Source organism: Nicotiana tomentosiformis, chromosome 11, assembly GCF_000390325.3.
Source record: "Nicotiana tomentosiformis chromosome 11, ASM39032v3, whole genome shotgun sequence".
Classification (NCBI taxonomy): Eukaryota; Viridiplantae; Streptophyta; class Magnoliopsida; order Solanales; family Solanaceae; genus Nicotiana; species Nicotiana tomentosiformis.
The window spans coordinates 30,687,983-30,760,071 of NC_090822.1; the positions used below are offsets into that span (position 1 = coordinate 30,687,983).

The following is a 72,089-nucleotide window of genomic DNA, read 5'->3' on the forward strand; positions in this document are numbered from 1 at the left end:
TCGTGCTTTACACTCTTCCTTATCAAGCACATGTATATCATTAACAAGCAAGGTAGGAACCATAAATAACATCAAGGAGAGTGTTTAAACGACAACACAATACAACAATCCATATCACAATTTTCCCACCTGCCACAACCAACTCCAAAGATACAACAAAAATCAACTAATTTCAAAGCAAATAGCCCAAGGCTCCACACAACGTATATAAAACATGAAAAATAACAACAGAGATGGAAAAGTAACTCATCATAGGACAACACCTTCTTTAATTCAAATTTTTGATAAATATATTAACGCTTCTTTTTAAAGTTTATTTAATTAATTATTCGCAGATGAAAAATCCATAATGAAATTAATTCAAAGAAACATCAAATCAATAAACACACAAAATTCACATAAAATCCAAGTGTCAATCACCCCAAATTATCATATAAAATACAAACTCGACAAACAAGGAACGAGGCATAAAAAATAAAGGATTTACTATGTTCTAAAAAATTTCCAATTTAATACATAAGGGTGTCTACGAATTTAAACCGATATAATTTGCATATATAAACCAAGTACGTACTCGTCACTTCGCGTATAGGGTTTTCAATCACAGAATTTCCACATACGACTCAATGCCTAAGGGAAATTTCTTCCACTCAAGGTTAGGCAAGATACTTACCTTTTTGAAGTTAAGCCGATATTCTAAAATAGCTTTCTTGCTTGAATTGACCTCCGGACAGCTCAAATCTATCCAGATTGATTGTATAACTTTATTAAAATTCATCGGAAATAAATCCGGACAATAAAACGTCAACTTAAAATTTTATTCTAAAAGGTCAACGCGGGGCTTGCCTCTTGGAACCCGACAGAATTTTTACAAAATCCGAACACTCATTCCGATACGAGTTCAACCATAACAATTTTATCAAATTCTGATAACGAATAGACCTCCAAATCCTCAATTTAAGGTATAGAAAATTTCTACCATTTTCAACCCAATTCACTAATTTCATGATAAAAACAACAATAGATTCATGTATTTTAACCAAAATTGAGTTAGGAATTATTATCCCAATATTTTCCTTGAAAACCCCTCGAAAAATCGCCTCACCCGAGCTTTCTTCGTCCAAAAATGGAAGAATGAAACAAAGTCTCATTTTGGACTTTATTCTGTTGCCTAGGGGTTTGTTTTTCGCGTTCGCGATGAACAACTCCTTCCACAACGATTTCTAAACTTTTTTCATACAACCTCTAGTACAATGGTCATAACCTTTTGTACATACCTCCAAATGGCAAATGGTTTAACGTTATGAAAACCAGACATCAAGGGATATAACTGTCATGTTTTGTTCATCTCCCAATTCCTTATATATTTCGTGATATAAGCTTCCAAAGTCAGCCTTATGCAGCAGAAATATCTTCTTCGCGATTTCTAAACTCTTCCCAGATAGCCTATAGTGTATCCACCATAACTTTTTGTACACAACTCAAATACCAAATGTTTTACATTTCTGAAAACTAGACATAAAGGGCTACAACTTTCATGTTTGGATCGTCTCTAAATTCCTTATAGATTGCAAGTTATAAGCTTCCGAAATCGAGTGACGGACAGCAGGAATTCCTTCTTCACGAACTCAAAGAACAAAATCCTAGAAGCCAAATCCTTCTTCGCGAATGCAAGAGGCACCTCGTGAATGCGAAGAACAACACCAGACATCAAAAAACCAACATCCAAAGTAGGCCAAAATGATCTGATAACATCCGAAACACACCCGAGGCCATCGGGACCCCAACTGAATATACCAACAAGTCCTAAAATATGATACGAACTTAGTCGAGGCCTCAAATCATATCAAACAATACCGAAACTACGAATCGTACCTTGAATCAAACTTATGAGTTTATGAAATTTCCAAATTCTATAACTTGTGCCGAAACATATCAAATCAATCCGGAATGACTTCAAATTTTGCACACAAGTCAAAAATGACATAATGGAATTGTTCTAATTTCGGGAATCGAATTTCGACTCTGATATCAATAAACTCAACTCTCGGTCAAACTTTTTAAAAATCTTCTATTTTCCAACTTTCGTCATTTCAAGCCAAAATCAATTACGGACTTCCAAATAAATATCCAGACACATTTCGAAGTCCAAAATCACCATACGAAGCTATTGACATCATAAAAATTCCATTTCGGAGTCGTTTACTCAAAAGTCAAACTCTGGTCAAACTTTAGAAATTCAAGCTTTATAAAATCAAACCTTTTATTTTATTTTATTTTAAAAAAAACTAACGAAAAATGTGCTTACGCACCTTGGAATAACTTCAAATTTTGTACATAAGTCATAAATAATGTAACGAAGCTGATAGAACTCTCGGAATCCAAATCGAGACCAGGTATCAATAAAAATCCAATTATGGCCAAATTTAAGAATTCTTTAAATCTATAAATTTCTAGTTTCCGTCAAATGGCGATAATTCAAGCTAGGGACTTCCAAATTTGATTTCGGGCATACGCCCAAGTCGCAAATTACGATACGGACCCACGAAAAGCGTCAAAATACTAATCCAAATCTGTTTGCTCATAACATAGACCAAAGTTAACTTAAATGAGTTTTAAAAGCAAAATTTCATATTTTCTTAAGTTTTTCACATAAAAAATTTCCAAAAAAGATACAAATTGCGCACGCAAATCGAGAAAGGTTGAATGGAGATATTTGAGGTCTCAGAATACATAAGTGAAGGTTAAAATTAAAAAATGACATATCGGGTCATCACACCGAGCCTTCATATAAGAGATAACCCTACTGGTAGAATGGCGAGGAATCCCTTTCCACTCTAATTGAGGTAACCCAGGTATGGTTAAGGTCACCATTTTGGCTTGACAATCCAATATGGCATGATAAGGTGAAAATCAATACATTCCCAATATAATATCAAAATCTACCAGATCAAGAAGTAGGAGATCCACATTGGTCTTAAGACTCCCAATAGCAACCACACACGAACGATAGACATGATCTACTACAATAGAATCTGCCACCAGTGTGGACACACACACAAAAACACTCAGAGAATCACAAGGCACAACTAGATATGAAGCAAAATAGGAGGACGCATAGGAAAAGTAGATCCTAGATCAAATAGAATTGAAGTGTCTCTATGGAAAACTGGAAAAATGCATGTGATCATGGCATCGGATGACTCGGACTCAGTCCTAAATGGAAAAGCATAAAATTGGGGCTGGGCCCTACCACTCTGAACCGCATCCCTAGGACGACCTCTAACTGACTGGCCTCCACCTCTAGATGTCTGACCCCTGACCCTAGATAGCTGGGCAGGTGGCGGAATAGCTAGTACTGGAATCATAGCATGAGAACCATACTGTTGCATGCTGCCTTGAGACCTGGGGCAAAATCTAGTAATGTGCCTCGGATCACCACAAGTATAACAGGATCTCGGTTGTTGTGACTGCTGACCCTAGAACTGGCCATGTCGACCTAGATAACCACTCTAAATCAGAGGTGCACTAATAGGAATTGGTGGTGCACTGTAAGCTAGCTGGTCGGAATAAGACATTTGAGGGTCGTGACCACCTGAAGCGCTATGGGATGCCTGGAGCACTGAATGAAATAACCTGGGAGGATGGCCTCTACCAAAATTACCCCTACCTCCAGACGAGGCACCACTGAACCCATCGAACTGACGAGGCCTCTTATCAGACCCCTACCATCTCTCCTGTGCAAGAACCATCTCGATCCTCCTACCAACAATAGCAGCTGCCTGAAAGGGAATCTCACTTTCGGTCTACTTGGCCATATGAAGCCTGATAGGGCGAGTGAGTCCATCAATAAACCTCCTCCTCTCTCTCCCTTAGTAGGAAGTAAAAGGAGAGCATGACAAGCTAGATCCACAAAAAGGGTCTCGTACTGAGTAACAATCATACTGCCCTGCTGGAGACGCTCAAACTGCCTGCGGTAATCCTCTCTCAATCTGATAGGGAGGAACTTCTCTAGAAATAGCCGTGAGAACTGCTCCTAAGTCAACCTAGGTGGTCTGGTCAACATATAATATATCCACCACCTCTTGGCTGAACCCGTCATCTGAAATACTACAAAATCGACCCCACTGGTCTCAACTATACCCATGTTCCACAACACCTCATGGCAGCGGCCAAAATAATCCTGTGGGTCCTCAGAAGGTGTACCACTGAAGTGAACTGGAAAGAGCTTAGTAAACTTGTCCAACCTCAGTAAAGCCTCAGAAGACATGGCGGGCCAATCACCGGCATGTGCCGCAATAATTGGTTGAACTACCCTAACTGTCGGGGCTGCTGGAGCCTGATATTGGGGAGCCATCTACTCCGGAGAAGGAGTAGTGGGAGTATGTGCTCCTCCCCCAGCCTGTGAGATGCTTGGTGCCACTAGAAATGTACCATTCTGGGCCACGCCCTCCATATGACTCATCAAACGGACTAGAGCATCCGGAAGCACTGGAGTAGCTATGAATCCTTCCGGGACCTGAACTGGTCCAACGGGTATAGTCTGAACTGGAACCTCCTCCTGAAGATCCAACTGAGGCCCCACTACGGGTGTTGATGTTTGAGCTCTAGCTCGAGCTCTTCCTCTACCTCGACCTCTGGCATGACCTCGACCTTGACTTCTACCCCTGGTCGTAGTTGCCACTTGGGGCACTAGCCCCTATCCGTCGGTAGATGTATTACGTGTTCTCGCCATCTGCGAGAGAATAAAAATAGAATGGTTCAATCGTCGATGATAGAATACAATCGCACGACTGAATAAGAAAGAAGTGATATTGTTCCTAAACTTCATAGCTTATGGAAGATAAGTACAGACGTCTCCGTACCGATAATACAAATAAAGGTCTGAATAAAATTCAAATTGTTTGAAAGATAATTCAAAGCTAAGATAAGATAGAAAGGGACTTCAGAACTGCAGACGTTGTGTAATACCTCAAGTCTCCTCTGGATAGCTGAATCCGAGCAAGTTTATGGTACGCCGCTGGGACCAACTCCAAAATCTTCACAAGAAGTGCAGAGTGTAGTATGAGTACAACCAACCCCATGTACTCCGTAAGTGCAGAGCCTAACCTTGACGAAGTAGTGATGAGGCTATAACAAGACATGTACGTAAACAACCTATACAAGCATAAACAAATACGAAGCAAACAATTACACAATAATTAACAATTATAAATTTGGGAGGGAACATGCGAAGGGGGATGATAGAATAATTTCAGCAGGAGAAGTGTCACGTATCAGCCAATTAATTCATCAACAATAAAATGAGCAGCTGATAATATGAAAATGGCACGACACCACCCTTCGTGCTTTTACTCTCATTCTTCTCATGAATTGATAAATAAATAATAATAATTGGCACGACATCACTCTTCGTGCTTTAACTCTCTTCTGGCACGGCATCACCCTTCGTGCTTTAACTCTCTTTGAAAATGGCATGGCATCACCCTTCGTGCTTTAACTCTCTTTGAAAATGGTACGACAATACCCTTCGTGCTTTTACACTCTTTCTCACCATGGAAAGGATAATATAAATAATATAAATGGCACGACATCATCCTTCGTGCTTTTACACTCTTTCTTACCATAAAAATAATAATATAAATTCGAAAGAGTATTTAAATGCAGGGATATATAGTTATCAATCAAATCAATACCGAAATACCGACCTCACCTTCCAAAATATTCAACAATAATTAAACTAGCAATAATCTCATGAAATATGATCAAATAAACAATAATAACTTAAGGAGGAATATCTTAATTAAATAGGTAATTATTCACAATAACCAAATTCCACCTGCATGCTTTGACTCAACCACAACGCATAAGTACTCGTCACTTCACATATACATTGTATCCGCACATTAATCATGTAACAAATAGACAAATAAGTCTTACTCTATCAAGTCAAGGTTAACCATGATACTTACCTCGATTTGCAACCAACTCAAGATTCTAATAAACCTTTAACTCGTGAATTGGTGTTTGAATGTCTCGAATCTAGTCACAAACAATTCAATATACTCAACACGAATTATAGAAATCAATTCTATATGAAAATACTAAATTTTCTAATTAAAACCTGAAATTTAACTCAAAAATTGCCTGTGGCATATCTCGGAACACGACAAAAGTTACAAAATATGAACACTCATTCAACCACGAGTCCAACCATAAAAATTTTACCAAATTCTGACATCAACTCGACCTTCAAATTCGCAAATCTTATTTTCAAATTTCTATGCCCAAATCCTCGAATTTCACCTTAAAAATACGCAATCTAGTCAGTATAATCGATGATAATTCAATATTATTGACTAACAATGATCACAAGTGACTTACCTCAACTTTTCACGTGAATTCTCGCTTAAAACTCGCCCCAACCCATGTTGGAAATGTCCAAAATGATAAAAATTACGGAACCTTCTTTTTTGTAATCTGTCCAGTGATTTTGCACCTGCGGACATTTAACCACATCTGCGGTTCCGCTTTTACAGAGATTGTGGTCTCTTCTGCAGGCTAGCTCGCCTCTGTGGACTCGCTTCTGCAAAGAAGTGTCCTCTTCTTCGACGAGGTTGCCCCTTCCCCTTTTCCGCTTCTTCGATGCATGTGCCGCTTTTGCGGTCGTGCTTCTGCGACTCCCCATCTGCTTCAGCGAGCTCGCACCTGCGATCAAAAATCTACAGGTGCGATTACATAAGAAGGCCAAAATTTCATATTTTTCCTTAAGTCCCAATTTTGATGTGTTAATCATCCGGAATCCACCTGAGGCTCCCAGGACATCAACCAAATACACCAACAAGTCCTAAAATATCATACGAACTTAGTTGAAACCTCAAATCACATCAAACAATACTAAAACCACGAATCATATCCCAATTCAATCTTAAGAAAACTTAAGAATTTTTAACTTCTACATTCAATGTCGAAACCTATCAAATCAAGTCCGATTGACCTCAAATTTTGCACACAAGTGATAAATGGCATAACGGACCTAGAAAAATTTTTAGAACTAGATTCCGGCCCCAATATCAATAAAAGTCAATTTGTGGTCAAACTTTGAAATCTTTAAGCCTTTAAGCTTCTAGTTTTCGTCAAATAGCGATAATTCAAGCTAGGGACTTCCGAATTTGATTCTGGTCATACGCTCAAGTCCCAAATTATGATATGGACTCACTGGGACCATCAGAACACAAAAATGGATATTAAATTTAAATCACGAAAATGGATATTAAATTTAAAGATGATCTTTCAGATCATCATAGTTTTCTTTTTACTTTGAGATGCCCTAGTGTAGCTATGAAATACTAATTAATTTATTCAATTAAAATATGTATGTAGGCTATAAGGTACCAATAATCATAAGTTGAGTTTATTTATGCCAATATTAGGTTAAGTTGTCATGTAATGCTAAATTTTCCTATTTCTGCATCATAGCTGATCGGGTGAGACAACCTTAGTGATATGTTGTGTTAATAGTTGTAATAATTTTGTGGGGCAGGCTATTTGCATAGCATTATTTAATTTGAAGTGCAACTACTTTTCTTTTTTTTGAAAAAAAATTTGCATTCATAATCAGTTAAGGGTTTCCACTTTCCGGCATTAAAATTGCCATATTTGCAAGTTTGAAAAGGTGGGTCTTGAATTTTGAATATGAAAAGTAAGTTTAAATCAAGTGGTTTTTGTTGGAAAAACTTAAAAAAAAATTCAATAACTCTTATATGCAAGATCTCATGGAGTAAACTAAAACATCATTTAAAAGTTATCATTATTGCAAGCTTGAAGAAGTGAGTCTAAAATTTTCAATATGAAAAATGAGTTTAAATCAAGTGATCGGTGTTATTAGAAAAACTTGAAAACATTGAAATAAATGAAAAACAATTATATATATAAACAGCTCTCAATTTGAAATATTATCAATGTTTTTGATATTTCATACTAACCTTTAGTTGGCTTCATTAAAATTTAATTTTTCAATTATTGTTATCATCAAAACCATAGGTGATTAGTAAGTGATCGGGCTAACAGTAAATAAGACAATTTGGGATGAACGATGCACCATTCTTGGGATAGTAATTCTCCACTAATGTCTATAAGAAATCTATGTGGTTTGCACGTGAAATGGTTCGACTGTATCTTTTGAAATCACTTTAAATTTATCTTGTTTAATTGCAATGTAGTATATGAGTAAGTGTGTGTTTAATTTTTATAATCATCGACCAAAGTTTGCAGTGAACATTTACTAGGGAACTTCAACAACAAATAGATTCAAATATCACAGTTTACGAAGAAGGAATCTGCTGTTATTATCTTGACATGCTTGCTTATTTATATATCTCAGCAAAACGCTGTTTTGGTAGGCTTAAATAATGCATCTTTTTTGAAAAGAAACTAAACTGGTACTCTTTGTTCTGATAAGCAATCTGAAATTCGTCAAAAGAGTATTTTCTGTATACTCCGTAAATACCTACCTTCCCGAGTCAAGAGTCTATTGAAAACAATCTCTCTAATTTCACAAGGTAGATTAGTGGCGAAGATAGAAACTTTTCTAAGGGTATTCAAACTTAAAAGAGATGGAAAAAAAAAAATACCTGACAAGGTGTTTAATATGTGTTATATACCTTTAAAACGTAATATTTTACTTATATACACAGTGTAATTTTTTGACGAATCAGGTGACCACCCTTGTGACCATGTGGCTTCGCCACTGAGGTAGATGTAAGGTATGCGTTCACATTATCCTCCTCAGACCTCCACTATGTGAGATTATACTGGTATGTTGTTGTTGTTAGGTAATACCTACATTATCAAAGGGTTAATTTATGCCTGGACTTTGCATTAGTCTATCTTTTCAGAATTACGCTACTGTCATTTTTACTTAGAATAAGAAGCACATCCGATTTTTTTCCAGCTTGATTTCTTTCTCATTTACTATTTGTTATTTAATCTCTCATGATGAATTAACTAGATATTACGCTTTAGTAACATTTCGTCTAGATTATGACACATTAGGAAAGAAAGAATAATTTTTAAAACTAATTAAATGAGAAGACCAGTATGATTAACAATTTCAGTTAATACTCATAAATAAACACATTTCGGCAACTAATTAATTATAAACTTTGCTAAAACGATTTGAAGCCTTTGTACAGAAATATGTACACCCAAGTGAAGACTACTCCAGTTTGTTTGCTTGTGCTTGCAACAAAAATCCTGCCCCTCCACCTGCCCTGCCCCATTTATTATTTTCTGAAAATGTGTTTTGACTCGTCCCGCCTTGCTCTGCCCCGTTAAGGTTTTGCCCTGTTCCGTCCTGTCCCATTTGCCATTCCTAAGTAAACTATATTCTTCCATATGGCTTGACCCAAATACACTACTAGAAAACTGCCTAAAATCATTCAGGAATAACGACCGAAATCGGTCGAAAAACTGAAAAAATCGACTGATTTCCGACCGACTTTAATCCGTCGAAATTAGGTTGGTTGGTAATAAATAGCGACTGAAGTCGGTCGCAATTTCCGACCGATTTCAGTCGGTCAATTAAATTTCACAAACGACCCAAAAAGAAAATATCTTCCGAAAAAACCGACCAAATTCGGTCGGTATTTTTAATTATACAATTAAAAAATGCACCATCTAGGAATAGAATCAGGGTCTATACTGTGTCAGGATACTATTCTACCACTAGACCATTAGTACATTTTGGTTTAAAACTTTCTTTTATTTTTTTTGTACTCTTTCATTGCATTTTCGCGCGAAAATAACCAACTGATTTTGATCGGTTTTATTAAAAATATAAAATTACCGATCAAAGTGTCGGTTTTTTAAAATGACTAACTAAAATAACCGACTGATTTCGGTCGGTTTATGAATTTTAATTTAAATTTATTTTATATGAAAAACCGACGGATTTCAGTCGGTTTCTTAAAAAATAAATTTCGCATTTTTGTGCCAAAAATCGATTTCGGTCGGTTTCCCGCATTTTTGCTCCAAAAACAACCGACCGAAGTTGGTCGGTTTCGTAAAATCTTTTTTTTGAAAAATCGACCGACTTCGAACGAATTTTTGGTCGGTTTTTTGACCGACCGAAGTCGATCGGTTGGCCGCGGTCGATTTTGGTCGAATTTTTAGTAGTGATATATACTAGAACCGTAGGATCAACATGTAAAGAACAAAAAAAATGTAATCCTGTATATCATACGGTAATAACCTAGGTAAACAATTAGGGTGTAATTTTCAATTTTTATGTGTGGTCATTCAACTTTGTGCACATTACGCAAAAGTCATTTTTGTTATGGAAAAATCATTCAACTTTGTGTTCATTATTCAAAAGTCATTTTTCTTTCTTTTGTTACACAAAAATCATTTTACTTTGCCGTATTTATCACAAAAGTCACATTGGTAGATTTTATAATACTTTTACTTGAAAAGTATATTATGCCCTTCACATTATAAATCCTCTCATTTATGTAACACCTTCTATATTATATACTATATAATATATTTTTACCTAGGTATGTTACTTATAATTAAATAAATTTATATTATTTTATTTATTATTTTTATAATATATCCATACATTTAATTTTTTCATGGCACTTAATTTGTTTAATCATATCCAAACATGAACATATTCTAAATATCAAAGTAATAATAAAATATTTATTTTTAAATATTTATTTTTAATATTTATTTGAAATAATAAAAATAGAGTTTTTAACAAATGATAGTTTTTTTTTTATAGTTAATAAGAATTTTAGGAAAAGTTTTAAAGATATTTGTGTTTAATATTAAGTTTTTAAAGCTTTATCTGTTAATATTATTTATTTGAATGTGTCATTGTGCTAAATGTAAGTATTTTATTTATTGGATTAATAGGTATGGCTTGGCTGATAAATCAGTGAGCTTTGATTTTATAATTTTTATTAAATATATTTTTTTAAGCATGATTAAGAACATGGACTTGAGATTTGTTCACGGTAATGTTACCGATAAATTTAATAATGCTACTTATATATCTTGAAAATTAATGTTAAATTAAATGTACGAATATATTATAATAATAATAATAAATAAAATAATATTAAGTTATTGTAATTATAAGTAAAACACATGGGTAAAAGTATATTATATAGCATATAATATAGAAAGTGTTTGCGTAAATGGGAGGATAGCAAGGGCATAACAAACTTTTCAGGTGAAAGATTTGTAAAATCTGGTCAAAACTATTGTGATAACTAGAACATAGTAAAATGGTCTCTCTATCCTCACAATATCGGGCTAAGGTTGATAAGTGCATTTTACATGTTAACCACATAATTTCTCTCATAAAAACATATAAATTATCATGTTTCCTCCATATTCTTAACTTTATTTTGCAGGAATAATTATAGAAGAATTGTTGTGCTCAACATGAAAAAAAAAAAACAAATATTCAAGAAAAATACAACAAATAATCGTTTCTTTGCCATGGTCGGAATATTTTGAACCGGACATTTTTTAGGACTTTTAGTTAATTTAATTTATTTTGTCAAATAAGTTGGCTAAACTTGATTTAACTTGAAAAGCATGAGACTTAGAAAAGACGAATTCGAGTAAGTACCATTCATGGGTTTTATGATTACTTTTCTAAGCTCATCCTTACTTATTGGTGATTGAAATCGTATTTTTCGTTGGTTCCAAATGTATTGTGCGGTTATCTTATATTACCTAGTTCTCATGCTTATTTGAAAATCTAGAACTTGCCTTGAATGTGGTTTGAGGCGAAATTCTAGGTAAATTTTTGAGTTGAGAAATGAAAGCAGGCCTTCTTTATTGAGCCATAGCCTAAATTGACCTACTTTAATAATTTTTATCCCTAGTTAGCCTAGTTGAACATAAATATATTATCTCTTATTTTGTTGGTCGTCAAGCTTTAACCCTTAGCATGTTTGTTGTTACGACTTGTTCTTTGTTCACCCAATTTCCTTTTGAGCACTTTAAGAGTTGATCTGAATGTAAAAATCTAGGCGTGAGGTATAATTGTGAAAATAATTAGTGAAAGAATAATTGTTTGAGGTTGTCGATCTTTTGATATGTTGCCATGAGAACTGAAAAAGATAGTTGCTTCTGAAATTCTAAAAAACAAAAAGGCAAAAAAAAAAAAAAAAAAGAGGATATCAACAAGGAAATGTTAGCATATCCGTTAAAAAAAATAAAAAAGAAAAATTGTGAAAAGGATGAAACAAAATAGAGGTTATTGTTTAAATAAGAGCAAAGATTTGTGCTTAAGCGATAAAATAAAGTGTAGTGCTCATAGAGAATTTGAGTCACTATTATCCATATATATCATACATATCCCTAAGCCTATATTACAACCTTGCAAAAGTCCTACATGATCTCAACTCCGAAGACTCCTACATTAGTGGAGAACCACATGATAGTCAAGCTTATGGAAATTTCAGTAGCTTGAGGTACTTCATTGTTGCGTGTGAGCAATGTTTTTCTATCTATGCCCTTCATTGTTCTACATCTATATATTATGTGATATATGGGCATCTCTCTTCATCTAGTGAGACACACTTGAGATTAGAAAATATTATAATTTCAGTTCTCAATAGGTGAACATGAGTACAGTTGAAAGTTGTTTGAACTCGTAGATTGGTCTTAGTTAATTCTTCTCTATAAAAACTTCTCATGATTTCACTTAAAGTGTTTAGTTACTATATTCATTTGTTTTCTTATTCGAGGACGAGTAAAAGTTTAAGTATGGGAGAATTTGATAAGTGCATTTTACCAGATGTTAACCACATAATTTCTCTCATAAAAACATATAAATTATCATGTTTCCTCCATATTCTTAACTTTATTTTGCAAAAATAATTATAGAATAATCGTTGTTGTAACGACCCGACAGACCATTTTGCTTTTTAGGTCCTCGTTCCCCTAAATAAGACACCCCGTATGTATTTTTACTATTTTATGACTTGCGGGAATGGTTAGTTCGGGATTTAAAAGGGTTCGGGTTGAAATCGGAACACTTAGTTCCTTAGTTGGCTTTTAAAAGGGCTAAGTTTGACTTTGGTCAATATTTTGAGTAAACGACCTCGGAACCGCATTTGACGGTTCCAATAGGTTCGTATGATGATTTTGGACTTGGGCGTATGTTCGTATCGGATTTTGGATGACCCGGGAGCGTTTCGACGCTTAAGGTTGAAAGTTTGCTTATTGAAGGGTAAAAATTACTTAAATTTGGTTTGGAGTAGGTTTGGGTATTATCGAGGTTAGTTTGGGACTCCGAGCTGGGGAATAGTTCCGTATGGTGATTTAAGACTTGCACGTAAAATTTGGTATCATTCCGATTAGTTTAAGTAAGTTTCGGCGCGCTCGGAGTTGATTTGAAGAACTTGAAGTTCATAAGTTGATTCAATTTGGTTTGGGGGTGTGAATCTTAGTCTTGATGTTGTTTTCTGAATTCCGAGGGTGAGAGCGAATCTGTTTTATGATTTCAATCTTGTTGTCATGTTTGGACAAGGTCTCGGGGGCCCGGATGCCATACGGACGATGTGCGGAGGTCGTTTAGACATGGGTGAACAGCTGAAGCACCCAACTTCTAGTGTAACCGCACTTGCGGAGGTCCAACTGCAGGTGCGAGCTCGCAGAATCGAGCCAACAGCCACAGAAGTGGCCCAGCATGGGCAGCCTGAAACCGCAGATACGAACAAGGTGATCGCAGATGCGGTGCCGTAGATGCGAGCTTATGGCCGCAGAAGAGGCTTTGGGCATCTGGCTAATGGCCCGCTGAAGCGAGGAAGCAAGCGCAGAAGAGGGATCCCGTCCGCAGAAGCGAAGCCAGCCAGGCTAAGGCACTTCCACAGATTCAGACCTTAGTCCGCATAAGCGGTTCCGCAGATGCGGCCTAGTGACCGCACGTGCGAAATCGCTGGAGGCATAGTGGTCCTTTTAAAATGGGACTTAGGCTATTTTGAGTTCATTTATTACACACTTGGGCGATTTTGGAGCTATAAAGATGGGGATTTCAACCTAGCTAACTGAGGTAAGTAATTTCTATGCAATGTGAGTGTAATACATAGATCATGGGTAGATTTTAACATGAACATTTATGAAAATTATGGGTTTAGATGAATAACCTTAGGTTTTGATAAAAATGAGATTTAACCATGAAAATAGTATTGGAATTGAGTGAAAACTATATATTTGAGTTCGTGAGGTTATGGGTAACAACTTTCTTCGAAAATTTTCAAAATCCGGTCACGTGGGCCCGGGGATGAATTTTAGGGATCCTTTAATTGGGGTTGGGTAATCACTCTAATAGTTAGAATATGAACTTTTGAACATATTTTGATTGATTTATTCAACATTTGACTAGTTTCGAATTGATCGGCACTGAGTTGAGGCTTTGGAGTGAATTTAAGGCCAGAAAGAGAGCTTGAGACAAGGTAAGTCTCTTGTCTAACATTGTAAGAGAGAATTTTACTCCATAGGTGATTTAGATTAATGTTTTCCTCTAATTATGGAGGCTACGTATGTACGAGGTGACGAGAGTCTGTGCGTAGCTACTATTTATGCTATGTCCGGGTAGTTTAGGACCCAAATCATGAATTATTTGAAATGTCGCACCCTATTTGTTAATTAAATTGCCTAAATTATATTAGAACTTGTTACAAGAATTGTGAAAGACCGTTAATGGAATTTGTACTACATTGTGTGTTAGCCTTTAATAACGTTTAAGTCAAATGCTTATAAAGTATCTTCTCTTCTTATGGAGCGGGACGAACGCCTAGGCAGTAGATAGATGCATCTATGGTTCATGTTGCTCGACCCTCGGCAGTGTACACATTATTCTAGATCAGGTCGTACGATCTCGGCATAATCGTGCGTGTTAATACTCAGAGTGTAACTATATATTTGGTATCATTTCATGGCTTGAGAGGTTAAAAGTATATATGATGGAATTAATTTGGGACTTACCAAGTGTGAAATAATTCTTTACTTCTTGCTTGTTATTTAGTTATTATTTTGACTACATAACCCATGCTTATTTAGAAATTCTGTACTTTTATTGGTAGCCCATAGTAAGTGTCGATGTCTGTCACGACCCAAACTAACCCATGTCGTGATTGCGCCTATCGTGGAACTAGGCAAGCTGACTCATTTCCAAAACAAACCGATATTTTCATTTCAAAGATAATCTCAATGTTATTTAATATAAAAACCTTCGTAAAGGAGTTCCAATCAAAATAAAAGTGCGGAAAGAAAAGCCTGACATCGGGTGTCACTAGTCATGAGCATTTATTACAAACTATCTAACAATATCAAGGCTAACTCAACCTGAAAAATAACTAAATATAACTAGAGGAAGATAAGAGGGAGAAGAGCAGGGGCTGCGATCGCCAAACAGCTACCTTTCTATCTCCAAGAAAATCTGCAACCAGAACACTCAATAACCGCTACCGTGCCCAACTACACCTGAATTTGCACACAAGGTGCAGGGAGTAACGTGAGTACGCCAACTCAGTAAGTAACAATAATAAATAAAGACTGAGCAGTAGTGACGAGCAATAAAGCATATAACATTCATATCATGAAATCTCAGTAAAGAACAACATGCTTTAAAAATCAGCGTTTGAATCAAATCATCTCGTTTAAACCCGGTTCCAGTAAAAATCATTTAAAAATATTTTTCCAATAGTTTTTCAAACAAAGGCTCAATGCAAAGGTGAGCAAAAATTATGAAATCAAAAACATCCCCTCGGGCAAAACATCACTCATATACAGCCCCTCGGGCAAACCTCACAGTCACTCGTGCCACTCGGTCATACCTCACAATCACTCTTGCCACTCGGGCATACGTCACAATCACTCATGCCTCCTAGTCACTCAGCACGCGGTACTCGGCACTCGCACTCAGTAGGTACCTGCACTCACTAGGTGTGTGCACAGACTCCGGAGGGGCTCCTTCAGCCCAAGTACTATAACCTGCACGGACAACTCACGTGTTGCACGGACAACTCATGTGCTATAATAATAAAGTATGTTACAGGCGGGCAGCCCCGATCCACACTCATCCTCGCAATCAGGCCCTCGGCTGATATCAAACATGCTGCGGCGTGCAGCCCGATCCCATAAATATCCTCATAAATCAGGCCCTCGGCCTCACTCAGTCATAACCCCTCAAGCCACTCGCGCTTTTCAGTAAAACAGGGCATTTGGCCCAAAACATTTATGTGCATCAAAATAGAGTCATAAAACTGAGTTATGCGGTAAGCAAGTATAAACACGACTGAGTATAGATTTTCAATCGAAAACAATGAGAGTATAGTAAGAGAAAGCCCCTAAGGGTCCAAACAGCACTGGCGCAAGGCCCAAACATGACATTCAGCCCAATTTACAGAAATTCTTTCTAAAACATATAAGTATCATATAATTTCCATAAAATATGCAACTTTACAGTTGCTACGGGACGGACCAAGTTACAATCCCCAACAGTGCACGCCCACACGCCCGTCACCTAGCATGTGTGTCACTTCAAAATAGTTGAATGATACGAAATCCGGGGTTTCATACCCTCAGGACTAGATTTGCAATCGTTACTTACCTCAAACCACGAAATTCTTATTCTGCAATGTCCTTTCCTCCTGAATTGGTCTCCAAACGCCTCGAATCTGGTCATAAATAATTCATTTCAGTCAATAAAATTCATTGGAACTAATTCCACAAAATAATAATGATTTTTCATAAAAATCCGAAATTAGCTCAAAAATCGCCTGTGGTGCCCACATCTCGGAACTCGACAAAAGTTACAAAATCCGGAAGCCCATTCAACCACGAGTCTAACCATACCAATTTTACCAAAATCCTACCCCAACTCGACCCTTAAATCTTCAATTTAAACTAAGAGATTTCCAAATTTTTCCCAACTCAATTTACCAATTAAATGATAAAAACAACCATGGATTCGGGTAATTTAACCAATATTGAGTTAAGAACACTTACCTCATTGTTTCCTCTGAAAATCACCCAAAATCGCCTCAATTCCGAGCTCCAAATCGCCAAAAACTGAAAATGGGTAAACTCACTGCCCAGACTTTTCTTCTTCGCGAACGCGGTCAGTACCTCACATTCGCGAAGCACAAAATAGCTCCCGTCCAAATTCCTCTTTCGCGAACGCGACATCATCCTCGCATTGGCGAAGCACAAAATGCCTCTGCCTCAATGCCTTCTACGCGAACACGTTCAACTGATCGCGAAAACGATGCTTCGTTTCCCCCTCACTACGCGAACTCGACACCCCATACGCAAACGCATAGACCAATTGCCTGGGGGTCTACGGCTGCTTCCTCTCTTCTTCGCGAATGCGTAACACCTCTCGCGTTCGCGATGCTCACCCAGTCCACCCTTCGTGAACGCGTGCTTTTCTTCATGAACGCGAAGAACAAATATTACCAGCCTCTCAGTTCCTCTTCGCGAACGCGAGGCCCCACTCGCGAACGCGATGAAGGAAACCAGATGGTGCATCAGAAAAATTCTAGCAGAGTTCAAAGTCCAAAATCCAACCTGTTAACCATCCGAAATTCACCCGAACCCCTCGGGACCTCAGCCAAATATACCAACAAGTTCTAAAACATCATACGGACTTAGTTGAACCCTCAAATCACCTCAAACAACACTAAAACCATGAATTACACCCCAATTCAAGCCTAATGAACTTTGAAATTTTTAATTTCTACAACCGACTCCGGAACCTATCAAATCACGTCCGATTGACCTCAAATTTTGCACACAAGTCATAAATGACATAACATAGGTATTCCAATTTTCAGAATCGGATTCCGCCCCTGATATCAAAAAGTCAACCCCCCGGTCAAACTTCTCAAAAATTAAACTTTCAGCATTTCAAGTCTAATTCCTCTACGGACTTCCAAATAATATTTCGGACATGCTCCTAAGCCCAAAATCATCAGACGGAACTATTGGAATCATCAAAATTCAAATTCGAGGTCGTTTACACATAGGTCCATATCCGGTCCACTTTTCTAACTTAAAATTTTCAATTATGAGACTAAGTGATTCATTTCACTCTGAGTTCCTTCCGGACCCGAACCAACTAACCCGATATAATATAATATAGCTGAATAACACAAAAGGAAGTAGAAATGGGTTAAACGGGGCTTTAACTCTCAAAACAGCCGGCCGGGTCATTACATCCTCCCTCTCTTTAACATCCGTTCATCCTCGAACGGGTCTAGAAAGATACCTGGAGTCTCGAATAGTCGTGGATATCTGCTCCGCATCTCCCGCTCGGTCTCCTAGGTGGCCTCCTCCACAGGCTGACCTCTCCATTGCACTTTCACTGAAGCTATATACTTTGACCTCAACCTTCGAACCTGCCGATCCAAAATAGCCATCGGCTCCACATCATAAGTCATATTACCCTCCAACTGAACCATGATGAAATCCAAAACATGGGACAGATCTCCAATATACTCCTAGAGCATGGAAACATGAAACACTGGATGCACACTCGACAAGCTGGGTGGCAAGGCAAGCTTATAAGACACCTCTCCTATCCTCTGAAGCACCTCAAAAAGCCCAATGAACCAGGGGCTCAACTTGCCCCTTTTCCCAAGCCTCATAACACCCTTCATGGGTGATACCTTCAGCAAAACCTTCTCCCAATCATAAAAGACACATCACAAACCCTCCTAACCGCGTAGCTCTTCTGCCTAGACTACGATGTGCGAAGCCGCTCCTGAATCAATTTCACCTTATCTAATGTGTCCTGGACCAAGTCTGTACCTAAGAGCCTAGCCTTACCCAACTCAAACCATCCAATCGGAGATGTACATCTCCTCACATACAAAGCCTCGTACGGAGCCATATGAATACTCGACTGATAACTGTTGTTATATGCAAACTCCGCGAGTGACAGAAACTGGTCCCATGAAACCCCAAAGTCAATGACACAAGCACGCAACATGTCCTCCAATATCTGAATAGTGCGCTCGGACTGCCTGTCCGTATGAGGGTGAAAAGTTGTGCTCAACTCAACCTGAGTACCCAACTTTTACTGCACGGCCCTCCAAAACTGCGATGTTAATTAAGTGCCCCTATCTGAAATGATAAAAACTGGGACACCATGCAGGCGAACGATCTCTCGGATGTAAATCTCAGACAACCGCTCTGAAAAGTAAGTAGTACCAACTGGAATGAAGTGCGCGGACTTGGTCAGCCGATCCACAATAACCCAAATAGCATCGAACTTCCTCGAAGTTCGTGGGAGCCCAACTACAAAGCCCATGGTGATCTGCTCCCACTTCCACTATGGGATCTCTAATCTCTGAAGCAAGCCACCCGGTCTCTGATGCTCATAATTAACTTGCTGACAGTTGAGACACCGAGCTACAAACCCAACTATATCCTTCTTCATCGCCATCCACCAATAGTGATGCCTCAAATCCTGGTACATCTTCGCGACACCCGGATGGATGGAATACCGCGAGCTGTGGGCCTTCTCAAGAATCAACTCTCGAAACCCATCTACATTAGGCACACATATCCGGCCCTGCATTCTCAGCACGCCATCATCACTAATAGTCACATCCCTAGCATCACCTCTCTGAACCCTGTCCTGAAGAACAATCAAGTAGGGGTCATCATACTGACGCTCCCTGATACTGTCATAAAGAGAAGACCTGGAGACCACACAAGCCAATACCCGACTAGGCTCCGAAATATCTACTCTGACAAGCTGGCCCGCTAAGGCCTAAACATCCAATGCCAACGGTCTCTCTGCTGCTGGAAGATATGCTAAACTCCCCAAACTCTCTGCCCGGCGACTCAAAGCATCGGCCACCAGATTGGCCTTCCCCGGATGGTACAAAATAGTGATATCATAGTCCTTAAGAAGCTCCAACCATCTCCGCTAATGCAAGTTAAGATCCTTCTGCTTTAACAGATACTGCAGACTCCGATGATCAGTATAGATCTCACAATGAACCTCATACAAATAATGACGCCAAATCTTCAAGGCGTGAACAATGGCTGCTAACTCAAGATCATGGACAGGATAGTTCTTCTCATGGGTCTTCAACTGGCGCGAGGCATAGGCAATCACCCTATCCTCCTGCATCAAAACACAACCAATGCCTATCCTTGAGGCATCACAATACATGGTGTAAGAACCTGAAGTTGATGGCAGAACCAACACTGGAGTTATGGTCAAAGTAGTCTTGAGCTTCTGAAAGCTCTCCTCACACTCATTCGACCACCTGAATGGAGCACCATTTTGGGTCAATTTGGTCAAGGGCGATGCAATAGATGAAAATTCCTCTAGAAAGAGACGGTAGTAACCCGCCAAACCAAGAAAGCTCCTAATTTCCGTGGCGAAAGACGGTCTAGGCCAACTCTGCACCGCTTCTATCTTATTATGATCTACCTGAATACCCTCGCTGGACACCACGTGCCCCAAGAATGCTACTGAACTGAGCCAAAACTCATATTTGGAGAACTTTGCATAAAGTTTCTCCTTCCTCAATCTTTGTAATACAATCTTCAAATGATGAGCGTGCTCCTCCTGGGTACGAGAATACACCGGGATGTCATCAATGAATACAACAACGAATGAGTCCAAATAGGGCTGGAATACACTGTTCATCAAATGCATGAATGTTGTTGGGATATTGGTCAGCCCAAAAGACATCACCAAGAACACATAAGGGCCATATCGGGTTCCGAAAGCTGTTTTAAGAATATCTAAATCCCGAACCTTCAGCTGGTGATAACCGGACCTCAAATCAATCTTAGAGAACACCCTCGCTCCCTGAAGCTGGTCGAATAATTCATCAATGCGAGGCAAAGGATACTTATTCTTGATTGTGACCTTGTTCAACTACCTGTAATCAATACACATTCTCATGGAACCATCCTTCTTCTTCACAAATAGAACCGGTGCACCCCAAGGTACACTAGGCCAAATAAAACTCTTATCAAGGAGTTCCTGAAGCTGTTCTTTCAATTCCTTCAACTCCGCCGGTGCCATACGATACGGTGGAATAAAAATGGGCTGAGTGCCCGGCACCAAATCAATACCAAAGTTAATATCCCTGTCAGGCGGCATACCCGTCAGGTCTGCAAGAGACACATCCGGAAAATCACGTACCACCAGAACAGAATCAATGACAGGAGTCTCTGCACTAACATCCCTCACAAAAGCCAAATAAGATAGGCAACCCTTCTCAACCATGCATTGAGCCTTCAAATATGAAATCACCTTACTTGGTACATAATCTACAGAACTGCTCCACTGAACCCTCGGAATTCCCGGCATAGTCAACGTCACCGTCTTAGCATGACAATCTAGAATAGCATGACATGGAGATAACCAATCCATACCCAATATCATATCAAAGTCAACCATACTGAGTAACAATAGATCCACGGGGGTCTCCAAACCCCCAATAGTCACCACAAATGACCGATATATGCGGTCCACAATAATAGTATCGCCCACAAGAGTAGATACATGTACAGATGAAACTAAGGACTCACGGGGCATATCCAGAAAATGGGAAAAATACGAGGAAACATATGAATACGTGGAACTAGGGTCAAATAATACAGAGGCATCTCTGTGTCAAACTGAGACAACACATGTAATCACATCATCTGAAGCAATAGCATCTGGTCTGGCAGGGAGAGCATAGAAATGGGCCTGACTACCCCCTGATCTGCCTCCCCCTCTAGGGCGATCCCTAGCTGACTGACCTCCACCCCGAGCTGACTAGGCGGGTGGTGAGGTAACTAGTGCTGTAGTCGGAGGCTGACTCCTTTGCTGAGATAGACCTACATGACGACGAGGACACTGCCTCCATATATTCCCAAGCTCCCCACACTCAAAATAACTCTCTAGTGCTGGTGGCGGAAAATAAAGGGAACCCCTAGCACCGGGATGACTGGTAGAAGAACCTGGCATGGAAGAGCCCTGAACAGGTGGAGCTCAGGACGAACTCTAAACTGGAAGGGCACTAAGTGATGAGTGGCCCTGATGAAAACTGTGAGAACTATGGCCAGATGATGCACCCCGATGAAATAGCCGAGCTGACTGAGCATGTCTGAAATGACGACCTCTACCGTGCTGGAACTGACCCTCAAAATGAGCATCGCTGAATCCACCCTGACCACGAGGCCTCTTGGCCTCCCTCTCAACCCTCTCCTAACTGCGAACCATCTCAATCTGCCGAGCAATGCCATCATCAAAGGTAGCACCCGAAACCCTCTCTATGGTCATGAGAAAATGTAGCTAATAAGTGAGACCATCAATAAGCCTCATGATCCTCTCTCTCTCCGTGGGAACTAACCCGATAGCATGATGGGCCAACTCAGAGAATCGCATCTCATACTGTGTCACAGACATATCACCCTGGCGAAGTCACTCAAACTGTTTGCGTAACTCCTCACTGCGGGATCGAGGCACGAACTTCTCCAAAAAGACCACGGAGAACTGCTGCCAAGTAAGGGGTGCTGCACCAACAGACCTACGCCTCTCATAAGTCTCCCACCATCTAAGTGCAGCCCAAAAAACTGAAAGGTAGTGAATGAGACCCCACAAGTCTCCAAAATACAAGCAGTACGAAGTATCCTCTAGCACCTATCCAAAAAGTCCTGAGCATCCTCTCTCTCTATGCCACTGAAAGGTGGTGGCTGAAGTCTCCTAAACCTTTCCAACCTACGCTGATCATCCTCAGGCATAGCAGGAACCACATAATCGTGAGCAACAGCAACCGACTGGGCTGGTGGTGCCTCCGCTGTCTGAAGTCTCTGAATAACCTGCTCGGGTGTGCGACTGACGGGAGTATGAGTGCCTCCCCTGGCCTAAGAAGTGGTTGCGGCAGTCGAAATAGATACCGCCTGAGCAAGGTCGGTACACGCTGTCAGAATCTAAGCTAGGGCCTCCTGAAGGCCTGGAATCACAATAGGCACAGGTGGTGCCTGAGCTGGTGCATCAACTACTAGAACCTGGTCCCGATCTGAGACAACTGGTGGATCTACAGGTACTGCCCCAACTGTTGTACGGGCGTCACCTCTGCCCCTACCATGACCTCTACCGCGGCCCTGGCTGGTGGTACCGGTGGATGGCCCTCTTGACCTGTAGTACGAGTCCTCACCATCTGTGAGAGAATGAAACAACAGATGTTTAGTTACTAGAATCAACAGATTCACACGACAATAATTCAAGAATATGGAGTTTCCTAAAGGTTCTGCAGCCTCCTGAAGATAAGTACAGACGTCTCCGTACCGATCAACAAGACTCTACTAAACCCGCTCATAACTCGTGAGACCTATGTAACCTAGGCTCTGATACCAATCTGTCACAACCCAAACTAACCCCTGTCGTGATGGCGCCTATCGTGGAACTAGGCAAGCCGACTCATTTCCAAAACAAGCCGATATCTTCATTTCAAAGATAATTTCATTGTTATTTAATATATAAACATTCGTAAAGGAATTCCAATCAAAATAAAAGTGCGAAAAGAACAGCCCGACATCGGGTGTCACTAGTCATGAGCATCTACTATAAACAGTATAATAATATCAAGGCTAACTCAGCCTGGAAAATAACTAAATACAACTAGAGGAAGATAAGAGGGAGAAGAGTAGGGGTTGCGATCGCCAAATAACTACCTTGATATCTCCAAGACAATCTGCAACTAGAACACTCAATAACCGCTACTATGCCCAGCTACACCTGAATCTGCACTCAAGGTGCAGGGAATAACGTGAGTACGCCAACTCAGTAAGTAACAACAATAGATAAAAACTGAGCAGTAGTGACGAGAAATAAAGCATATAACATTCATATCATGAAATCTCAGTAAAGTACAACATGCTTTAAAAATCAATGTTTAAATCAAATCATCTCGTTTAAACCCGGTTCCAGTAAAAATCATTTAAAGATATTTTTCCAACATATTTTCAAACAAAGGCTCAATGCAAAGGTGAGCAAAAATGATGAAATCATAAACAACCCCTCGGTCAAAACATCACTCATATACAACCCCTCGGGCAAACCTCATAGTCACTCGTGCCACTCGGGCATACCTCACAATCACTCTTGCCTCCCAGTCACTCAGCTCTCGGCACTCGCACTCAGTAGGTACCTGCGCTCACTGGGGGTGTGTACAAACTTCAAGCACTATAATCTGCACGGATAACTCACGTGCTGCACGGACAATTCACGTGCTATAATAATAAAGTATGTTGCAAGCAGGTAGCCCCGATCGACACTCATCCTCACAATCAGGCCCTCGGCCGATATCAAACATGATGCGGCGTGCAGCCCGATCCCATAAATAAACTCACAAATCAGGCCTTCGGCCTCACTCAGTCATAACCTCTCAAGCCAATCAGGCTTTTCAGTAAAACAGGGCATTCGGCCAAAAATATTTATAAGCATCAAAATAGAGTCATAAAACTGAGTTATGCGGTAAGCACGTATAAACACGCCTGAGTATCGAAAACAATGAGAAAATAGCAAGAAAAAGCCCCTAAGGGTCCAAACAGCACTGGCGCAAGGCCCAAACATGGCATTTAGCCCAATTTATAGAAATTCTTTCTAAAACATATAAATATCATATAATTTCCATAAAATATGCAACTTTACAGTTGCTACGGGACGGACCAAGTTACAATCCCCAACAGTGCACGCCCACACGCCCGTCACCTAGCATGTGTGTCACTTCAAAATAGTTGAATGATACGAAATCCGGGGTTTCATACCCTCAGGACTAGATTTGCAATCGTTACTTACCTCAAACCGCGAAATTCTTATTCTGCAATGTCCTTTCCTCTTGAATTGGTCTCCAAACGCCTCGAATCTGGTCATAAATAATTCGTTTCAGTCAATAAAATTCATTGGAATTAATTCCACAAGATAATAATGATATTCCATAAAAATCCAAAATTAGCTCAAAAATCGCCTGTGGGGCCCACGTCTCGGAACTCGACAAAAATTATAAAATCCGGAAACCCATTCAACCACGAGTCTAACCATACCAATTTTACCAAAATTCAACCCCAACTCGACCCATAAATCTTCAATTTAAACCAAGAGGTTTCCAAACTTTTCCCAACTCAATTTACCAATTAAATGATAAAAACAACTATGGATTCGGGTAATTTAACCAATATTAAGTTAAAAACACTTACCCCATTGTTACCCCATCGCCTCAATTCCGAGCTCTAAATCAGAACTTAAACTCACTGCCCAGACTTTTCTTCTTCGCGAACGCGGTCAGTGCCTCGCGTTCGCGAAGCAAAAAATAGCTCCCGTCCAAATTCCTCTTTCGCGAATGCGACATCACCCTCGCATTTGCGAAGCACAAAATGCCTCTGCCTCAATGCCTTCTACGCAAACATATTCAACCCATCGCGAACGCGATGCTTCTTTTCCCCCTCACTACACAAATGAGACACCCCTCTACGCGAACGCATAGACCAATTGCCTGGGGGTCTTCGGCTGCTTCCTCTCTTCTTCGCGACCGCGTAACACCTCTCGCGTTTGCGATGCTCACCCAGTCCACCTTTTGCGAATGCGTGCTTCTCTTCGTGAATGCCAAGAGCAAATATTTCTAGCCTCCCAGTTCCTCTTCGCGAACACGAGGCCCCACTCGCGAACGCGATGAAGGAAACTAGTTGGTGCATCAGAAAAATTCCAACAGAGTTCCAAGTCCAAAATCCAAACCGTTAACCATACGAAACTCACCCGAGCCCCTCGGGACCTCAACCGAATATACCAACAAGTCCTAAAACATCATACAGACTTAGCCGAACTCTCAAATCACCTCAAAAAACGCTAAAACCATGAATTACACCCCAATTCAAGCCTAATAAACTTTGAAATTTCTAATTTCTACAAATGACTCCGGAACTTATCAAATTAGGTCCGATTAAACTCAAATTCTGCACACAAGTCATAAATGACATAACAGAGGTATTTCAATTTTCAGATTCGGATTCCGACCCCGATATCAAAAAGTCAACCCCCCGGTCAAACATCTCAAAAATTAAACTTTCAGCATTTCAAGTCTAATTCCTCTACGGACATCCAAATAATATTCCGGACACGCTCCTAAGCCCAAAATCATCATACAAAACTATTGGAATCATCAAAATTCAAATCCGAGGTCGTTTACACATAGGTCCATATCCGGTCCACTTTTCTAACTTAAAATTTTCAATTATGAGACTAAGTGTCTCATTTCACTCCGAGTTCCTTCCGGACCCGAACCAACTAACCCGATATAACATAATATAGCTAAATAACATAAAAAGAAGTAGAAATAGGGAAAACGGGGCTATAACTCTCGAAACAACCGGCCGAGTCATTACAATGTCGACCCTTCGTCGTTATTTCTTCGATGTTAGACTTGATACTTACTGGGTACATGTTGTTTATATACTCACGCTACACTTCTGCACTAACCATCAAGGATATGAGGCAGGTGCATCTGGTGGACATACCGACGCACACCTCCGTTACCCTAAGGCCTAGTGGTGAGATGCAACCTGAGTCGTTTATTCTACTAATGTTCATACACTTGTGACACCAGATCTTGGCACACACTTTAGAAGACTTTATGGTTTTGGAGTATTTACATATTTATACTTGCATTCAAATGCTTTCATTTTATTCATTTGACTCTCTATTTCTCAAATTTCTAAATAAATGAAACTTAATTACTTGTAAGTGTGTTAATAGAATTAATCATGTAGTAAATTCATCGTAGGCTTGCCTAACGGTGACGTTAGACGCCATCACGACATATAGGACAAATTGGGTCGTGTGTGCGCAACATGAAAAAGAAAAATAATATTCAAGATAAAATCGAGCTATGATTCATTACTGCTGTGACAATGTACCAAGTCTCGATTTTCCATGATAAAATCGACGAAATTTAAATTTATAATGACAGAATTCTCATCTCTCCAATTTCAAAATCTAGATTTGCCATGGAAATCTAGCACCAAATCGAGAAGTCGAGTTCGCATCTATGCAAATTCAAAATCTAAATTTGCCATGAAAATCTAGCACCAAATCGAGAAGTCATCATGAAAGTTTCTTATATAAGAAGTTGTTGCCCGATCAGAAGAGGGTATCGTAGTAGAGAGAAAGCTTAGAGCTAGAAGTCTGAATCCAAATTCTTAATAAGCTTCTCTGTTTTATTTCTTTCACTAGTATCAAGTTATCTTTTCTTTTAAATCACAATAGTGGTTTAGTTGTTGTTTCTAAATAAATTTCAATGTAGGAAATTATTCTAGTTCTTGCTTTTAATTAAATATGGGAAATTATTCTTCTTGAACATTTCTTTCTATTTTCTTATTTAATGGACAAAAATATTTTCATTGTTAGTACTAATTCTAGTATGGAGTAACTTTTCTTGTATTGGGAGCAAGACAGATCTTAATATTTCTATATAATAGTAGATATTTTTCCTCAAATTCACATGTTTGAGCTAAAACTTTTTATTTAACTTTTATCTGCTTTTACAGTTAAACGTTATTTGATTTTCTATCTATCTTGTACTACATATTAACTGTTTATTACTTCTGTAATCAAGAGAGGCGGAAGAAATAATATAGTTAATTATAGTATTGATAGATGTTAATATTTATTCAGTAACATCTATCTCTTTTTGTCACGACCACAAATTTTCTCCGTAGGAGGTCGTGATGGCACCTAGTCTCTAAGACAAGGTAAGCCTATCAATGCGGAATAATAATAAATATTTGAAATAAATAAACCACAATTCAAATAGTTATAACTCCCAAAACCCGGTAGAAATAAGTCTCAAGCTTCTAAAAAAATTTATTCTCAATGTCTCTATGTATCAAGGTCGAAAGCAAAATAAGGAAGCAACATAAAAATGATAAAAGGGGACTCCGGAGTCTGCGGACGCTGGCAGATATACCTCGAAGTCTCCGTGCGAATGTAACTCACTGACGTCTAGACTGATAAGATGTACCTGAATCTACACAAAAAGATGTGCAGAACCATAGTAAGAGTACACCACAGCGGTACCCAGTAAGTGCCAAGCCTAACCTCGGTAGAGTAGTGACGAGGTCAGGTCAGACCCTACTGGAGAATAGATAATGATATGGAAACATGTTTAAATAAATTAATAAGATAAAATGATAATGGAAATGAATCAAGTAGTATGTCACATTTAATTATACCAAATAATGGCAAATAAATACCTCGTGGAAACAAAACAGAATTTCTTTACAACTTTAAGAAAACTCATAATAAAATTGAAGGGAACTACGACCATAAATCAATATCAACAACGGCACTACCGAGGTACCGCCTCGTAGTCCCAAATCATAATTAAATTCACAATATCTAATTTTCTTATCTCACCGCGGGAGCCTTCACAATTTATTTTAAAGAAAACATTTTTTCCGAAATAGCATCCCGCGTTTCAGCCATTCTTATCACACCACATGACTTATAGTAGTTTCCCCTACTAGCCACGCGTATCAAGGCACCATTATCTCACCGCATGTATTTCAATACCGAAACCTTATACCACCGCATGCGTATCAATATCACAATATATTACAATTTGTACCTCAAGTGCTCAAATAATTTAACGTGCCAACATAATTCAACAACAATATTTTTCAAAATAAAGAGCTCACGGCTCATGCCAAAATAAGTCATTAATAATATTTTTCCACAATAAAGAGCTCACAGCTCCATCACAATGAGTACAAAAATCTTACACAAATATTCAGGAATAAATAATTCCGCAAAATAATATTTCAAAATCTTTAATACGTTACTTCAATACTAAATTTAAAATGTCAAATATTTCATATTAATAATATTTAAATTTAAGAAAATAAATTTCAAATAATGCACAGAATAAAAGGAACCAAGTTTCAACTAAACAGGTAAAACAATTAGCAGGAAAAGGTAATGCAAATTTAAAGTATACAAATCAAATCAATGATGAAAAATATAACAAGATTTAATAAATTAATTAATATGCAATAGTAATCTTCACAATTTAAAAACATAATCCTTCACATTTAGTCCGTGTATACACTCGTCACCTCGTGTACACGACTTTCATCACATTACAATTAATACCAATCCTAGGGGAAATTTCCCTCACACAAGGTTAGACAAGTCACTTACCTCGACTTTCTCTAATTTAACCAAGCAGTATGCTTTTACCTCGATTTTTCGATTCCGGTCGACTCGTATCTAGTTATAACTAATTCGATACAGTCAATAAAAATTATAGAATTAATTCTGTAAGAAAATACTATACTTTTCAATAACAACCCAAAATTAACTCAAAAATGGCTCAGGGGGGCCCACGTCTCGGAATCCGGCAAAAGTTACGAAATATGAAAGTCCATTCAACCACGAGTCTAACCATACCAAAATGACTAAATTCCAATAATAGTTCGACCCTCAAATCCTCAAATTTATCCAAGAGGTTTTCAAACTTTTCTAACTTAAATCATCAATTAAATGTTAAAAACAGTGATAGATTCGGGTAATCTAACAAAGATTGAGTTAAGAACACTTACCCCAACATTTTCTCTAAAAATCTCTCAAACATCGCCTCAATCCGAGCTCCAATTCGTTAAAAATAAAAAATGGGACGAAGTCCCATTTTCAGAACTTAAACATTCTGCCCAGGCTTTTACTCATCGCGATCGCGAAGCAAAAATTACCACTGCCTAAATTAACTCTACGCGATCGCGTATATCCTCACGCAGTCGAATAGCACAGAATTCCCAGCTCTACGCGATCGCAGTCCTCTTCACGCGTTCGCGAGTCACAAGGTCTCAAAGCTACGCGATCGCATCCCGCTTCACGCGATCGCGAAGCACAAAACTTAGCAGCCATCAATTAACCTTACGCGATCGCAAACAATGCCAGACGATCACGATGCACAGCCTGCCAAACCTATACGATGGTGGTTGTCCTCACGCGATCGCGAAGAACAAATTAACACTGCCTCAACTAAGGCTACGTGATCGCGTCCCAATCTTCGCGATCGCGAAGAAGGTTTAAAATACCAGAAATTAGCAGCTACCAGTAGTGCCAAAGTGAAGGAAAATACTCCGAATACCATCCGAAACACGCCCGAGACCCTCGGAACCTCAACCAAATATACCAACAAGTCCTAAAATACCATACGGACTTAGTCAAGTCTTCAAATCACATCCAACAACACTAAAAACACGAATCACTCATAGATTCAAGCCTGATGAACTTTGAAACTTTCAATTTCTACAAACAATACCGGAACCTATCAAATCAAGTTTGATTGACCTCAAATTTTGTACGCAAGACATAAATGACATAACGAGGCTATGAAAATTTTTAGAAATGGATTCTGACCCCGATATTAAAAATTCAACTCTCCGGTCAAACTTCCAAACTTAATTTTCTATTTTAGCCATTTCAAGCCTAATTTCATTACGGACTTCAAATTAAAATTCCGATCACGCTCCTAAGTCCAAAATCACCATACGGAGCTGTTGGAATCATCAAAATTCTATTCCTGGGTCGTTGTAGATAATTCGACATCCGGTCACTATTTGAACTTAAACTTTTTATGTTTCATCAAAATTCCATATCTCGGGCTAGAGACCTCGGAATTTGATTCCAGGCGTACGCCCAAGTCACAAATCACGGTACAGACCTAACAGAACTGTCAAAACACTGATCCGAGTTTGTTTGCTCAAAACGTAGATCAAAGTCAACTCAGTTGAGTTTTAAAGCTCAAATTCACATTGTTTTCCATTTTTCACATAAAAACTTTTCAAAAATTTTTACGGACTGCGTACGCAAGTCGAAGAATGATAAATAGTGCTTTACGAGGTCTTAGAACACATAATTATGTATTAAATTTAAAGATAACATTTTGGGTCATCACATTCTCCACCTCTAGAACAAACGTTCGTCCTCGAACGGAGTTAGAAAAAGTACCTGAGCTAGTGAATAAATGTGGATAACAGCAGCGCATATCATGCTCGGTCTCCCAATTTGCCTCTTCGACCAGCTGACCCCTCCACTGAACCTTCACGGGAGCAATGTTCTTTGACCTCAGCTTTCGAACCTGCCTATCCAAAATGGCCACTGGTTCCTCAACATAAGATAGATCCCTGTCCAACTGAACCGAACTGAAGTCTAACACATGAGACGTATCGCCGTGATATTTTCGAAGAATGGAAACATGGAATGCCGGATGAACTGCAGAGAGACTAGGTGGTAGTGCAAGTTTGTATGCCACCTCTCCAACTCTCTCAAGAATCTCAAAAGGCCTAATATACCTAGGGCTCAACTTGCCCTTCTTCTCGAACCTCATCACACCCTTCATAGGCGAAACCCGGAGCAATACCCACTCACCAACCATGAATGCAACATCACGAACCTTCCGATCCGCATAACTCTTCTGTCTAGATTGGGCTGTACGAAGTCGATCCTGAATCAACTTAACCTTTTCCAAGGCGTCCCGAACCAAGTCCGTACCCAATAGTCTAGCCTCGCCCGATTCGAACCAACCCACTGAAGACCGGCACCACCTACTATACAAGGCCTCATACGGAGCCATCTGAATGCTTGACTGGTAACTGTTATTGTAAGCAAACTCCGCAAGTGGTAAGAATTGATCCCAAGCACCCCCAAAATCTATCACACACGCACGAAGCATATCCTCTAGTATCTGAATAGTGTGTTCGGACTGCCCATCCGTCTGAGGGTGAAATGTTGTAATCAACTCTACCCGAGTACCCAACTCACGCTGTACTGCCCTCCAAAAACCTCGAGGTAAACTGTGTACCCCGGTCAGATATGATAGATACCGGTACCCTGTGAAGTCTTACAATCTCGCGAATATATACCTGAGCCAGCTGCTCTGAAGAGTAAGTAGAAATCATAGGAATAAAATGAGCTAATTTGGTCAGCCTATCCACAATCACCCAAACTGCATCAAACTTCTGCTGAGTCCGTGGGAGCCCAACAACGAAATCCATAGTGATCTGCTCCTATTTCCATTCTGGAATCTCTAACTTCTGAAGTAATCCACCCGGTCGTTGATGCTCATATTTCACCTGTTGACAATTTAGACACCGAGATACATACCCCACTATGAGTTTATTCATCCGCCTCCACCAATAGTGTTGTCTCAAGTCCCGATACAGCTTGACATCACCCGGATGAATGGAGTATCGCGAAATATGAGCCTCCTAGAGAATCAACTCATGCAAGCCATCTACATTGGGTATACATAGCCTGCCCTGCATCTGTAGTACACTTTCATCTCCAATAGTGACTTCCTTGGCATCACCGTGCTGAACTGTATCCTTAAGGACATGCAAATGAGGGTCATCATACTGACGCTCCCTGATACGATCATAAAGAGAAGACTGAGAAACCACACAAACCAAAACTCCGCTCGGCTCGGAAACATCCAACCTGACAAACTGGTTGGCTAAGGCCTGAACATCCAAGGCTAAAGGCCTCTCTGCTACCGGTAAATATGCTAAGCTACCCAAACTTTCTGCCTTACGACTCAAGGCATCGGCCACTACATTGTCCTTCCCAGGATGATAGCGAATGGTGATATCATAATCCTTAAGCAACTCCAACCATCTCCGCTGCCGCAAATTAAGATCCTTATGTTTAAACAGATGTTGTAGACTACGGTGATCAGTGTAGACCTCACAATGGACACCGTATAAATAATGCCGCAAAATTTTTAAGGCATGAACAATAGCTGCTAACTCCAGGTCATGTACATGATAATTCTTCTCATACACCTTTAACTGTTTGGACGTGAAGGCAATTACCCTACCATCTTGCATCAACACTGCGTCGAGACCAATAAGCGACGTATCACAATACACTGTATAAGACCCTGTACATGTAGGTAATACCAATATTGGGGCTGTAGTCAAAGTTGTCTTGAGATTTTGAAATCTCTCCTCACATTCCTCGGTCCACCTGAACGGAGCACCCTTCTGGGTTAATTTGGTCATAGATGCAGCAATAGAAGAGAAACCCATTACAAATCGGCGATAATATCCTGCCAAACCAAGAAAACTTTGGATTTCCATAACTGAGGACGGTCTGGACCAATTCTGCACTGCTTCAATCTTCTTCGAATCTACCTTGATCCCCTCGCATGAAACTATATGACCCAAAAATCCCACCGAATCAAGCCAAAATTCACACTTTGAGAATTTTGCATATAACTTCTTTTCTCTCAAAATCTAAAGCACAGTCCTTAGGTGTTGTTCATGATCTTCCCGACTCCGGGAATACACCAGAATGTCGTTAATAAACACAATGATGAAAGAATCAAGATAGGGCTGAAATACACTATTCATTAAGTGCATAAATGTTGTTGGGGCGTTGGTCAGCCCAAAAGACATCACAAGGAACTCGTAATGACCATACCAAGTCCTGAAAGCAGTCTTCGGGATATCTGGCTCCCGAATCTTCAATTGATGATAACATGAACGTAAGTCGATCTTAGAGAATACTCTGGCACCCTGAAGCTGATCAAATAGGTCATCAATACGTGGCAATAGATACTTGTTCTTCACGGTAACCTTGTTCAGCTGGCGGTAATCAATACACATCCGCATAAAACCATCCTTCTTCTTCACAAATAAGACAGGAGCACCCCAAGGCGATACACTAGGCCGAATGAAACCCTTATCAAGCAATTCTTGTAACTGTTCTTTTAATCCTTTCAACGCTACTAGGGCCATATGGTATGGTGAAATAGAAATGGGTTGAGTGCCCGGTAACAAATCAATGCCAAAATCAATATCCCTGTCGGGTGGCATACTCGAAAGATCCTCTGGAAATACATCGGGAAAATCCCTTACTATAGGAACTGACTCCACGGTAGGAGCATTAATACTAAAATCTCTTACATAGGCCAGATACGCATAACACCCCTTCTAAACCATTCATTGAGCTTTAAGAAATGAAACAACCCTGCTAGGAACATGATCAGAGGTACCTCTCCACTCTAGCCGCGGTAGACCTAGCATAGCCAACGTCACCATCTTGGTGTAACAATCAAGAATAGCGTGATAGAGCGACAACCAGTCCATGCCCAAAATAATATCGAAATCTACCATACTAAGCAATAATAAATCAGCTCTGGTCTCAAAACCACTAATAACAATTAAACACGATCGATACACACGGTACACAATAATAGATTCACCCACGGGTGTAGATACATAAACAGAAGAACTCAAGGAATCACGTGATATGCCCAAATACAAGGCAAAATAAGATGACACATAAGAGTAAGTGGAGCCTGGATCAAATAAGACTGATGCAACTCTATGACAGACCAGAATAATACCTGTGATAATAGAATCGGATGCAACAACATCTGTCCTATTAGGAAAGGCATAATATCTGGCCTGGCCTCCTCCTCTACGGCGACTTCTACCTGCCCGACCTTCACCTTTAGCTGGCTGTGCAGGTGGAGTGGTAACTGGTGCAGTAATCATGGCTTGAGAAGCCTAAGAACCTTGTGGAATAGGTGGGGCCTGAGAAATCTGTGGAGGTGCACCCCTCCTAAATCTGGGGCAATCTCTCATAATATGATGAGTGTCACCACACTCAAAACAAGCCATCGAAGGACATGGCTGCTAGTACTGGCTCGGGCTGATCGACTAGACTGCCCGCTGAAAGCACCCCGTACAGGAGGTACAGAAGGCACTGGTGGTGCATAATATGGAACCTGAGGTCTGGGAGTAGTCGGAATACCACTGGAAGCTGGAAGTGCTGAATGAATAGGATGGCTCACATAACCTCTACCATGACGGGTTGCAACTGGGGCACGAGAATTATTATGTGCCAGAATCTCGGGGTCTCTTAGCTTCCCTCTCTTCCCTCTCCCGAGTTCGCATACCTTCCAATCTCCTAGAAATTGACACCACATGTTGGTATGTGATGTCCATCTCTAGCTCTCGGGCCATACTGTATCTGATACTAGGGTAAAGACCCTCAATAAATCTGTGAACCCGCTCTCTAACAGTAGCAACTAAGGCTGGTGCATGCTTAGCCAAATCACTGAATCAGACCACATATTTTGACACGGTCATAGAACCCTGGCACAACTGCTCAAACTCTGCGAGCCATGCATCTCTAAGACTCTAAGGAATATACTCCCTTAAGAACATATCTGAATATTGAGTCCAAGTAAGTGAAGCTGCCTCAGCCGGACTATCCAGCTCATATGCCTGCCACCACTGGTAGGTTGCTCCTCTAAACTGGAATGCCATGAAAGAAACCCTACTGGAATTCACAATACCCATAGTACGAAGGATACAGTGACATTCCTCTAGAAAACCCTGAGCATCATCTAAAGCTAAACCGCTGAAAGTGGGAGGGTGGTACTTTTTATACCTCTCGAGCCTGAGCTTCCCCCTATGAAACTGATGTCCTAATCTCAGGCCGAACTGGGACAACTGGCTGCACTGGTATAACCTATGGGGCATGGTCAACTTGGGCCCGTGGCTCTGGAGTACGGGCGGCGGGAGTCTGCGCTCCTCCCCCGACCTGAGATGTTGCAGGAGCAAGTGGAATTAATCCTACCTGAGCTAAAGTGCCAAACATGTTCAAAAACTGGGCAAGCGTCTCCTGAAGTGCAGGGGTAGTAACAGGCATCTCAGGTGCCTTCTCTCCAACTGGAGCTACTGGTGGGTCTGGTGCGGCAGCTCGTGGAGGGGACTCCGGAGTCTGCGGACGCTAGCAGATATACCTCGAAGTCTCCATGCACAGGTAACTCACTGACATCTAGACTGGTAAGATGTACCTGGATCTCCACAAAAAGATGTGTAGAAGCGTAATATGAGTACACCACAGCGGTACCCAGTAAGTGTCAAGCCTAACCTCGGTAGAGTAGTGACGAGGTCAAGTCAGGCCCTACTAGAGAATAGATAATGATATGGAAAAATATTTAAACAATTTAATAAGATAAAATGATAATGGAAATGAATCAAGTAGTATGTCACATTTAATTACACCAAATAATGGCAAATAAATACCTCGTGGAAATAAAACAGAATTTCTTTTCAATTTTAAGAAAACTCACAATAAAAATCGAAGGCAACTACGGCCATAAATCAATATTAACAAGGGCACTACCGAGGTACCGCCTCGTAGTCCCAAATCATAATTAAATTCACAATATCTCATTTCCTTATCTCACCGCAGGAGCCTTCACAATTTATTTTAAAGAAAATGTTTTTTTCCCGAAATAGCATCCCGCGTTTTAGCCATCCTTATCACACCGCATGACTTCTAGTAGTTCCCCCTGCTAGCCACGCGTATCAAGCCACCCTTATCTCATTGCATGTGTTTCAATACCCAAACCTTATACCACCGCATGCGTATCAATATCACAATATATCACAATTTGCACCTCAAGTGCTCAAATAATTTAAAGTGCCAACATAATTCAACAACAATGTTTTCTAAAATAAAGAGCTCACGGCTCCATCACAATGAGTACAAAAATCTTACACAAATATTTAGGAATAAATAATTCAGCAAAATAATATTTCAAAATCTTTAATACGTTGCTTCAATACCAAATTTAAAATGTCAAATATTTCATATTAATAATATTTAAATTTAAGAAAATCAATTTCAAATAATGCACAGAATAAAAGGAACCAAGTTTCAACTAAATAGGTAAAACAATTAGCAGAAAAAAGTCAAGCAAATTTAAAGTATACAAATCAAATCAATGATGGAAAATATAATAAGATTTAATAAATTAATTAATATGCAATAGTAATCTTCACAATTTTAAAAAATAATCCTTCACATTTAGTCCGTGTACACACTCGTCATCTCGTGTACACGACTTTCATCACATTACAATTAATACCAATCCTAGGAAATATTTCCCACACACAGGGTTAGACAAGTCACTTACCTCGACTTGCTCTAATTTAATCAAGTAGTATGTTTTTTTCTCGATTTTTCGATTCCGGTCGACTCGTATCTATACATAATTAATTCGATACAGTCAACAAAAATTATAGAATCAATTATGTAAGAAAATACTATATTTTTCAATAAAAATCTGAAATCAACTCAAAAATAGCTGTGGGGCCCACGTCTCGGAATCCGGCTTACCAAAATGAAGGAAAATACTCCGAATACCATTCGAAATACGCCCGAGCCCCTCGGGACCTCAAACATTTACCAACAAGTCCTAAAACACCATACAGACTTAGTTGAGTCTTCAAATCACATCCAACAACACTAAAAACACGAATCACTCATAGATTCAAGCCTAATGAACTTTGAAACTTTCAATTTCTAGAAACAACACCGGAACCTATCAAATCAAGTACAATTGACCTCAAATTTTGTACGCAAGTCATAAATGACATAACGAGGCTATAAAAATTTTCAGAAATGGATTCCGACCCCGATATCAAAAAGTCAACTCCCAGGTCAAACTTCCAAACTTAATTTCCTATTTTAGCCAGTTCAAGCCTAATTTCACTACGGACTTCCAATTAAAATTCCGATCACGCTCCTAAGTCCAAAATCACCATACGGAGCTGTTGGAATCATCAAAATTCTATTCCGGGGTCGTTTCACATAATTCGACATCTGGTCACTATTTGAACTTAAACTTTTTATTTTTCATCAAAATTCCATATCTCGGGCTAGAGACCTCAAAATTTGATTTCGGACATATGCCCAAGTCCCAAATCACGATACAGACCTACCGGAACTGTCAAATTACTGATCCGAGTCCGTTTGCTCAAAACGTTGACCAAAGTCAACTCAGTTATGTTTTAAAGCTCAAATTCATATTATTTTCTATTTTTCACATAAAAACTTTTCGAAAAATTTTACGGACTGCGCACGCAAGTCGTAGAATGATAAATAGTGCTTTACGAGTTCTTAGAATATATAATTAATTATTAAATTTAAAGATGACATTTTGGGTTCATCACACTTTTATGTTATAATTAATTTTACACTTATTTGTAATCGAGAGAGGCGAATAGTATAATAATCAGTTATAACAAGCAGGGTAACCGAAAAGGACTTACTAACAAGAACATGTTTAAGTTCAATCATATATTTCTTGTTCTTTAGTATTACTATTTTGAAGATTAATTTGTATAACCGAGAGGATTACAATTAATTATTCAACTTGAGTAATAATATATATTTGTAATCGTGAGAGGCATTTATATTTTTGAGAAATAGAAATTGAAGAATAATAATTCTACCGTATAATAGAAATATTAAGTGAAGTTAAGATCTCAACACCTTTTTATTATATTTGTGAAAAATAAAATATTTTCTATTGCTCTATTCATGCATTTTTAGTTAGTTAATTTCAAACTTAACTCTTTCTAATTTTCTCAAATAGTAATTAAAATAAGAAACGTCTGTAGAATAGATAAACCAATCTCTGTAGGTTTGACATCTTTCTATACTATTATTTGACAAAGTACGAGTTAAAATTTTATATACGCTAGACACTAGTCAAAGGTCTGCACACACACTACCCTCCCCAGACCCCACAATGTGGGATAATACTGGGTATGTTGTTGTTGTTGTTGTTGTCGTAGAGCATAATAAAATGATTTTATTGTAACAATAGAAAGAAAAATGACTTTTGGGTAATGAACACAAAATTGAATGATTTTTACGTAACCAAAAAAAAAAAAGAAAAGTGACTTTTGGATAATAAACACAAAGTTGAATGACTATCCATGAAATTTAGTCAAAAATAGGAATCACATTACTTTGGAAAGAATATCAATTGTACTTCTAAACTCTACTTGTATGTAGTGGTTGATTCATGATTTAAGTTCTATGAATTAAACTTTTAAATTTTTTACAATGAATCTATTGCACTTTTAAAATTATGGGTTTATGTCTACTATTTACTATATTTTTTAAATATATTACCTTACACATAAATTTATGTTCCACATAGAAGATATAGATTCAGATGAACTCGACGATACCACGAACAGATGCAGCTTCAAAATACGTAGTTTATCTGAATCTAGTACTTTCAATGCAATTTTATGTGGTAAAATTCACTAAAACTATTATAAATAATAAATATGAACTAATAACTTTAAAAATATTATGTGTTCAATACTAAAATCTTAAAGATTAAAGATATAGAAGTTAAAGCCCTGTTTTGACTGTACGGTACTCATCAAGTCATTAGTTTATATGACAAACTAATTAAAACGATAGTATTAAAAAATATACTTAGTAGTACAGTATTTAAAAATAAAGCTAAACAAAAACACGGATCGAAGTTCACTTGTTGTCAACAATATATAATAGCCACCTTTATTGCCTATACCTTTTGCTCTGCTTTTAAAATCGTCGATTACATCTCTCAGCTAAAGGTGAACATAATCTGCCTTCAAATTACAATATTTTCTCTGCTTTAATTCGACCTGCCAAAAAAGAGCATGGCAGATGTAGCTGTGAATTTCCTATTGGAGAACTTGATGCAGTTGTTGCGAGACAATGCAGAACTTATTCTTGGAGTAAAAGGCGAGGCTGAGAATTTACTTCAAGATCTGAGTGACTTTAATGCTTTCTTGACACAAGCTGCAAAGCGCAGAACCGAGAATGAAGTTCTGAGAGGATTGGTGAAGCGTATAAGAAAGGTAGTGAACATAGCTGAAGATGCCATTGATAAATTTGTGATTGCAGAAAAGCTTCACAAGGACAAAGGAATAGCAAGATATATGGACTTGGTTCATTATAAAAGAGTCCAGGATGCAGCAGAAGAGATCAGAGGTATCAGGGAAACGGTGAAAGAAATCAGGCGGAATAATAGTTATGGTCTTCAGGCTCTTCAAGATGAAGATCCAGCCCCCGGAGTTGGGGAAGAGAGAAAGGTATGTATAAGTTATTCATTTCAATCTCATATTCTTCTTCTTATTATTATTTTTGTTTAATTTAATACCATACACTCTATGTTTTAATTTATGCAACGGAATTTAAAAAATAAAGGGAGACTTTTGAATTAAATATATGATGCTGTAACATTTGTGTACATCTGCGTAAAACATTTTTGAAATCCGTGGTCTTTCACCCATGGCAATAACAACCCATTGGTTGTTAGAGAATATATTTATAACATACCATCTTCTAATAGTCAGCTCGATCTTCTGAATTACCAACTAAAATCAGTTGGTATTGTGTGACACTATATTGTTAGGAAACGTGTTAGGCTAATAGAAGGAAAAATATTTGAAAGAGAAAAACAATAAATTGCACAAGACAAGACAAGATTTATGTGGTTCGGTAATTTTGCCTACTTCACGGCCACACAAAGAATAACTCTTTATTAATTGAAGAGGGAAAAAAAAGTTAAAGGATGATTTGCAAATGAAAATGCATACCCCTTTTATAGGCATTTGAATGTCTTGCTGAGGTAAGCGCTTACATCATACGAATGCTAATATAGGCGCATACATCATAAGAATGCCAATATAAGTGCTTACATCATAAGTTCATCTCTTTTTGATTTTTCTTTCTTTTGTTTTGACCACTTTTCTTTCTTTCACATACAACAACATGTTTTCTACTATCAATCTCCCCCTCAAACCTATGTTACATCAAGAAAGAAATTAAAATAAATATTTGCTATTCTCTGGTGGCGCCTTCACCCTATCAGTCTTGAAGGCTAACTGAGGCAGTGCACAGCCTCAGTTTGTCAACACCGACAATTTTAGTCAACATGTCTGACGGATTCTTTGAACCCGGTATCTTCTGCAGGGAAAAAGTTTCTTTACTTATCAACTCTCGGATATGATGATACCTCAACTGGATATGCTTCGATCTTGCATGGAACACTGGATTCTTGGCAAGATGAATTGCACTCTGGTTATCGCTGAAAAGCTCACAATTATCGTGCTCTTTACCTAGCTCTTTAAGAAAATTCTTGAGCCAAATCATCTCTTTTCCAGCTTCTAAGATTGCCATGTACTCTGCTTCAGTGGTAGATAAAGCAACACTTTTCTGAAGTCTAGACATCTAGCTAACTACAGTACCACCCACGGTGAACACATAGCCTGTGGTACTTTTTCTACTATCCAGATCGGTGGCTAAATTTATATCAGCAAAACCTTATAAGATAATATTGCTTCTTTTAAAATAAAGTGTCATACCTGAGGTGCCTTTGAGATATCGCAATATCCATTTTACACCTTCCCAATGCTCCTTTCCTGGATTTGACATGTATCTACTGACAACTCCAACTGCATGGGCTATGTCAGGTCTAGTGCAAATCATATCATACATCAAACTTCCTACTGCTGAAGCATATGGAACTTTGGACATGTACTTCCTTTCTTCATCTGTCTTAGGTGATTGGTCCTTCGACAGATTAAGATGGCTTCCGAGTGGAGTGCTTCTGGTCTTTGCATCATGAAGACTGAACCTGCTTAGTACTTTCTGTATGTACTTTTCTTGAGACAATTTTAAGGTTCTTTCAGACCTGTTTCTGCTAATCCTCATCCGAAGCATTTGCTTAGCTGATCCTAAATCTTTCATTTCAAACTCCTCCGCCAGTTGCTGCTTAACCCTGTTGATCTCATTTATGCTAGATTCTACAATTAGCATATCATCAACGTACAACAGTAAAATGATATAGGATTTATCAAGATTTTTGATATAACAACAATGGTCCATCTCACATCGTATGAAACCATTATTATGCATGAATCCATCAAATTTCTTGTACCATTGTCGGGTGCTTGTTTCAAACCATACAAACTCTTCTGCAACTTACACACAAGGTTTTCTTTACCAGAAACTTGAAAACCTTCAGGTTGCTTCATGTAGATGTCTTCTTCAAGGTCACCATGCAAGAAAGCAGTTTTAACATCTAGCTGCTCCAAATACAAATTTTCTGCAGCTACGATACTTAGCACCAACCTGTTAGTAGTTAATTTGACTACAGGAGAGAAGATATCGGTGTAGTCAATCCTTTCCTTCTGCTGAAAGCCTTTTACTACTAATCGTGCTTTGTATCTCTTCTTACCATCATGCTATTCCTTGACCCTGTACACCCACTTATTTTGCAATGCCTTCTTTCCTTTTGGTAACTTTGTAAGTATCCATGTTTTATTCTTTTGAAGAGAATTCATCTCTTTTTTCATGGCTAGCTTCCACTTATCAGAGCTTATCACCTGCATTGCTTCAATAAAATGCTCTGGTTCTCCAATATCAGTCAGAAGTAAATAGTGGAGAGAGAGAGTTAACCTATCTGGAGCATTCGTGACTCTTTTAGATCTCCTTAATGTAGGTTCAAGATTAACTGATCCCAAATTTGATTCAAGTCCCGACTCCAGATCTGGTTCTCCATCTGATTCTATCTCTGGTTCTGGTTCTGATTCTGATCCATATTCGGCTTCTGGTTCGGCATCTTCAATTTCAGATCCAGTTGTAGGCTCTCTAGCCACTTCATTTTCTGAGATTTCTTCTAACTCAACTGTTTCAGATATCTGTCTGCTGGTTCTGGTTGGTTTTATTCAAGCTTATCTTTGTACATCATATTTTCATTGAATGTGACATTCCTGTGTCTTAGGATCTTTCTATTCTGATCATCCCAGAATCGATAACCAAAATTATCATCACTATAGCCAATAAAGAATCATTTCTTGGCTTTAGGCTCAAGCTTATCTCTATCATTTGAGTTTACATTCACATAAACAACACAACCAAAAATTTTCAGATGTGGGAGAGTTACCTCCTTTCCTGTCTATACCTCCTCAGGAATTTCAAAATCTAGCGATTTAGAGGGTCCCCTGTTTATAAGGTAAGTTGTCGTGTTAATAGCCTCAGCCCAAAAATACTTCGGCAATCCAGAATGTATTCTTATACTTCTGGCTCGTTCATTCAGGGTTCTGTTCATCCTCTCAGCAACGTCATTTTGTTCCGGTGTTCCAGGAATTGTCTTGATCATTCTGATCCCTTTCTCAGAGCAGAATGCTTTATACTCTTGACTATCATACTCTCCTCCATTGTCAGACTTCAGACATTTTAACTTTAGACTTGTCTTATTTTCAACTTCAGCTTTCCATCTTTTAAAGGTAACAAACACATCAGATTTATTTTTCATAAAATAAACCCATACCTTTCTTGTGGAATCATCAATGAAGGTGACATAATAGAGTGAGCCTCCCAGAGAAGTTACAGGAGCTGGTCCCCATACATATGTATGCACTAGTTCCAGCTTCTCTTTCTTTGGAGTCCTTCTCACCTTTGAGAAACTAACTCTCTTTTGTTTCCCGTAAATGCAATCTTCGCACAAACCTAATTCAACATGCTTTAGGTTTGGCAACATTTCTTTGGATGCCAACAACTTCATTCCCTTCTCACTCATTTGCCCGAGCCTCCAGTGCAACAATGTTGTATCACGACCGTGATCAACTGTTGCTATAATATCTCTCTGTATTGCAATTGCATACGGTGTTCTCTTCTTGAAGCCTCGTGCCACAACCAGATTTCCTTTGGTTATCTTCCACGATCCGTTACCGAATATTGTTATATATTTCACTGTCAATCTGACCCATAGATATCAGATTTTTCTTGAGGCCAGGAACATGTCGGACATTTTGCAATTTTCACAGCATGCCTTGTGAAGTCTTTATATGAACTTCACCTTTCTCAACAATGTCCAAAGGTTCGTCGTATGCTAGATAAACCTTCCCGAATTTTCCAGCAATATAATTATGAAATAATTCTTTGCATGATGTAGAGTGAAAGGATGCACCTAAATCCAGAATCCAAGATTCGACTGGACTGTCTGCACAACAAATTAGTGCATCACCCAATTGTTCAGCAATTGCATTTGCTGAATTATCATCCTTGTATTGATCGTTCTTCTTCTTCTTTGGCTCTCTACACTCACTACTGTAGTGACCCTTTTTATCGCAATTCCAACACGTAATATCTTTGCGATTTTTGGATTGCCCTCTTCTCCTTGACTTTGATCTACCAAAACCATGACTTTGTCATTTTTGGCTGCTTCTCCCCCTGCTTTCGATATTAAAAGCAGATCCTGGGGAATCACTTGATTCTCTTTGACGAATATCTTCGCTTAGAACCAAGTCTCTAATATCATCCAATTTGAGTTTGGTACTTTCTAATAAACTGCTAACTGCAGTTACTGTTGCAGACCAACTCTCCGGTAGAGATGATAGTAGAATTAATGCCCTGAGTTCGTCATCGAATGTTATGATAACAGAACTCAACTGAATTAATATTACATTAAACTCATTGATATGTTCCGTAACAGATCCACCTTCTATCATCTTTAAGTTGAACAATGGACGCACCAAATAGACTTTATTTGAAGCAGATGGCTTCTCGTACATATTTAATAACGCCTTCATCAGGCTTGCAGTGGTCTTCTCGTTAATGATGTTAATCGCTACATTTCGTATTAGCGTCAAACGAATCACACCAAGAGCTTGGCGATCTAATAGATCCCAATCCGCTTTGGCCATAGTCTCTGATTTTACCTCGGTCAGAGGTAAGTGTAATTTTTTCTGGTACAAATAATCCTCTATTTGCATTTTCCAGAATCCAAAATCTTTGCCATTGAACTTGTCAATCTTAACCTTTCCTTCTTCCGATGTCATTTTTCACAAAAAATAATTATGTGAATAGTGCCTGTGAATAGTAACAATGATCAATAGTGTCACACTATTCTTGTGAATAGTACCTGCACCAGTATTGTACTTTTCTACCAGAATTATACTGTCTCTGCTCTGATATCAGTTGTTGGGAAACGTGCCAGGCTAATAGAAGGAAAAACATTTGAAAGAGAGAAGCAATAAATTGAACAAGACAAGACAAGATTTACGTTGTTCAATAATTTTTTCTACTCCATGGCCACACAAAAAATAGCTCTTTATTAATTGAAAAGAGAAAGAAGAAGTTGAGGGATGATTTGCAAATGAAAATGCATACCCCTTTTATAGGCATTTGAATGCCCTGCCAAGGTAAGCGCTTACATCATAGGAATGCAGATATAAGCGCTTACATCATACGAATGCCGATGTAAGCGCATACATCATACGAATGCCGATGTAAACGCAAACATCATAAGAATGACGATGTAAGCGCTTACATCATAAGTTCATCTCTTTTTGATTTTTTTTTCTTTTGTTTTGTCCACTTTTCTTTCTTTCACATATAACAACAGGTTTGCTACTATCATATATATGCTCATTATTCTTCATATATATTCCATGAAACCATTTCACCCACATTACATCCTTTTTTTTCCTGCTAGCAGCCAAATTAGTTTCCCAACAAGAGCAAAGTTTCACATTCTATAATTCCTAATATTGACAGCTTCTCCTATCTATCAATGCTTCCTTCCCCTTTTCATCAGAGCATCCCTAGAATAAATTCTTCCAATGTTTATCAACTACTGCTAGTACACTCTACGGTAGTATAGAAATTGAACCCCAAAAGTTATGCAAACAGAACTATTCAAAATTTATTATCAGTAGTCTGCCAGCATAGGACAAATACCTAGTAGATACCGATCTGATTTTTGATGTTTTCTTCATTATAAGCTGATGGCAATCTATTTTTTTCCACTTCTTTTGAGACAGTGGTAGTCCCTAATATCTAATAGGAAAATACCCAACACAAAACCATATCTCCACTCCGGCAATGTGGGAACTAGAACAACCAACTTATGATTATTGGTTAAAATCAAGAGCCAACTTATGATTATTGGACCATTGGAACTTAACCGCTTTCTGAGTCAATTTAGTCAACGGAGAGGCAAGAGTAGAGAACCCCACCACAAACTTCCTGTAATACTCTGCTAAGCCCAAGAAACTGCGAATCTCGGTTGATGTTGTAGGTCTAGGCCAATTTTTCACCGCTGCAATCTTTTGAGGATCAACCTTAATTCCTTTTCTAGAGACAACATAACCCAAGGATGTGACAGATTCGAGCCAAAATTCACATTTTGAAAATTTCGCGTACAATTGGTGCTGATGAAGAGTCTGCAAAACTGCCCTGAGATGATCGACATGATCCTCTCGACCTCGTGAATACACAAGAATATCGTCAATGAATACTATCACAAAAGAATAAAGAAAAGTGTTGAAAACCCGATTCATATGATCCATGAAAGCTACAGGGGCATTTGTTAGCCCAAAAGACATTACCAGAAATTCAAAGTGCCCATACCGGGTCCTGAAAGTTATTTTCGGAATATCCCGCTCCCTGATCTTCAATTGGTGGTACCCGGACCGTAAATCAATTTTGGATAAGTACCTAGTACCATGTAACTAATCAAACAAATCATCTATTCTTGGTAATGGGTACTTGTTTTTGATTGTGACTTTGTTGAGATGTCGGTAGTCAATACACATCCTCAGTGATCCATCTTTCTTCCTCACAAAGAGAATCGGTGCGCCCCAGGGTGACACATTCGGTCGGATGAAACTCTTCTCTAACAAATCCTTCAATTGTTCCTTTAGGTCCTTCAATTCTGTTGGTGCCATCCTGTAGGGCAGAATAGATATAGGCTGCGTGCCTAGTATCACATCAATCCCAAAATCAATCTACAGGAGCTCATCAGGAAAGATCTCCGGAAATTCATTCACCACTGGTACAAACTCGAGTGTAGGTGCCTCAGCATCGGTATTCGTAACCCGGACCAAATGATAGATACACCCTTTATTAATCATTTTCGTGGCCTTAAGGTATGAAATAAACCTAGGCATCGCATTATCCCTCTTCCATTCAGCAACTGGCTCATTTGGAAATTCAAACCTCACAGTTCTAGTTCGGCAATCGAGTTTGGAAAAGGATGAGTAAAGCCAATCCATTCCCATAATTGCATCAAAATCGACCATCCGCAATTCAATGAGATCGGCCACAGTGTCCCGACCATGACAACACAACCCCTATAAACCCGTGCGGCTACAATAGACTCGCCAACCGGAGTAGATACAGAGAACGGCTCAAGAAGCTGTTCCAGTTCTATCCCAAATTCCATAGCAACATAGGGGTAACATAGGACAAGGTGGAACCGGGATCAGTAAGAGCATATATATCATGAGATTGAACAGTCAATATACCTGTGACAACTTCTGGAGAAGCCTCTGCACTCTGGCGACCACTCGTAGCATAGAAACGGTTGGGTACTCCTGAACCCTACGCACTAGCCCTGTAAAGGCCGAACACCAACACCCTGGTGGGTTGGCACAGAACATAAAAATTTCAATGTGGAAGTGGGAAATGATTAATATGGATTTTATGGTAGGACTACCGCATACTCCGCGCAAATTTGACTCAATTTGGGTGATTGTGGATCGACTCACGAAATCAGCGCACTTCTTGCCAGTTAAATCTACCGACACAGCGGAACAATATGCTCAGTTTTATATCAAGGAAATAGTCAGGCTGCATGGCACTACAGTTTCTATCATCTCTGATCGAGGAGCTCAGTTCACGGTAAATTTTTGGAAGAAATTTCAGCAAGGTTCGGGTACTCCAGTGAATCTTAGTACAACCTTCCATCCACATAACGACGGGCAGGAAGAGCGGACTATTTAGACACTTGAGGACATATTGCGTGCTTGTGTTCTTGATTTCAAGAGTAGCTGGGATGAACATTTGCCACTCATAGAATTTGCTTATAACAACAGCTTTCATGTTAGTATTCAGATGGCACCATTTGAGATACTATATGGTAGGAGATGTAGATCTCCCATTGGGTGGTTCGAGATTACGTGGGTTGGGAGCGTACTTACATAACTATGTATCAATAAATGACGTCTGTGAGACTGACCTACTATAGTATAGCTGTAAGGGGAATGCGCCCATAGTAGTAACATAAGCATACGTTAAAGCCAATTTCATGGCATCAAATAAACTGCATGGGTATCCACCACGTGGGTATCCAACTAACAAGGCCGTACCGGTACCAATCACATCTACATGTGTAGTTCCAGGATAAAGGCCCTCTTTCAAAGAAAAGTTCATGTTTTATGCTTCAATGCCATACAAGAGGAAGAAGAGGTTATTTGTGCGGTGTCCAATTTTTCGCGTGAACAGATTGTAGAAAGACCTGATTCTTCTACGTGTTCCTTACACTATAATTGCGAAATAATAAACGCAGAAAATAAAAACACAAGTATTTTTACGTGTAAAATACCCGGTGAAAAAGGTAAAAAAATCACGACCTACTTTTCAGTAGGATGTTTCCAACACTCCACTAAATCACTGAGCCAAAAACATCATTTACAAAACTCTTGTAAACCTAAGTATTACCTCTAACCCTTTGCGGCAACCAGCCTCAGGCTGTTGCGAGAACTTCAAGTTAATTCTAACTTGAATAACATAACTCAAAGTACCTAGTACAAATTATTCTAGAGAAAACTGAAAGGTACAACTCAAAAGCCGTACTACAATTGAACTAGAATAAAAGACAGACACTTGGAACTAGTTCTTCTATGTGGTTCATGTAGCTTCAGGTTCGCACACTTGAAACACACAAAAATTACTTGCATTTTGCCTTGCTATTTAGCTCTCAATTCTTGCTTAACTTCAGCGTATGCGTGTCACCTGTAGAAGTGAACACCACTGATATTTATAAAGTTAGTAGAATAAGAAATAACTAGAGTTCTAATGCTTTACTCTTCCTTGGTGGAAGAGTTTTAGTTATCTTTAACTTCTAACTCCTCCCTTATCTAGGATAGAGTTCTCTTCAAGTAGGGAGTCCTGCTCCTTATCAATTATGCAATCTTTTCGTTCAGGAGATATCAGATATATAACCACTTGTGCGTATCTCCTTCATGTGTCTGTCCGTGCCCTGTGTACACTGTGTATGAACCTAATTGATGCAAGTGTTCCTTTGTAAATCGTCAAAGCAAAACTTACTCAAGCCAACAAAGGTGAATCCCCAGCTCAAACGCCTATAGAAAGCTTCCGAAAACATAACTTCACATAATCATACAACCTCGAGTCATCATAATATAAACCTTTTCATTTAAATATAAATATTTTAAAATTTAAAAATAATCATAATTACAAAATATAGAAGATCACTTTTGAAGTCCAAGTAACGTCATAAAACATAAAGTTCCATCAAACGTTAACAAACAGTTGACAATTTTCATAACTTAGCGACGGAATCACATGCTCAAACCTGCATGCACAAGGCTACAAAACACTTTAAATGCCTTTCATGCATTTTAGAAGTAGAACACATAGAAGGCGTGAGATTTTGAGAAAATACAATTAGAGTTAGATCTCCACTTGACTCAAGTCCGAGCATAAAGATTTGATGCAAATTCTTATGATTAACGTTTCCAATCTCAAAACTAACGACTATTGTGCCGTTATAATTCTAGGAAATAGTATGATTTTTTCTTGTGAAAAAACTAAAATGAAAAGATGTCGTTCCCAGATTACTCAATTTTCATTGCGGTTTTTAATGCATTACTTCAATGATAGTTGAAGCATACTCGGGATAGGGGTGTATTACATGCTATTACATGAATCTTTCTTAGTTAAGAACGAGAGGTGAAAATATGTTGGTCTGTCGAATTTTTTTAGTAGCATGACAGAAAAAAAGAACATAAAAAAAAACAGAGTAGAAGTACACTTACACTTTCCCCCTTAGCTATAGAAATTATTCCAATAAAGATCATCCAATTAATTTAAAAACAAGATAATTTTATTATAGAAACAAATTTTAAGTTCAACTATGAAGTTCATTGAACATTTTGGGCTCTTGTCAATTAATTCATGCTGTAAAAACTATAACTCGCGCTCCTAAGAAACATATTCCATGCTCATTGAAACCAATAATGCATGCTCAGAGGAAAAGTAAATGGAAGTACACAATGAAAAGAAATAATTAGTGAAACTTTTAAATTCATAATATTTCGAAAAAGTAATTCGCATAGGAGAGCGAAAAAGCTAGCGGGTACGAACTCGATCGATAATATAGGAAGAGGACCTATAAAACCTGCATATTGGCAATCTTTTAAACAACGTGTCAATCACATGACTTTAACCAATTCTTTGAAGCTAGTTACATAAACATTGTCTGACTTAACTATGCATTTAGAAATGTCACAATTGTCAGACTGTTCGATCTCAATTAAGAATCCATTACTGTTACACATTTATTTTTGAAGTTTCTAAAGACAGAAGCATATGTCCTCCTTAGTTATTAAAGCACAGTAACTTTTATTAGTTGTCAGTGTTATTTGTCTTCTTAAATCTAATATTCTGACCATTCAATGTTCTCTTAAAAGCTTCCTGTGGTTGAGGAAGATGACGTTGTTGGCTTTGACGAGGAGGCCAAGAAGGTAATTGATCGTCTTCTTGAAGGATCAGACAATTTAAAGGTTGTTCCAATCGTTGGTATGCCAGGTCTTGGAAAGACGACACTGGCAAATAAGATATTCAAGGATGCTACAGTTGAGTTTGAGTTCTTCACTCGCATTTGGGTTTATGTTTCACAGTCATACAAGAGAAGGGACTTATTTCTCAACATTATTAGTAAATTCAGGCGAAATACTACACAATATTCTCATATGTCTGAGGATGATTTGGCTCAAGTAATACGCGATTATTTGGGAAGGGGGGGAAAATATCTAATTGTTTTGGATGATGTATGGTCTGGAGAAGCTTGGGATCGTCTCAAAATTGCTTTCCCCAACAACAACAAGTGTAATAGAGTGTTGTTGACCACTCGAGATAACATAGTAGCTAAGCATTACAATGATGATCCTCATAAGTTGAAATTTTTAACTGATAGTGAAGGTTGGGAGTTGCTGGAAAAGAAGGTATTCCACAAGGATAAATGCCCTTCTGAGTTGGAACAACACGGACTAAGTATAGCCAAAAAATGTAAGGGATTACCACTTGCAATTGTGGTGATTGCAGGGGCGTTAATCGGTAAGGGTAAGACAACAAGAGAATGGGAACAAGTAGATCAAAGTGTTGGCGAGCACCTCATAAATAAAGACCCAGAGAATTGTAAAAAGCTGGTGCAAATGAGTTATGATCGCTTGCCTTATGACTTGAAGGCGTGCTTCTTGTATTGTGGTGCATTTCCTAAAGGTTTTGAGATCCCTGCTTGGAAGCTGATCCGTTTATGGATCGCGGAAGGTTTCATTCAGTACAATGGACGCTTAACTCTTGAATGTAAGGCAGAGGATTACTTGAATGATCTTGTCAACAGAAACTTGGTGATGGTAATGCAGAGAACTTCTGATGGCCAAATTAAAACATGCCGTATTCATGATATGTTGCACGAATTTTGCAGGCATGAGGCGACAATGGAGGAAAACCTTTTCCAAGAAGTAAGTCTTGATATTAGGCAGTCTGCTCTTGGACAACAAGAACTAGCAACATACCGTCGCTTGTGCGTTCATTCCTCTGTATTAAAATTCATCTCTACGAAACCTTTTGGTGAACATGTAAGGTCATTCTTGAGCTTTCCATCAAAAAAATTGGAGATGCCTGCTAGAGATATTCCAAATATCCCGAAAGCTTTTCCTCTACTAAGGGTGTTGGATGTAGAATCCCTCACATTTAATCGCTTTACCAAGGAGTTTTTCCAGCTATATCATTTGAGATATATAGCATTCTCAAGCGACTCCCTCAAGATCATTCCTAGACAAATTGGAGGCCTTTGGAACATGCAGACTCTTATTGTTGACACACAACAGAGCACTCTTGACATTGAAGCAGACATATTGAACATGCCACGACTGAGGCATCTTCACACTAATGCTTCTGCTATATTACGTGCCCCAAAAAGTAGTAAAGCTGCCCTGGTAAACCAAGCCTTACAAACACTTTCGACAATTGCACCTGAAAGTTGCACGGAAGATGTGTTTGTGAGGGCTCCAAATATGAAGAAGTTGGGCATTCGTGGCAAAATAGGTATGCTTCTTGAGTCAAACGAGTCTGCACTATTCAACAATGTTAAGAAGCTAGAGTGCCTTGAAAGTTTAAAGTTGATTAATGATGTTGGTCAAGTAGGCCGGACACCACTACGCCTTCCTCCAGCATACATATTTCCAAGGAAGTTGCGGAAGCTTACGTTAATAGATACATGGTTGGACTGGGATCATGATATGTCTATACTTGGACAATTGCAGTACCTTGAAGTTCTAAAACTGAAAGAAAATGCATTTAAGGGAGAGTACTGGGAGCCAAAAGTTGGTGGTTTTTGTTCCCTCCAGGTCCTGTGGATTCAGAGAACAGATTTAGCTGCTTGGCATGCTTCAGCTGATAACTTTCCTAGACTGAAGCGTCTGGTTCTTGTATCTTGTGAAAAGCTTACCGAAATTCCCCTTGGCCTGGCGGATGTACGCAGCCTCCAAGTGATGGAACTGAACGTCACCACCATATTAGCAGCAAAATGTGCACGTGATATCCAAACCAAGAAACTCAAGCAAGCTAATTTGGAAGGTAATGGTATTAAAAGCAGCGGATTCAAGCTATCTATATATCCTCCTGATCTCTGATTGCAACTGCATACAGCTTCCTTAATAACGTGTAGGTCAGTCCATCAACTTCTAATTATTTGTTACAACTTACGTAATAGAGTACGTAACATTATATTCTTATTCGTACAGGTTTTCATGAGTGAACTATATTCTCCTTGAGTCTCATACAGCTTCATTGATGGTATGCTATGTAGTCTGATCTGCTTTCCGCTGTCCTGTTTTTCGGACCTTTATGTCGTGCGCTTTGATTTCGTTATGCATGGGATGTAATTCAGAATGGACAAAGTTTAACTTTGTTGGTTACTTTTGCCATCTGATTAATGTAATTTTAATCTCTACTAGTACTACAATTTGACATAGCATGGGGTATTTAATTTGCCTACCAAATTGTGGTGGTGTTTCACTGTTTCTGTAATAATTACTCTCTCCGTTTCAATTTAGATGAGATAGTTTGACTCGGCACAGAGTTTAAGAAAAAAAAAAGACTTTTGAGATTTGTTGTTTTAAAAGTTTAAGGGGTAAAATCTTTGTGGGACCATGATATTAATGTAGTTATAAAAGATTATCGTTAAAGATAAAATGAAAAGTTTTAAGTTGAATTATTTTTAAATTTAGAAATGTGTCATTTATTTTGGAATTGACTAAAAAGTATGATTTGAAATAGTGTGAGCATGCAAGGAGTAAAAAAAAAGAGAGAAAGAAAGAGTAAAACATGAAGATACTATTTCCAAATTTTTATTTTATTCTATTTATGTTTTGTTTTGTGAAAATACTCAAAACACTCGCAAAAACGCACTCAGTCACTTGATTAAGAGCAAACTAATTTTTTATAAATGGTACCATCAACGCTATCCCTGATAAGTTGACTTCATAATTTTATCCATTAAAGATGACAGCATAAGTCCAAGAAAGACAGCCAGCCTCTTTTAGGGGTGAGGGTGGTGAAGACTGAAGACTGCTGGTGCAAAAGATTGTCACGCTTAAAAAATTGTCATTTGACGATAACAAAGCTGTCCACTAATCTTCCTTATTTCACTTTTTTTTTTCTCAACTAGTTTTTAATTGTCAGGTACAAACGCTGCTCAAAGAGGTATTTTAAGGCACTGAATTTGAATGACATGAGGCTAAAGTATATATTGCCTACATAAATTGTAATAGTGCTACCATCTTAATTTCAAGCCATTTTCGAGCTTGTTATGTAGTTTAACAACCTTGGTCCTTAGAAGTTTTATGGACAAGAATGACAATAAAGATAAATCTATATATATTTATATATAAAGTTTGGACAATAGGAGATGAGTTGGCACATCTCTTGGGCCAAGGATCCTATTTATCTATTTTTTCCTTTTTTTTTGGGCTTTTATCTCTTTTTCCATATTTGTGTGCTATTTTCTTTATACAATAAATATCCACCCATTAATGAAAGAAATGGTCCCAACAATATAATGAATATTACGGACTGTTACAACCTTCCCTATTCCACAATTATGGTCCATTACTACTATATGATAATGATAATAGTATATGTTAAGAATGATAAAAGTGAAGATGTAGATCCATAAGGATGATAATTTGATAGTGAAGAAACTCGAAGAGCAAATGAAGATCAACAAGAGGTGTCTACTCTTTTATTGTATTTATCTTTTTTCTCTTTTTTGGGATTTTTCTTCTATTATAATAATTGTTTACCTCATTATTAATTGAAAAGGCACCAACCCCACTTATTGAGGAAACCTAACGGTTTCTTCCTCTTACATAGAAGCCTATCAATTTTTATCAAGTAACCGTTTCATTGTGGATGAACGTAGTATTCAATTGATTGAATTCAATGAATAATAAATTTGGTATATTCATTCCGAATTTATAACGTAAATTGTGTGACTCTTACTATACAATAACATTCAATGTCAATGTAAATACAGGAATTACGTCTGCCTATATATATTATGCATGAAACTTGAGGCTTTCCTGTTCCCTACCTAATTAATCTCCCAGTATTTTCTTTTTGTTTTGTTTGTTTCAGTAGAAGAAGACTAGCAAGTAGAAGTTGTCAAAACAATGGATGACTTACATAAATGCAGTTTCAAGGTTTAGTTGTTGACTAAAAGGATTCTCAAGAATTCGTTCTATCAAGGTACTATTTTTCTTAATTTTGCTTCAATATTTTTGGAATATAAATTGTCTGAAAGGCGTATCAAGACTTCGTCCGAGCAAAAGGTGCTATTTTATTTGATCTTACTTATTACTTTTTTTTTTGTAAGTATTTCAGATATTGGATACTAGAAGACATTAAGTTCAATGTTGCTTCTCAATTTTAATTCAATCTACAAATGGTATATTGGCTATTTCTTAAGAAATAAGAAGCTAAAAAGAAAAAATTAATGATAAAAAAATGAGCGTAGCAACTAAAATGATATCACAAACCCATGTGTTTTCGAGTAAAAATTCATGTACTTTTGAGAACGTTCTAATCGTATTGTATGAACAACTTCCTTCTTCAAACTTCGAATTCAATAGGGGAAGAATTAGTATAGGTAATGCCCTGAGGAGGTGTGTGAGTTTTTATTTTGAAATTCATAAGCGCATAAAATTGTTGAATTTTGACAAGATTAATGTGAACTAGTGTGAACATTTGAAGTCTCCTTTTAGGAAGAAATTGGTAGATGCATTTTTCATGCATTTATATTGCATGTTCACACTTAATATGATGTCATGCATGACATTATTAAGGCCATTTCTCTTCTATAAATAGCAAGGTTTTTGTTCATTTGTAAACATCTCTCACTTGCCTTCTTATCTCCTAAGGCATTTGAATCTTCTTTCTCTCTTGTAGTATTTCACTTGTATTTTGAAGTGAAATAAATTCGAGTTGATTGTGTCCGAGGACTAGGCAAAAATTAAATTTTGCCGAACCTCGTTAATTTCTGGTGTTCATTTTATTATTGTCTCATTTACTATTTATTAGCTACCTTTAGATATAATAGTTGTGATTTAATTACTCTCTATATATTCGGCTTCCGCAACAATTGGTATCAGAGCCAAGGTTCTATCTTAGTATGCTCTGTGATTGCAGCATAGTCTGAACTTCCACATCAGAAAAAAATTACTTTAGTGTTCTGTACTGTTAGCAAATAAATTGTATCTATAGCAAAATGAGAGATAATAAAAATGAAGAGTCCACATCGGGTGTCAGTAATACGTCGTTGGCATCTTCGCTTATAACAAGAATTATGTCAAATGCGAAATTTACAGTTGAAATTTTTTACGGGTCAGGACATTTCGGGATGTGGCAAGCTGAGGTTCTTGATGTCCTTTTTCAACAAGGGCTAGATATTGCCATAGAAGAAAATAAACCAGACAATATCGGAGAAGGAGATTGGAAGATTATCAACCGTATTGCTTGTGGTACCATTCGATCTTACCTCGCAAGAGAACAGAAGTATCCATACACAAAAGAAACTTCTGCAAGTAAATTGTGGAATGCGTTGGAGGATAAATTCTTGAAGAAAAATAGTCAAAATAAACTTTACATGAAAAAAAGACTGTTACGCTTCACATGTGTTCCTGGTACTACAATGAATGATCATATCACCAGCTTTAATAAGTTGGCGACAGATTTGCAGAATATGGACGTGACTTTTAGTGATGGAGATATGGCCTTAATATTATTAAGTTCACTTCCCGATGAGTACGAGCACCTAGAAACTACTCTACTTCATGGGAATGATGAAGTGTCTCTCAAAGAAGTTTATTCTGCCTTGTACAACTATGAACAAAGAAAGAGAGAAAAATAAAAGAGTGGAGAAGGAGAAGCACTGGTCGTGAGAGGTCGTTCTCAAAATCATATGAGAACGAAGAAAGGAAGATCCAAGTCAAGATCCAGACCCATCAAAGATGAATGTGCCTTTTGCGGAGAAAAGGTGCATTGGAAGAAAGACTGTCCAAAGTTGAAAAACAAGGTCAAACCTAACAATGGAAAGGCTGTCATGGATTCAAATGTAGCTGATTGTGACGACTCTGATTTCTCGCTAGTTACAACTGAGCCATTCAAACCATCTGACATATGGCTGATGGATTCAGCTTGTAGTTATCATATGTGTCCCAAAAAGGACTGGTTCGTTGATTTTCAAGAAGGAGAATGTGGAGTTATTCACACAGCAAAGACCAATCCTCTTACCGCATATGGTATTGGTTCAATCCGATTAAGGAACCATGCTGGATTGATCAGAACATTAACAGATGTTCGATACGTACCGGAATTGAAGAAAAATCTCATTTCTGTAGGAGCCCTAGAGTCAAAGGGGCTCAAAGTCGGTTGCAGAAAATGGGGTAATGAGAATATGCTCTGGTGCACTAGTGGTAATGAAGGGAATCCGGCGAAATAATAACATGTACCACTATCGCGGTAGTACAGTTATTGGGACAGCAACAGTGACATCCAGTGATGACAAGGAGGCAGAAGCAACCAAGCTATGGCACATGCGCTTGGGACATGCTGGAGGAAAATCCTTAAAGATTTTATCAGATCAAGGATTGCTAAAAGGAATAAAGACTTGCAATTTGGAGTTTTGTGAGCATTGTGTCAAGGGGAAACAAACAAGGGTTAAATTTGGAACAACAATCCGTAATACTAAAAGTATTTTGGATTATGTTCACTCTGATATTTGGGGTGCTTCCAAAACACCTTCATTAGGTGGGAAACACTATTTTGTAATCTTTATTGATGACTTTTTCCGGAGAGTGGGGGTGTATACTATGAAAACCAAAGATGAGGTGCTGGGAATTTTTCTCAAATGGAAGGCGATGATAGAGACTCAAACAGGCAGAAAGATAAAGTGTCTTCGCACAAATAATGGTGGAGAATACAAAAATAATCTTTACAATAAGATTTGTAAAGATGATGTAATTTTGAGACATTTCACCGTCAGAAATATACCACAACAGAATGAAGTGGCAGAACGCATGAACCGGACTTTGCTGGAGAAGGTTCGGTATATGTTGTCCAATGCTGGCTTGGGCAAAGAATTTTGGGCTGAGACAATAACATATGCATACCACCTCATTAATCGTCTACCATCTGCCGCTATTGGAGGCAAGACACCATTTGAAAAATGGTATGGAAAACCTGCTGAAGATTATAATTTTTTACATGTGTTTGGCTCAATTGCATATTATCATGTGAAAGAGTCAAAATTGGATCCTGTGAGCACGTAATTTTTACCCGACTAAAATATTCCTATAGAAATTTACAAATAGATTTTTTTTCTTAATTGTTTTTAGTTTTTTTTATAGAATTCGTAGGATTTTTGGTTAATTGTTGCATGCATTTAGTTGCATATTTAACATTCTAAAATCATAAGAAAAATACCAAAATGTCTAAAGTATTTCGTGCATAACATTTTAGGTCTAGTTGCATTTAGGATTTAATTGCATGAGTTAACTGCATTATTAAACAAAAATCACGAAAAATATGAGTCATTTTTATATTTTTTAGCTTTAAATTGCAAATTAGTAATTCTTCTTTTATTAGTCTAAATTAATTAATTATGGTAAAATAGATAACTAGGTTTATTTCTACAAATTAGATTGATTTAAGACTTAATTTAGGTTTTAATTAATTAAAATTTAAATCAAGAAAAGAAAAGAAAAGAAAGAAATTCTGTTTGATCTCAAACTTGGGCCAAAACAATGTCTGGCCCAAACAATCGCCCCAAGACCACCACCAGCCGCATCTCTCCAACCTTCCCACCTCTGCCATGGCATCAACCCACCAAAGAAGCCATGGATGACGACCTCTCTTCTCCACGTTATCTCATGGTCCCCCTCCTCTTACCACGTCATCTCAAATCCTAACAAACCTCTGACAGAGAATATTCCTCACCCGTTTTTTCCGTATTTTCACTCTCTTTTTTGGACGGATTTAAGATCGATGGGAACCTCAGGATTTAAGGTTGTTGATGCTAGCCTTCCATTTGTCAAAAATCCGCCCATCTAAAGAGATCTATGGGCTTAAATCGTTTCTTGGGAGCAAAGACAGAGGAGCTTGGATTTTGAAGATAAATACTCTCTTCTTTCGGATTTTAGAGGCACACGGTTTTGGAACAGATTTTTTGTGAGAAACAATTCTAGGGTTTGGGGGTTTTTCTAAATTTTGGTCCAATTTTTCTTTTTCTTTTTTTTCTGTCTTTTTTTAGCAGCCAGCGAAAAACAAAAAAAAATTATTTTAATTATCTTATGTTATTTCGATTTTTATTTCTAAGCATGGAGTGAGTTTGAACTCCGAATTTATGCTGGAGAGTTGATTCCAGTCATCGGTTCAAGCTCTGCTAGTTTGTTTTGCTGCTGCATTTGAGCTCGCTCGTTTCTCTGTTTGTTACGCAGAAGTCTTGCTCGAATTTCAGTTTTGACGTTATCTTCTCATTGTAATTCCGGTCAACACGTTAATCTATTGAAGTTTGCTGTTCATTTAAAAGGTTACACTTTATCTTTATTCTATTTTCAGATTTCCAGATTTCGTGTCATGAATATTTGCATTATCTGCTTGATTTTCGTTATTTCTGCTTTATGGCTTATGTGACTACATTCTGAGTTTCTTCCTGGGAATATTTCTTGCTTCTTTTGTGACTGAGTAGATAAGTTTTGTTCACTCCTCTATGAACATTTTAAAACCTTGAATGAATGAGTTCTGTTTTCAATAATCATGTCATGGATTTTGGCTCTTCTTGCTGATATGTTTATGCTATTTGTTTCTGAGTTAGAAGATCAAAATGGTTGGTTTAAGCTGTATATTTGTTTATCTTTTTTGCCCCATAGTTTATTGTGAGAACGTTATTCCATATATTTAATAGATATATTTGATCTTTGGGTCTTTTCGTTATTAGCTTCATATATTGGAATAGTGAGAGAGTGATTAAGGGATTATAATAAAGAATTAATATCCACATCGCTGGCAAATATGGAATGGGAAGAACGTTAGAGTCAGAATAAGTTGTTACTGTAAAATGGCTATCGTTGTAATGTCCAGAAATGACTTCATTCCCTGTATGAAGATTCATCTCTTTTTCTGTTTTGTTTTCTCACTAAAGTTTTGGATCACTTTTATTTTGATTTTTTTTGCGCTTTGAAAGTTTTGTGAACATATATTTTCTTTCCTCCCACGCCTAAAACATAAGCATTTTAATTTGTCTACAATGGTTTTGAAAGTCAACCTAGACTTTAATTACTGTAATTTGGAAAATTTACAATTTTTCAATACTACCTTTTGACCAACGAGGTCAAGAACAAATTTTGATAGTACCTGATATGAATAAGTTTGGGTTTTTGAGTGATTTACTCTATTTGAATATGTTTCATTTTAGTTCATTGTTTTCAGCCAATCATATGGTTAAACCCCCGGTTATTTCTCTTAAGTAGCTAATTTTATAGGAAACATCGTTACTTTGTATTAGCATGTACTTTTGTTTGTTATCTTTATATATTAATTCATTTCTCTCTAGATATGGTTTTAATAATGCTTTGGGTTATATTGTTTCCTTTAGTTAAAACATGTTGTAGATCGTGGGCACGGTTCTCGTGACACGATTCACAATGTGTACAAAACCAAATAAGTGCGTGACACCGCTACTTGTTCAAATAATTCCATAAATAATTAAAACGGTTAAAAGGTAAAAATGCACAATAGGCTTTAAATATGTAATAAATCAGATAATTAGACCAATTATTAATAGTTGAGTGTCCGCGCTACAACCACGGAACTCGAGAGTGCCTCACACCTTCTCTCGGGTTAACAGAATTCCTTACCCAATTTTCTGTGTTTGCAGACCATAAATAATAGTTAATTTCCTCGATTTGGGATTTTAAAATAAACCGGTGACTTGGGACACCATAAATTATTCCAAGTGGCGACTCTGAATGAATAAATAATCCCATTTCGAATATTGTCACTTTAATTGGAAAAAACTCTAATATCCCCCTGCGGGAAAAAGGAGGTGTGACAGCTCTGGCGACTCTATTGGGGATCGAACCCAGAATCTCTGGTTTAGGGTTCAAAATTCGAGGTTAGATGACTGTTATACTTGGCTTTCACTTATTATCTGATTTTTACGTGTTTGAGCCTAATGTGCTAAATGCCTCTTTTTACCGCTTTGATATTGTTTGGACTGTATATAAACTGTCACGAAACCCTTCTTCTCTCTGAGTCTTCTAAATCTTCTGGGAAGTGCACGCTGGCGTGACTTCTTTTCTGTTAATGTCATATCCTAATTTAGAACGAGGATCGGATCAGTTGCAAAGTCGGATGGCCTTTTGATTACCGGTATGTCCCCCCTTGCCCCCCTCGGCTCGAGTTGTCCGCTCGGGTAAGCCAGGTCTAGAACCATACACCCAGGGTTTTAAGCCTAGAATAACATAGCCTCATGCCGGATCCCTAGTAGGTACGTTTGTTTGCATCACGTGCATTTGACTTTGGAGACTCAACATAGGGGTTGGGTCTGTCTAGGACAGGTGTCCCCAATTTAAAAGACCATTCTGATGCATTTTTTACATGCTACTTGTGTATTTATCGGTTTCGGCTTGTATGTTAACCGGCTTTTAGAATAAGGAAAGAAAATCAAGCAAAATCAAGAAGTGAGGTAGGATAGAGAAACATCCGAAAAATACCAGTGTTCAAAATATCCTGAAACTCTGCCAAATATTTTTAAAAAAAAAAAAGAGAAAAGAAAAGGATAGTCTTTGAAAAAATAAGTCCTATTTTTCCACGAGTCAAAACTCACCGAACTACGCGGGTTTGATTCCCACCAGGTGTGGGATACGTAGGCAACCCTCATCGGGTCCAGTCCCACTTTTGCATAAAATAATCAAAATAGGGAAATATTGTCATAAATAAAGTTCGGCGATGCCATTTTTGCCCAAATAGCCAAAAATGTCCCGACGGGACGTCGGAAGGCTGTTTTGCAAAGAATAACCACTCATGTTTTTTTAAAAAAAAAAAAGAAGAAAAAAAAAGAAAAAAAAAAGGAAAATTGGCCACTTAGCAAACACAGCCCTAAAATCTTCTCCTTCGAAGTGTCGAAAGGTCGTATTTGCAAAAAGTAGCCGTGATTTGTTTTCGGTTGTGTTTTGCAAAAAATAATCTTTTCATGGTTAGTTTTGTACAAAATGTTAATCTGGTCACCCTAATTTAAAAATGTGCAGAATGAGCACCGTTCAGAACTTACCTGTGAAGGTTATGGATCAGATTCCACTAGCACTCCACATGTGGTGGGAGGATTTGGGAAAACAAGGACGAGACATGGTACACTAATACCTGGGGGCGCTCACTGGACTATTGAAAATTCAACCTAGAAGGGACCTGATAGAGGCATTAGTGGCATTCTGGTACCCCGCTCATAATGTTTTGCACTTCTCAGATTTTGAGCTTACGCCTACTTTGGAAGAAATGGCGGGTTATACTGGGAGCACGGAGGGATTGAGACACAAGTACCCGGTATCTCCAAGGACTGTTACTCCCCACAAGTTTCTGGACTTATTAAAGATAAGCAGACAAATCAAGACTGGAAGTCTAGCAGGGGAAACTTCCACTTTTCATTTTCTATATCAGCGATACGGGCATTTAAGGGTATTCGAAGACCCGAAAAATAGACTCTGCAGTAAAGGAAACCGATCAAAATGGGAGACCCATAGATGTTTTGCCTTCATGGTGGCGTTTTTAGGCCTTTTGGTGTTTCCAAGGGAAGATGGGTATATTGATTTACGGGTAGCCGGGGTTGTCCACGTTTTGACTACTCAGGCCAAGAGTACTCTCGCACCTATGATCGTATCAGATATATTTCGAGCCCTCACATTCTGTAAGGCCGGAGTCAGTTTTTTCGAGGGATGCAACCTGCTGTTGCAAATGTGGATGATCGAACACCTTTGTCATTGTCCTCGATACATGAACTATGGATCTACGGGGAAAAACTGCATTGAAGAGTTTGGTACAAGAGTAACAGGATTCGAAATGCCGAAAGGGGTCAAAGATTGGATTACCCGCCTTCGATCTACGACCGCAGATCAGATAGAGTGGACATTAGGTTGGCTTCCCATTGATGAGATTGTTTATATGCCCGCCACTGGTCCCTACTTCTTGCTAATGGGTCTCCGAAGCATCCAACCCTATGCTCCGTACCGGGTTTTGAGACAACTTGGAAGATGCCAGACAGTTCCTAGAGATGAAGATCTTAGCACTTATGTGGTCGAAATCTGCTCTGATGCCCAATTTCCCGAAGAAGTGGTTCGCCAAATTTGGAGCGAATGCCAGTATTTGGGGGCAAACACCCGAGTATGTGATTTGTCTAGGGGTGAGGTCTTACCTAGTTATGTTGCCTGGTATGGAAAGAGAGTCGCGACGAATGGTGAATCTGAACGGCCAACCAAAAGACCTCATATCCAAGAATTTGTTGACGCATCACAGGAGCAGTGGGCTTGGTTAGCTAAAGAAAAGGAATACCGGACCACCATAAGCAAATTAGAACAACAAATCGGAAAAATCAAATTTGATAGTAGTTTGCAAGCTGCCGAGGATGAAGGAGAAAAGAAGAGATTGGTTCGGGAAAATGAGGCGCTCCGAGCCCAACTCCGGGACATGAGGATGGCCACTAAAATGCCTGTGAGGAGCAAGAGAGATGAAAAACTCATCGGCAACCTAAGGATGAAGGTGCATGACTATGCGGCTGACTTGACATAGGCCGAAAGAGACTTGTTAAATGCTCAAGCAAAGTTGGCCCAAAGGTGCGGAAGAACAAGCTAGATTAGTCCACCAGTTGAAGCAGAAATATGACAAAGAAGCAGCAATTTTACAGAAAAGGATGGTTGCCCTTGAGAATGAAATGGTCAAGCAAACAAAGGATTTCAAGGCAGAAAGAGAGCATTGCTATGCATTGATTTATCAATTACAAGAAAGCATGCAGCAGTTACAAGACCAAAACAACACAGATGCACAAGTGTTGGAGGCTCGGGCCCAGCAGATTGGACGTTTACTTCAAGAAAAGGGTGTCATCAGAATAAGGATTAAAGAGATAGCTGATTATGTTGTAATGAAATGCCATGAATGTGAAGACATGACCAGGTCTATGTTTTTTGCTTCGGTGATGACATTTGTTCGCCAGGTGATGGTTGACCTAGACCACCTTCAAGAAGATATTGCCCGTAGGCCCGTGCAGAGACCGGCTGATGTCCCGCAAGCCTCCGGAGTACCAGTGGAGGCTCTTATGTATTTTTGATTTCCTTTAGTAGTCTGTGTTTTACTTTCTCTGAGTCTTGTTCGTCTTTTTCAAGGTTGTCTATTACTTTATTTCGAGTCTGTATATTTTCCTTTTGCAGTCATCGCTACTTTAGTCCTTGTAATAGAAAATCAAAAAAGATGTCTTTCATTAATGAAACAAATTATTTCGGATCTATTTCTCTAAACTACGTAATGATCTGATTCATGCGGCGTCATGATACGTAGGCAATCCACATAGGATTCGATCATATTCTTAAAATAAAATAGAGAAGAAGAGAGAGAAAAAGAGAGAAAATGTGGGAAGAAAGAAAAGAGGGGCCAAACTAAAGAAAAGAGGAAAGAATAAGTATTAAAAGAGCGAAACATAGCAAAGTAGAGAGGAAAAAATCAGGATTGGAGAATTTGGAAAAGCCGGGATGAAACATATGAGCCGTCGCAAAGCATTTAGAAATGTTTAACTGCTCAGGTGCATTGCATCCCCAATATGCGATTACCTATTTGTAAATTGCTTTAAAACTGACCAAGTTGTTGTGTGTGCATAAAGCTAGGTTCTGTTTTAGGTGGTTAGTTTGTTGGCATCCTGGCAAGTCACCCCTATAACACCAGATCAAAGTGCAAGGCAGTCATGACTAGCAAAGAATTGGATACGGGTGTTACCGACCCGCCAAGGGAGATTGCAGAATCGGAGTCTGAATTGAAAGAGGAGGTCTACAGGTTGAAGCATCAGATGGCAGAAATGTATCAAGCCTGGGTCAGGGGGCATCCTCCACCTTCATTCCCCGCTAACTACCCAGAAAATCCCGCTTTCATCCCACCACTGTCACAAGCCCAAGATCCCATTACCATTGATCTTTCCCCTCAGCACGCACCAGGCTTTACCCCTTATCGCCACTACCCTAGCACCTCGTCCCAAACCTTTTATGCTCCACCAGCCAAAACAACCGCATACCCTGCTCCGACATCCGCTCCTATTTTCGCAGCCCCTCTGCGAAGTACCCTTCACAGATCTTCTAGTGAACCCGCGTTCCAAGCCCCAGATACCCAATATTATGTTCCGGAACCAACTTTCAAAGTCGCGAATCCTTATTCCCATGCCCCTCACTTTGAACCTCTTGTCGAAACTGAGAAACCATCCTGGAATGTGGAGCAGGACGAGATGTTCAGGAAAGTGAAGAGCCTAGAGAAATCTTTGAAGAACATGCAAGGGATAGGAAGCCAAGTAAGTGTGGCTTACAAGGATTTATGCTTATTTCCAGATGTTCAACTGCCCGCTGGGTTCAAGATGCCCAAGTTTGACCTGTACGATGGACATGGAGATCCCTTGGCCCATTTGAGAGGCTTCTGCAGCAATATGAGAGGCGCCGGTGGGAAAGATGAATTATTAATGGCATATTTCAGTCAGAGTCTGAGTGGGGCAGCTTTAGAGTGGTACACCCGCCAAGACACTAGCAGGTGGTACACATGGGATGACTTGGCTCAGGCCTTTGCTTGGCACTTTCAGTACAATATAGACATTGTCCCGGATCGCCAATCTTTGACCAAGGTAGAGAAGAGGCCCAATGAAAGCTTTAGGGAATATGGTTTCAGATGGAAAGAACAAGCTGCACGAGTCTACCCTCCGATGGAAGAAGATGAGATGGTCGAGTACTTTCGTCAAGCCCTAGAGCCCACTTACTTTGGCCATTTGATCTCAGCCATAGGTAAGTCCTTCAACGATGTGGTAAAAATGGGAGGAATGGTGGAAGAGGGACTCAAGCCAAGCAAGATCATGAGCTACTCTACCATAAAAGCAACCACACAAGCAATTCAAAGTGGCACTGGAAGCCTGTTAGGCAAAAAGAAGAAAGAAGATGTCGCTATGTTTGTCTCCGGATCATGGCGTGGCCCAAGGGGTCCGCCTCACCAGTACACCCAAACTCAACCCCGGCCTCAAACCTACACCCAAGCTCCATATAATCCATCCCAGCATTATTTCCCACCACAAGACCCTCAATATTCTGTCGAGCTACCCCAATACCATGTTCACCACGCACAGTCATATGCTCAACCCCCTCCCTACCCACAATGGCATGCTCCAACTCCACAAAATCCTTATACGCTCCCATAACCATACCAAAACCCTACTGGTCCAAGTTTTTGACCAAGGCCAGATTACAGAAAAGAGAGGCAGCAGCGAAAAGAAACCTTCACCCCTCTTGGAGAGTCCTATACCAGTTTGTTTCAGAGGTTGAGGCAGTTGGACGTTTTAAGGCCGATTGAGCCAAAGATACCAAATCCGCCTCCAAGGAACCTTGATTACTCCCTTAGATGTGCATATTGTTCTGATGCCCCGGGGCACGACACGGAGAAGTGCTGGCATTTGAAGAGGGCGATCCAAGAGCTTATTGATACAAATCAAATTGTGGTCCAGAGCCCGGAGGCGCCAAACATCAACCAAAATCCTTTGCCGGCCCATGTAGAGACACATATGATAGAGATAGTTCATAAGGATGGGGAGCCCAAAAACTCTTCCAAGTCTGTCATGATTATCCGGGCTAGCGAAAGTAATCCAGTCGAAGCTCTAGATTCTGTAAAGCAATGTCCTTGACAGTTAAAGGGGTGTCGGTGAAGCCATCTGTATTGGTTGTGAAAGAGCCTCCGGTTGATGTTGAAGCGAACCAGAAAAAGCAAAAAGTGATCATGCCAGGGGTCCCGGGCAAGCCTGTCATAATCGTGGAAGGGGCTCGTGTTACCCCCGTTATTATTAAGCCAGTGACCCAGTTACCAATGGTTGACACAAAGGCCGTCCCGTGAAATTACAAACAGGTGATAGAAACATACAAAGGGAAAGAAGTAGAGGAAGAAGTCAATGAAACCGGAGGACTGACTCGTTCTGGGAGATGTTTTACCCCAGAAGAAATGAGGAAAACCAAGCTATTCAAGGACGGCCACATCCCAGTAAAAAAGCCGGTCACCGAAGAAGAGGCTGAGGAATTCCTAAAAAAGATGAAAATGCAAGACTATTCCATTGTAGAACAGTTGAGGAAAACACCAGCTCAGATCTCTCTTTTGTCTTTGCTGATACATTCAGATGAACACCGCAAAGCCCTGATGAAGATTTTGAACGAGGCCCATGTTCCTGATAAGATCACGGTGAACCACTTGGAAAAGATTGCTAACAAGATTTTCGAAGCAAACAGGATCACTTTCTCAGATGATGAACTCCCTATAGAGGGTACAGAACACAATCGAGCTCTTTATCTCACAGTGAAGTGCGAGGATTCTGCTGTCTCAAAGGTACTGGTGGATAACGGTTCTAGTACAAATATTTGCCCTCTGTCCACTTTGCGAAAGTTGAAGATTGGCACTGAAAGGATCCACATTAATAATGTATGCGTTCGAGGCTTTGATGGAGGAGGGAAAGATTCTGTCGGTGATATAATGCTTAATTTGTCAATAGGGCCGGCTGAGTTCACTATGGAGTTCCAAGTGCTAGATGTGGCTGTCTCTTATAACTTATTGTTGGGCAGGCCCTAGATCCATACTGTCAAGGCAATCCCGTCTTCTCTGCATCAAATGGTAAAGTTCGAATGGGACAGGCAGGAAATAGTTGTGCACGGTGATGAGAACTTATCTGCTTACAATGACACAATCGTTCCATTTATTGAAGTTGAAGATGATAAAGGGCCTTGGGTTTACCAAATGTTCGAAACAGTGTCTGTCGAGAAAATTCCCGAAGGAGAATGCACTCCAGGTCCGAAGATACCATCCGCGTCCGTCATGGTAGCAAATGAAATGTTGAAGAATAGTTTTCTGCTAGGCAAAGGTCTGGGTTCATCTCTGCAGGGTATTGTGCATCCGGTATGTCCACGTGAAAGTTTCGGTACATTTGGTTTGGGATTCACACTCACAGGGAAGGACGTGAAAAGGGCTAAAAGTTTGAAAGGAAAGGCATGGTCACTCCCTAAACCTGTTCCACATATCTCCAAGTCTTTCGTCAAGTCAGGTGTCGCCAAACGCCCAATATCAGTGGTCCCAAAACCTGTGGTCGACTTTGATGAAGATCTGATCAAGAGGTTCCAGAGTCTGTTTGACGAGGTTAATATGGTCGAAATTGGGGAAGGTTCCAGTAATGTCGATGTGTAGCTTGTTGGGCCAAATGTGAAGCTTAGCAATTGGAAAGCTACTCCTCTCCCCATCCAGAAGGAGTTTTGGTAGTTTGCTTTGTTTTCGTTTCTGTCATCTGGGTTATTCTAGGGTTGTAATCCAGATTTTTCTTAGTTTTTGCTTGTTTCAATGTACAAACCCTTCTATCCTTTTATTTTCAATGAAATACAATTTCCAGTTTTCCATTAATCCTGATAGCATTTCATTTTTGTTTTTGGCTTTTTCTCTCTGTACAATTCTTTTTATGCTAGTTTCAATGACATGACATGCATGAGGAATTTTCAGCCAAATCTTAAAAGCCAATCTAATTCTGAAATAATGATCCAAGAAGTAGAGGGTGATGATGAAATAGAATACGATGAAGAGGCGGCGTTTGAGGAAGTCAGTAGAGAACTAAAACACTTCGAAGAAAAACCCAAGCCTAATTTGAATGAAACCGAAGCAATCAATTTAGGGGATCAAAATAATGTCAGGGAAACCAAGATAAGTGTGCATCTGGAACCGCAAATCAAGGAAGAAATAATCAAAACACTATTTGCATAGAAAGATGTCTTTGCATGGTCGTATGGCAACATACCGGGCTTGAGCACTGATTTGGTAGCTCATAAATTGCCAACTGACCCTACATTCCCTCCTGTCAAGCAAAAGTTAAGAAAGTTCAAGACTGATATGAGTGTGAAGATTAAAGAAGAAATCACAAAGCAACTGGAGGCAAAAGTCATTCGGGTCACTCAGTATCCCACTTGGTTAGCTAATGTGGTACCAGTACCAAAGAAGGATGGTAAGACGAGGGTGTGTGTTGATTATCGTGATCTCAACAAAGCAAGTCCAAAGGATAACTTTCCATTGCCAAACATCCACATTCTGATTGATAATTATGCCAAGCATGAGATCGGGTCTTTCATGGATTGTTATGCGGGATATCATCAGATCCTGATAGACGAGGAAGACGCAGAAAAGACAGCATTCATTACGCCATGGGGGACGTATTGCTACCGGGTAATGCCATTCGGTTTAAAGAATGCTGGGGCAACTTACATGAGGGCAATGACTACCATATTCCATGACATGATACACAAGGAAATTGAGGTTTATGTAGATGATGTGATCATCAAGTCAAAGACGCAGTCTGACCATGTTGGGGATTTGAGAAAGTTTTTCCAAAGGCTCCGCAGGTACAACCTCAAGCTCAATCCGGCGAAATGTGCATTTGGTGTCCCGTCGGGAAAACTGTTGGGATTCATAGTCAGTCGACATGGTATCGAGTTGGACCCGTCAAAGATTAAGGCCATCCAGGAATTACCACCACCAAAGAATAAAACTGAGGTGATGAGCTTGCTCGGGAGGTTAAACTACATCAGCAGGTTTATTGCTCAACTCACGACAACTTGTGAGCCCATCTTTAAATTGCTAAAGAAGAATGTTGCGGTTAAATGGACCGATGAGTGTCAGGAAGCATTTGATAAGATCAAGAATTACCTGCTAAACCCCCCTGTGTTGGTCCTGCCAGAATCTATTTGACGGTCATAGATAATTCTTTTGGTTGTGTGTTGGGTCAACACGACATCACGGGCAAGAAAGAGCAAGCCATTTATTACCTCAGCAAGAAGTTCACTCATTATGAGGTTAAGTATACTCTTCTTGAAAGGACATGTTGCGCCCTGACTTGGGTGGCGCAAAAGTTGAAGCATTATCTGTCATCCTATACTACTTACCTCATTTCTCGCATGGATCCTCTAAGGTATATCTTTCAGAAGTTTATGCCCACAGGGAGGTTGGCAAAGTGGCAGATTTTACTCACAGAATTTGACATCATTTATGTGACTCGGACCGCGATGAAAGCCCAAGCCCTAGCCGATCACTTGGCCGAGAATCCGGTGGATGAAGTATATGAGCCACTGAAGACTTATTTTCCTGATGAAGAAGTGATGTATGTTGACGGGGCTGATCATGATGAAAAGCCAGGTTGGAAACTCTTCTTTGATGGAGCTACTAACATGAAAGGTGTCGGAATAGGGGCTGTACTCATTTCTGAAACAAGGCATCACTACCCCGTAACAGCTCGGCTTTGATTTTATTACACTAACAACATGGCTGAATACGAGGCATGCATTCTGGGTTTGAGGCTAGCTATAGACATGGGAGTTCAAGAAATATTGGTTTTGGGAGACTCTGATTTGTTGGTTCACCAGATTCAGGAAGAATGGGAGACCCGTGATTTGAAGCTCATACCGTATCGACAATGTCTGCATAATCTTTGTCAATGATTCAGGTCGGTAGAATTCAGGCATATTCCCAGGATTCATAATGAGATTGCCGACACCTTGGCTACTCTGGCATCAATGTTACACCATCCGGATGAGATTTATGTCGACCCTCTGCAAATCCAAATCCGTGATCAGCATTCCTATTGCAATGTGGTTGAGGATGAACGTGATGGTGAGCCTTGGTTCCATGATGTCAAGGAATACATCAAATCAGGGGTATATCCGGCACATGCCACAGGCGATCAAAAGAGAACCATTCGACGTCTGGCTAGTGGATTTTTCTTAAGTGGGGGAATATTGTACAAGAGAACTCCAGATCTAGGATTACTAAGGTGTATAGATGCTAAACAAGCCTCGACTATCATGGCCGAAGTGCATTCCGGGGTTTGCGGGCCACATATGAGTGGGTATGTCTTGGCGAAGAAGATTCTTCGAGCAGGTTATTATTGGCTCACTATGGAACGTGATTGCATCAGCTTTGTTCGCAAATGTCATCAATGCCAGGTGCACGGTGATTTGATTCATTCCCCGCCATCTGAGCTACACACAATGTCGGCACCTTGGCCCTTTGTTTCTTGGGGCATGGATGTCATTGGACCGATTGAGCCGGTAGCGTCAAACGGGCATAGGTTTATTCTTATGGCCATTGATTATTTTACCAAGTGGGTCGAAGCTGTAACTTTCAAGTCCGTGACCAAGAAGGCAGTGGTAGAATTTGTTCATTCAAACATCATTTGCCGGTTCGAAATTCCCAAAGTAATCATCACAGATAATGCTGCTAATCTCAACAGTCATTTGATGAAAGAGGTATGCCAACAGTTCAAGATCATGCATCGAAACTCCACTCCGTATCGTCCTAAGGCAAACGGAGCTGTTGAGGCTGCTAACAAGAACATAGAGAAGATACTTCGTAAGATGGTGCAAGGTTCCAGGCAATGGCATGAAAGGTTACCTTTTGCTTTACTGGATTATCGCACTACTGTTCGCACTTCAATAGGTGCAACTCCCTATTTGCTGGTATATGGAACCGAGGCAGTTATACCTGCGGAAGTTGAGATTCCATCCCTGCGGATCGTTGTTGAAGCTGGAATTGATGATGATGAGTGGGTCAAAACCCGGCTAGAGCAATTGAGTTTGATTGATGAAAAAAGATTGGTGGCAGTATGTCATGGTCAATTGTATCAGAAAAGAATGGCAAGAGCATACAACAAGAAGGTGCGTCCCCAAAAATTTGAGGTGGGTCAGCTGGTATTGAAACGCATCCTTCCACATCAGGCTGAAGCTAAAGGCAAGTTCGCCCCAAACTGGAAGGGGCCGTTCATTGTGACAAAGGTGTTGCCCAATGGTGCTTTGTATTTAACAGACATAGAAGGTAAATGTATGGATATGGCCATCAATTCTGATGCAGTCAAGAGATATTATGTATGATTTCTTTGCTTATCTTCAATCGCATTTTGTGCTGGGCATGTTCAAAGTTGGAATGACGAAGGCATTTTATTCTGCTATCCCAAACACTTTTATCATTTGTTACCCCTTATTTTAGCCTTATTTATTTTCTTTCATACCCCTCTTTTGGAGTCAGAAGCAGAATTAGAAATATCAAAGAAAAGAAAAAGAAGAAGGAAAAGATAGAAGCAAAAGAAAAAGAGAAGGAAAAGAGAAAAGCAAAAGAAAGAAAAGAGAAAAGAAAGGAGAAAAAGAAAAATAGAATAAAAAAAAAACAACTTTTACTAGTTTGAACTACGTTCGACCTGATTCCTTTTAAGGATATGTAGGCAGCCTTG

The 72,089-nt window shown here is 39.0% G+C and overlaps 2 protein-coding genes across 3 annotated transcripts; both read left to right on the forward strand.

Annotated features, from left to right (window-relative positions):
• The first annotated feature begins 39,474 nt into the window (after positions 1-39,474).
• LOC104107779 (putative late blight resistance protein homolog R1A-3) lies at positions 39,475-52,982 on the forward strand. 2 transcript variants are annotated; one of them, XM_009616670.4, is made up of 3 exons: positions 39,475-40,011; positions 50,425-52,685; positions 52,762-52,982. In XM_009616670.4, the coding sequence occupies exons 1-2, from the start codon at positions 39,577-39,579 to the stop codon at positions 52,648-52,650; spliced, it is 2,661 nt and encodes an 886-aa protein (XP_009614965.1). In that variant the 5' UTR covers positions 39,475-39,576; the 3' UTR covers positions 52,651-52,685; positions 52,762-52,982. The 2 variants fall into 2 exon arrangements, with proteins under 2 accessions (XP_009614965.1, XP_009614966.1); XM_009616671.4 differs by having other exon boundaries at positions 50,425-52,681.
• An 11,535-nt stretch (positions 52,983-64,517) lies between these two features.
• LOC138901207 (uncharacterized) lies at positions 64,518-67,408 on the forward strand. Its single transcript, XM_070188951.1, has 4 exons — positions 64,518-65,592; positions 66,483-66,565; positions 66,698-66,942; positions 67,072-67,408. Exons 1-4 carry the CDS (start codon positions 64,518-64,520, stop codon positions 67,406-67,408), a joined length of 1,740 nt encoding a protein of 579 aa, XP_070045052.1.
• The last annotated feature ends 4,681 nt before the right edge of the window (positions 67,409-72,089 follow it).

Excerpts from the sequence above, each read along its gene's own strand:
- LOC104107779 (XM_009616670.4), top strand. The coding sequence starts at position 39,577 with ATGGCAGATGTAGCTGTGAATTTCCTATTGGAGAACTTGATGCAGTTG. Across the intron at positions 40,012-50,424 it reads GAGTTGGGGAAGAGAGAAAG|CTTCCTGTGGTTGAGGAAGA; the intron begins GTATGTATAAGT and ends TTCTCTTAAAAG.
- LOC138901207 (XM_070188951.1), top strand. The coding sequence starts at position 64,518 with ATGACTAGCAAAGAATTGGATACGGGTGTTACCGACCCGCCAAGGGAG. Across the intron at positions 65,593-66,482 it reads CCATTTGATCTCAGCCATAG|TTAAAGGGGTGTCGGTGAAG; the intron begins GTAAGTCCTTCA and ends TGTCCTTGACAG. Across the intron at positions 66,943-67,071 it reads CCAGCTCAGATCTCTCTTTT|GATCACTTTCTCAGATGATG; the intron begins GTCTTTGCTGAT and ends CGAAGCAAACAG.